Consider the following 62,890-nt stretch of genomic DNA (forward strand, 5'->3'; position numbering starts at 1 on the left):
TATGTATTCCAAACTAGAATCTCATACAATTTTATTACATTGAATTAAATATTAAAAAATTCAAGCACATGCAAATACAAACCGGATATTGAAAAATCTTTTTGATGATACTTGCCGCAGTCTAATTGGATTTAACGCCAACTTAACCAAACTATGGTGCTTTATATAATATTTTAGGTGCATTTTAGTATACTCTATTGATATTCAAAAAGCAGCTGGTCCGTACTAAAGTGACCAAACTTAAAAAAATAGACTTTAAAATTAATGACATTTTTCTATAAATTCTATCTTAAAAACTACATTTTGTTTCGCTTTATAAACACCCGATGCAGAGTGCATGCACGTTTCGTAGTATAAATTTGCATTGGCTAATGCGGACGTGTATCTTTTTTAAAGATATTTTTGCACTTTGTTACATCTAATGCATTAAAATACCAATCCCAAATAAACTTTCGACAAATTTGCGCAGTGTATTTTATTGGGGTTTATTAACACATCTGCTATGCCCTATATTTTGAGTATGTTTGCTTCAATAAAGTTTAGTAAATATTTCTATGATAATCATTCAGTTTTATAAATGATAATCCATAAATATTAGCGGTTCAATCAATATAACTTTTTTATTATTTTTAACTTACAAAGTCTTTTTTTTTCTGTCGCATAAATATTTTTATTCAAGCAGCAATATAATTTAAATTATCACCTCTGTCACTTTTACATCTTATCACTTAACAGAGGAAGCGTCATTCTTTAAGCCTCCTTTAATTAAGACGTTAAGATAAGTATTCTGATTACCTTTTTGAGATTTAAAATTGGCCCGGGAGGATACATGAAATTACGGTCTTCCGTCCCTGCAGCCATATTTTCACGGCCCCGCCTTCTAAAATTTGAGCTTTTCATTGGACAACACCACCAACCCAGAAAGCGAGTCTGAGCCTTTATAAGATATCTTTTTCCAGAGGGCCAACACAACACTCACTGACAGCTAAAAGTTAATGTGTAAAATAAACTCGAAACTTCTTATTCTAATATTTTAGGTAAGCAATTTTGCATTTTACCATTTACTTTTATTCTGGATTGCAATGTAAATTGAATATAACTTTGTTGTCTTGTTCTCTAGGTGCTTGTTTCAAAGATTTCATGTATAAACTTTATTATTCTTTAAAGTTCAATTCTCAGTTATTTATTTTAGCTCAGATATCTTTCTATGTAATTCTCTTCAACTGTTTGTGTAATTGTGATAAAATGCATCTTAAATGAAATATAATTGTCCGGAGCAAATGTATATTTGATACTTTTGAGTTTAACCTAAGAATCTGAGTGTTGCATTACTTACTATAAGTACGGTATGTTTAACGAGTGCACATGCACTTAATTTACAAATTGTATAAATTACAATACCGTTGATGACAAAATTGTAGAATCTGTCTGAATTGGTCATTTCCGTCTAAACATCTCTGTTTTAAATGTTATCAGAGACATATATTTATATTACAAATGTACAACTAATATTATGATAGTAATTACTAATATGTAAATATATTTTATAAACACAACACTCGCTGACAGCTCAAGTTAAAGTGTAACATAAACTGGAACAAAGTTTCCTTTTAAAAAGGAATGGCTCGGGTAGTTGAGGTGTAGTTGCAAGCTGATATCTTTCATTAAAAATACCCCTTTTATTTAAACATTAATAGATTCGGACACAACGTAAGCGCAGAAATTGGCGGCAAATATCCATCCCCCCCCCCCCCCGCTTACCTCCACCCTTTATTTATTTAGTGATTTCTTGCCAAATGTCAATATTTTCTTTGTGTGACCATCCATCAGAACTGTTCAACCAAGCTGTGTAACTCAGGTGGACGATCTATGGCCACCATGGCCCTCCTGTTTTAAAACATTTTACAGTTTAAAGAATAATGCTGATATATGATGTAAGCTAACTGTTTCTGTGAGAAATTGTGTCCTCGTCTGTCATACAATATATTCAAAGCAAACTGAATTCGAAAGGAAATTTTACTATAATAGAAATATTTTTCTTGTCACTTTGCTCACAACTCATCTCTTCATGCCCTATGTGTGAAAGCTGAGCCCAAAATAAATTAGAGCTCAGGCGTTCTTCGCGTACACCGTGTAGATGTAGATATATACTTACTAATAAACTTTGATAATGTGGCAGTAGACCTAAATCCAGTCGACACTGTTTATTTTCCAATACAGGTAAATCTGTATTTGCTTTACACTAGATCTATGACTGATTATCTTTGAACATCCCTTGACTTATTGGACTCAACTGCCACATTATCAAAGTTTATTAGTACCGACGTAATAAATATTTGTGATCAGTTTGTCTGTATACCAAACAAGGACAAATTATCAATGTCAATCTGAGGTCAATTTCAATCCTAAAATACCAAATTTATTCCGCATGTAATTAGTAGTCAAATTACCGTAAATTCAATTTGGGGTGAGGACTAATTTATAGCAAAACCGTGTTTTAACACTATTTATACGTGATGTGGCGTAATAACTTAACAAGGGTGTAGTCCGAGTGAAATTATTTCTTACGACGTATAACCGCCCGAGTGTATAAATAGTGTTCAAACACGGTTTGCTATTATAAAATACGTCTAGTTCCATTTGGGAATTATTTAAGACAGTTATGCTATGTGCTATTTCGTTTTAAACATGTTTAAACAAGTAAAATATTTGATCATTTGAAAGAACTATTTCTCGGTGCGTACATGGCGCTAAATATCACGTCGAAATGATTTCGTGGTAGACTATAACTTCGTGATAAGCAATGGTTTCTTGGTAAAGCATTGATGTTGTGGTAAAGCATTAATTTCGTGATAAAGCACCGATTTCGTGAAAAGCAATGATTTCGTGGTAAAGCATTTATTTTGTGGTAAAGTATTGCAAGAAATACAAGGCAGATGATCGGACGTGCTTTTGGATAATGGAGTCAATTCAACGTACATATATAACAGAGTTCCGCTTAAGACTCAATTGGTGTGTCAGTGGTTTTGCACATTTCATTACCTGTTAGAACAGACTCTGAGTCTGCTATTATTTTGCATGGTTGCGTTCTTTTATTCTAAAGCTAAATCCAAAGGATATTTCATACATTTGTTTAACAAATAATCAAAATCTTCGAGTGGCCAGTCGTGTAATTTATCACGGTTCAGAGTTCAGATGCGCAAGAATTGAACCACGAGGGCGTTAGGACGAGTGGTTTAATATCTAAGCATCTGAACGATGGACCGTGATAAATTAAACGACAAACCACTCAAAGGCTTTCATTGTTTTCATTCTTACATGTTCAATGAAATATTTTAGTAAAAATTACGCTAGCGGCTTCATTTATCCGAGATGTTGGGCGTCATGCGGCAATTTGACGTCAAAATTGACGTCATACTACTCTCTTAGCGGTCCGCGCATCACACGTTGTTTGTCGTAGAATATACAGAGCTTGACTTTCTTCTTTGTTTAACTGGCAATCAAATCGAGCCGTGTTAGAATTAACTATCACAAATACAGCAGAATAGCAGCCATAAAAAGTCTCCCCGTACCAGGATAAGTGTTGTTCTTGTTTCTTGTCCTTATGGGGTCATGGAGTCAGTCCATAATAGAGTTCCGATTAGGCCGGTGTCAGGGGAGGGGCGTTAGTGGTGTAACAGAACTCATGATAACTCGTGTACAAACTAAATCAAAATCAGTCAGTTATTTATTCATTTTTCTCACTTATCGGACAGAAAAATCTCTATTTTTAGCAATGCTGGAAAATTTTATCTCATGGGTTATCCCACACTCCTGTGACGGACTACTTCTTGCACTGAATATTCATATTACTTATGTAAAATAGTTAAAAATCAGGTACCTTTATCTTTTCTCTCCGTTCCTTATAGTGTATTTCTCGATTCAAAATTCATTACTTTATGATAAGAACGTACCGTTACGCTACAAACGATAAAACTAAAGCGGAACTTTGTTATTGTGCGTCACTGAAATGTCATGACGTCACTTCTGCTTACGGACGTCAGTTTCCCGCGTTTTAAGTAGTTTCATATTTTTATGCTTGTTTTTATTGTTTCTGTTGTGGTAAGTGAGAAATAGAATCCATCATTGGTGTTCGGTGAAGATCGGAAATCCCAACCCTCGGGCGCACCGCTCAAGTCTTAAACTCGGCTCAGCCTCGTTTAAGACTTGAGCGGTGCGCCCTCGGGTTGGGATTTTCTGATCTTAACCGAAAACCAATGATGGATTCTCTATATCTTTTTATTTTTTGCTTGATTGCACTTTTTTTTCTTACAGATTGATGTATGTTATGTTCAATATTTTCAATTTTCCTGATTTTTTTGTAACAGTCGGGCACGATTTCAATAAACAGCCAACATTGCCGTTTCAATAACATGTTAACCACTTATTAAGTCATGCAACAACAGTATCATTCAATCATAGAACATCATGGCGCCCGCTTAGCTCAGTAGGTAGAGCGTCGGTCTACGGATCGCGGGGTCGTGAGTTCGATCCTCAGGCTGGGCGTATGTTCTCCGTGACTATTTGATAAACGACATTGTGTCTGAAATCATTAGTCCTCCACCTCTGATTCCTGTGGGGAAGTTGGCAGTTACTTGCGGAGAACAGGTTTGTACTGGTACAGAATCCAGGAACACTGGTTAGGTTAACTGCCCGACGTTACATGACTGAAATACTGTTGAAAAACGGCGTTAAACCCAAAACAAACAAACGAACAAATGCATTAGTTATAAAGTATACATAGGGATAATATCTCAAGAACTTGCCTAAATTAAATCCAAATAGTGTAACAGACAAAAAAGAATTCAAAAAGCTATTTCGAAGCACAATTCTCTTGAAACACAGAAACCTTCGTGCTGTAAATAAACTTTTAAGTTCATATTCAGTAATATTTGTTGACAATTAAGCTGATTATTTGTTAAGCAGTGTAAGAGTACGAAGTATACAGATAATCTTCTAACAAGGTCTTTGTTCCATTGTGATGGTTGTATAAGAATAATTTGCATGTACTGGCTGTCTCATGATATTAATCTGTGATTTTACTGGTTGGAAATCGTAAATTGAAAAGACAAGAAATAACGCCGCATAATGGTTTGAAAAAAAAAGACAGTTAGTTAGTGGACATGCGCAGAACAAGTGCGATATACATTAATATTTAATGTCTAAATTAGTTTAGTTAAACGACGTTGGAAGTGACAGTAAAGTTGATATATAATTATAATAACTGGATAACTGTTCAAAAGCTGAATATTTAATATTTTGTTATACATGTATGCATATCTTTTGCTGAAATCAACGTATTGTGGCTAAAATAAAAAAAGAAGTAAAATTGGACAGAAACGTTGGTTCTACATACACTCGACATCCCAGAATGTACGGCTACACACTTTGCAGGAATTTGATTAGCAGACACTTTTCATAATTAGAATCATAAATCTACATTGCTGTTGCCAGGTAATTGCCTTACTTACTGCTTATAAGAGGAAACGGAAACTATATATTCAATAGTTCTAGCGTCGTGCATTTGATTTTAGTTGCACGGGTTGCTTGATTGTATTTAGTGGACATTGGTATTGGTGTGAAGATACTTTGTAAATGGTGAGTCAGATTCCTAAGTGTGGTTTCTATGCAGAACCTATCATATACACGCTTTATGATATATTTTCTTGACTATTTTTCATTGTTGAGTTTATTTTGCATGCTGTGTTTTTGCTTGTATCATTGATTCTTAATATACTTGTAGCATGCAAACAAGAAACGGCTTGTAGAAAGGATAAATTTAATCATTATATGACATTGAAAACAGCTAAACATCGCTCTCTGTTAAGCACTGAGTTGAATAGATCGATTCATGTGATCCAAGGCCGGTTTCCTTATACTCGCCCGAAATCTTGGATAATGAGCGAACGGTGTTTCATGATTTTTGTTTTCATTTTAAAAACCCTTGAGTAGATGCATTTTCTGTAAGTGACGGAGTATACCTACGTATTCAGTTTACGTTCCGTTCACGACAATAGTATCTTTTCAATATGCTGTGAACACAGCGTTCAACTAAAGTATTGTCTCTATCCGTCTGTACGAGTTAAGATAATTAGTTTGAAAATGTTGTACGAAGTCACAGTCTGACAAACTTTAAATTGTTTTTTATATTCAAACAGATCAGTAGATGCTCACGGAAAATTTCCTGTTCCCTTTTTCGTTTTATATCGTTTCAGCTCCTTTGCTATAATTTATGATCTGCACATACCTCTCCGTGTATTATTATTGTCAGTTAGCGCGCGCACCCCCGCCCGGCTGTGTCCGCCATTGGTCGCATATGAAATTGATCAAGCAAACATACATCGCTGTAACGGATATATTTTATTAAACCACAGGATTGTACTCACAATATGACTAAAAACATGGCTGCCGATTTGTAAAGTGAAAAATTGTATTAAATGTTAAATACATTGGATTATTATATGTAAACAGGTATTTTAATTATGTTTGTTTCTCTCAAGTAACTTAGATTTCTATCTCATGTATATGACTTTTTATGCTTTAAATAGCAGTTTGTTAACCTTAAATGAACTTTTAAGGTCATACCTGCAAATCGATATTCTGTCAGCAATAAAGACACATACTTTATAATGTGAACGCACCAAATATACCTTTTATCTTTAAACATAATTACCGAAACTCATTATTATAATTGAAGCATTAATTAGCTAAAAGTATCACGGAATGCTTAATTAATTAATAACTTAAATGCTTCTTTACATTATGGCCAAGTTAGCATATATAATGCGTGGGTTTTAACTGATGATTCACCTCAATCTGATGGTTTTTCGTGTTGTATTTTTTTGAACTGTATGCTTCAAAATTATCTTACATTAATTAATTATACATTAGTTTTCCCGAAGTTACTGACAGTATTTGTATCGGACTTTCAATTTGCATTACATGTGTAAGCGATGCTCATCATTTGTAACCACTGCGACTATTGATTCTTCGATCAATAGAATATAACATCAATATGCATTATTCCGCTGAATTATACAAGTATTATTCAGGAAAGTATCTTTAGAACGTTGTTACATTCAGATCCAAACCGAAAACAACTTATTATTCCATTGAAAAAAAAATGTGTATGCTAAATACATATTAAAGATAATTTCTTTCGAGACAGAAATCTATTTAATATAGTTGAGCCGCGCCATGAGAAAACCAACATAGTGCGATTGCGACCAGCATGGATCCAGACCAGGTCAGGGTCCATGCTGTTCGCTTTCAAAGCCTATTGCAATCAGAGAAACCGTGAGCGAACAGCAAGGATCCTGACCAGACTGTGCGGATGCTCAGGCTGGTCTGGATTATTATTATACCAGATTTATATAGTGCCCTTTTCATGATAAACACGTTCAAACATGCTGGTCGCAAATGCACTTTGATGGTTTTCTCATGGCGCGGCTCAATTATATACAATTTACTAGCAGCGTTTAGCAAAACATTTAAATCGTACATAGATCATAAAGCATCGCTGTTGCCAAGCATCAATGTTATTACACACGTTATGAGAGTTTAAGTATAGGTTCCACGCATTGCCTGGAATGATTTTGTTTGTGTTGTCTTAGTAACAAAATCAGAACACAGTTTCACTGATAGTTTTAAGCGTGAAATATTCTTTGACAGTGGAAAATTTGTGAACGTTTTGCGTTTCCATTGTGTTTCATTGCAGATAACTGCTTCATATTCGTATATTGGGTCCCAGTGTGACGGACGCACACAATTTATCACCCCAATTAAGATTTTTCGTATAGGTGCTTTCATGCTTTCAGACGTTATGTTGTTACTCTAAATACAGTCACAGTGCGCTAATCCATAACAGGGATGCAGAATGCATTTTATTTAATGTCGGTATATGTGCTATTCTAATATACATGGAGGGATATTTGATAACTCAGATCCGCGGTAAATCAGACGCGTAAAACAATGCGTAAGCTTTGATTATTAATTGAGAAATAATTATTTACGTAAAAATTTAGAGCAAATGTATTGATACAAATGTACTGCCCATTTTTCATCTATATCTAGACACGGACAAATATACGCCACACCACGACAATATTATTTAAGATATAAAGAATATAGCATTGAATCTTTCCACATTGAATTTTGTTACAAAAAGATAAAGAACTTTAAACTTTGTTATCTTTATTTAACTCAATTCAGTGTAAAAAGACACTAACATTATACCCCCTATATGTATCTGCTTTAAGGTCATACATAAAAATGTCCTTGTTTCAGGTCTGACTGATAAGCGACTTCAATCTCTTTATGAAAATACGTAGGAACATTGGGTTATATGCTATGCATGTGTTACCCATCTCCATCATACAGTGACATTGACACTTGTATGATCGTCCTTAAGTGTTTTCTTACATGTATCCGCCACTGTTTGAGATTGTAAAATTTATCATGCGTACATCGCTGTAGCTTTACCAGGATTTACTTTCTTTATTGTACAATAAGTATGCTCAACATTGCGAATGAACAATATACTGTGTATAGTTGTCGTGTTTAAAATACAGGATATCATAATTTAGAGGTATTTTGTTTTCAGTCTGGTATTTTAAGTGTTTTCATTTTGAATACATAATCAATTTCTTCTTTACTAAAGGCAAATTTTGATAATCTGAATGGAACTGGCGTAAAGTTTAAGGTAGACTTTCAGAATACGTTAATAACATAATAAATTATAATGTTGAATTAAGCGTGTGCACCTACATCAGTCGTAACCAAGCTACGTCCTTGCACGGTGTTATGATGTATAGCTTATGAAGTGATCCGGATAAATAACTTAACACATTATTACATTATTATTGTAATTAAATCATTAATTTACCGAATGTCTTCTTCAATTAATTAAAAATTTGCATGTTTTTTATCTCATGGAAAATCTATTATTCTACACTCTTTTGCCATATAATGATAAAATGTTATTAAATGATAGTTGTTTAAGCTAGTATTTATTTCTACTGCAGTGATTTGAAGTCCCACTATGCCTTTAATTAGCTAAACCATTGACAGCTAAGTAGGAAATATGCGCCATTCCTTAGTTAGAGCAACGCTAGTATACTTTTAACGATTTAATATGTAAACCTAAATAGATAACATTTTCTACAAATACTCGAAACAAATTATACATGGCTTTAAACTATAAACTCAACATGTCCCACATGATATGCACGATTTATATTATAGTGTGTCCAGTATTGCATAATTGATTAATATGGACATGCAAATCTGTCAATTATTGACTGATCAGTACTTAAGGTTTAGGAACACAGAAATATTTGATAAACGAACAACATCACCTTTACCAGTATTTTACATGACCATTACTACATGTTCTGCCTTACTGTCCCGTACGACGGATACATAAAATATTCTGAAAAAAGTAGCCCCCTTTGAAAATGAATGTCATTTGTAAGAAATGAAAATAAAAAATTGCTGAAAACTGCGTTCCACCTAGTTATGTGAAATTTCAACACTCGTACGTTATTGCAAATGCAAAATGAACATATGTAACAGTTCTTTGAAAATGGTGAGGTTTTAAAGGCGTTTAACTGTCCAGAAGTGTGGCCACTTTATGCAGTTCTTTACCGGAATTCAATGTTTATATCAGTATACTGACACTTGTTTCGTAGAGTAATATACATGTTTTATATGCTGTTCAATTTTCATGTGAAACAACTCTTTCTTTCTGTGATTTGTTGTTTGAATTTTTTTCCCTCAAAACGTAAGGCTAAGTGTTAAATAGAAATATAGCATTTTGAATTTTCTATTGTTTCAGATCAATGGAGAAACCAACACGAATTCTTATATGTGGAGGCGGTAATGGCGCCCATTGCCTGGCTGTCACTGCCGCTACTCTGGATAACGTAGAGGTCAATATACTGACGCTGTTTGCAGACGAGGCAAAGCGATGGTCCAAAATTTTAGGAGAAGATAAAATTGTTGCCGAAGTTACATACAGTGATGGGAAGAAGGGTGAAATCTGTGGAAAACCACGGCTGATTACCGATGACCCGACAGAAGCAATGAAAGAGGTAGACGCTGTTTTCTTCGTCGTACCAGCGTTTGCTCACCAACAGTATTTTGATGCCATTTTGAAACACATCAGACCAAACACCATTATAGTAGGAATGCCAGGTCAAGCAGGGTTCGAGTTTCAGGCTTTCAAATGCCTGAAAGCTGTTGTTTCAAATTATGCGATTATAAGTATGGAGTCGTTACCATGGGCTTGCAGAACATTAGAATTTGGAAGGAAAGTACAAATACTTGGATATAAAGATGTTCTCGGAGTTTCTTTGGTTGCTGGAAAAGGAGACTACAAACTGCCGCCGCTACAATATGCCCAAAAGATACTGGGACCCAAGCCCCACCTGAAGCCAACTCAGAATTACTTAGCTGTAAACCTAATGGCCAAATCAATTGTCCATCCTCCCGTCCTTTATGGCAAATGGAGAAATTGGGATGGCAACCCTCTTCCAGAAGCTCCGCTCTTCTATCAGGGCGTCGATGACGACCAAGAGTACTTTCTCACCAAAGTCAGCGACGAGGTCCTTGCCACTGCAGCAGAAATTCATAAACAAAAGAATTACCTTGATATGTCAGAGGTCATTCATATTTATGAGTGGTACAAAGAATATTATAAGGACCAAATTTCGGATAACAGTTCTCTGAAAGCCTGTATGAAATCAAATGGCGCTTACGATGGTCTGGTCCACCCCATGAAAAAGGTTGAAGGAGGCTTTGTGCCTGATTTCAAATACAGATACTTAGCTGAAGATATTCCCTTTGGTCTGGTAGTTATCAAAGGCATTGCGGAATGTGTAGGCGTTAAAACACCAACAATTGATACCGTCATTGCATGGGGTCAAGAAAAGCTTGGCAAGGAATATATAGACGGATCAGCGTTGACAGGAAAAGACGTGGCTACAACAAGAGCACCACAAGCTTACGAATTCAAAACATTAGAAGACCTTTGTGGACTTATAGAGGACGCTTCAAAGTAGTGTATTGTATAAACGCTATTAAATTAAATATTTAATCATTAGTTGACAGAATACTCCCATTGTGAGTATGATAAGTATGTAGCATGTGAGAAGTCAATATTCTCTCATCAGATATTTGGCCATGCAATATTCATAGACAATTTTTCCTACGGAACCCTATTCAGGCCACGGTATGTTGTCCTAAGCGACATGAAAAGGTGCTGATATATGTCCGGGGGTAATAGGGACTCGAACAAAGTCAAAAACCTACCAGACGTAGCCTATATTGTAACTTAGACTTTATCTGCCTTTGCGAATATCATAGTAGCTAACTCTTATTGAAGAATCTCCTCATTAGAGAATCTCAGTAAATTGAAGCATCTGTTTATAACATGATATAAAAGAATACATTCACAGAGTATTGTTAATAAGTTGTAGTGTAACCACTAGCTGTAGTGTTTGTAGGCACGATTTACAGATTGTGTTTTTATTGTGAGTTACATATTTATTCTCCATGACCGTTTCTCAGTGTATATCTTAAAAAATAAATGCGTTAGAAAAATTATTTTGATTGCGCACTATTTTTTTTATAGTGATGCAAAATAAGATTTGCACCCACGCGAAAGCACATAGCACAAACTAGCGTAGTGTATTTTTTGCACCAATTATTACAGCTGTTCCAATTCAAGTATTGCTGCGGGTGTGGTTTTTCCCGTCAAATCAACCAAAAATAAATATACTGGAGCAAAATGTTGAAATATTATTTTTCGGGATGGGTGTTTAATGCCTTCTAAAGATATATTAAAAAAAGAACGCTTTATAAAGTAAGAGTGAATATTAAAATTTTGCATCCAGACATGTTTTAATTTTCAATAAATCGAGTACAAATGTAATTGTAAAACGAACGATGTCCACCGTATTTCGAGGTGTCAAGCCGCCAGGAGAGGGTCGTATTCAGATTATTTTCATGGCAGCACACCCTGTGTTACGTGTACAAGGTCTGTTACCTATAAACATATTATTATTTTGGGCGTCCACCTCACTGAAAACCTCTCATGGAACATTCACATAGATAAGATCACTAACAAGAGCTGTCCGTAAGACAGCGCGCTCGACTTTTCTCAGTGCTTGACTCTGAATTAGAACTTTGCCAGTAAAACAATTCTAAGTTAAAAAGGGACATAACTCTGTCAAAATTCAAATCAGAGTTATGGGAATTGTGTCTCCTTGTGTAGACTTTGATAGTAAATAACTATTTTGAGTTTCAAGTCAAAAGCTTTAACAGTAACAGAGATATTTGACTTTTAACAAAAAATTCTAAGTTAAAAAGGGGCATAATTCTGTCAAAATTCAAACCAGAGTTTCTCCTGGTGTAGACTTTGATGGTAAATAAGTATTTTAAGTTTCAAGTCAAAAGCTTTGATAGTAACAGAGATATTTGACTTTATCAAAAACTTTAACCAAACATTCTAAGTTAAGACATAACTCTGTCAAAATTCAAACCAGAGTTATGGGAATTGTGTCTCTTGGTGCAGACTTTGATTGTATATAAATATTTTGAGTTTCAAGTCAAAAGCTGTAATAGTAACAGAGATATTTGACTTTATCAAAAACAGTTTTTAAAAATTCTAAGTTAAAAGGGGCATAATTCTGTCAAAATTCATATCAGAGTTATGGGGATTGTTTCTTCTGGTGTAGACTTGATGGTAAATAAGTATTTTAAGTTTCAAGTCAATAGCTTTGATAGTAACAGAGATATTTGACTTTATCAAAAACTTTAACCAAAAATTCTAAGTTAAAAAGGGGCATAATTTTGTCAAAATTCAAACAGAGTTATGGGGATTGTTTCTCCTGGTGTAGACTTTGATAGTAAATAACCATTTTAAGTTTCAAGTCAATAGCTTTGATAGTAACAGAGATATTTGACGCCGACGCCGACGCCGGAGCGAGTGCAATAGCTCTACTTTTTCTTCGAAAAGTCGAGCTAAAAAGGCCAACAGTACATTAGGATTGCTCCGCCGTAACCTCAGAATCTCCAACCAATCTGTCAAGAGCAACGCTTATAACTCATTAGTCCGACCACACCTAGAATACTGCTCAACTATATGAAAACCCACACACTAAGAATCTAACACATAAACTCGAGATGGTACAGAGAAGAGCTGCGAGGTACGCCACCAACCGCTACCACAACACCAGCAGCGTCACATCCATGCTTGGCCAACTGGATTGGGAATCGCTGGAGGCCAGAAGAACCAAGGCACAACTGACCATTTCTTCAAGATTGTCAACAATCTCGTAGACATCCCCGCAGAGCAGTTCTTGACCCCAGCCAGAACAACCACCCGATCTTCTCACTCTCTGAAGTACAGGCAAATTTCAACATCTACTGCCTACTACCAGAACTCCTTTCCAAGGTTTATAACACCATGGAACAACCTGCCTGCATCCATCACAGAGGCCTCCGACTTAGTATCCTTTAAGCAGGGGCTGTCCGATCTCTCTATTTAAGTGTAGGATCCCAGTTGTAAGTAAACCATTGATGATCCCCGGGGCTGTGCCGGCGTGGCTACCATAACCGGAGAGGCCTGGGGGAGAAAGGCGAAAACGCAGCTGGGAAGATCTTTTACTAGTATTCTTTCTTTGATCTGTCATGCTTCTTCTGCCTATCCTATTATTTTTCTCTTTTTTCTGACCATGTAACCACCCTCGTGACTGAGACGATGTACCGCATAAATAGATAGATATTGTAAACGATTTTATCACGGTGGGGAAACCACGTGACTAACTTGGGTAACGTGCACGCAAAAGTGCTAAAAATAGGCCCGCTTCAGGTATGTTTTTTCACTATAACTTTTTTGATCCGCCATTGTTTTAAACGAGATTATGTGCATAAACCCAGCAATAAAAAGCTCTTTCATCGGATATATGTAACTTGATGAAACTCTCTCCCGTTTTTACGTAATCCTTGCCCAACCGATTCGAAAGATGCAAAATATTTTGGTAACGAACACGTCTGTTCACAAGTTACGCACCTAGTACAGATTCTGCAGAGAATTTCCGCTGGAATTTAAGTTTAAAATAAAGCTTGTCATTGTCCAAAGTCCTGTACCAAATAATTAACATGACTATTCAGGAATATTAAAGATATCGTAAGACAAAGGGTGCGGTAACGTACACGTTGCGGTTTTTCAGGAGATGACGTACACGTCATTTTTCCCCAGAGGGTAACGTACACGTCAAAGACTATTTATCATGCATGTAGACCATCTTTGTCTTTAAATGACTGAATTGTTAACATTTTGACATTGTTAAAAAAGATGCAAATGCTGGGAATAGGCTGTTTTTCTTTCGGTATGTTAGTATATACAGAAATGCTACAGTGAAAATGTGTAGCGTCGGTCCTCATCCTAGCTTTGAAATAATTACACGTTTACAGCTCTTGTATATCTATACATAAATAGGTAAGATGATAAAATTTTGAAATTATTTTGCTCTAAATCCATCATATGCGCAACTGACCATGTATCTTTGAGTGAAAAAGTTGACAGTTGCTTACGGGTGATGGAAGCCTAGTACTTGTTCTTTCCAGTAACGATAGTTAGTTTAGTTGTCCGCACCATAATTATGATTCTGACTTTTGAAAGAGACAAACAAAAAGAAGTATTAAATACGCATATAGGTATAATTGTTGCACCGAGAGTAACAGCAGTAAAACTATTATCTATTTATAGCACGGAGAATGAATATATTTGCCAGGAGAGCGAAATGTCTTTTCGGAGAAAAAGTAATTTAAAGGCGCACGAGAAGAGACATAGTGGAGCGTGAACCTACCACTGTTGTGGGAAAAACTTTTTTTGGACGACCCATTTTCTAAAAATAACAACAGAAAAAAACGTGTTACTTTTCTTTTTGACATGTTTATATTTTGTATATCATTGATTTTACTTGGATTCCATACAAGTTTCTTATACATACAGAGAGGTAATTAAAAATGGAGTCAGTAAGAGATATGACTCCTTATCACTGCACTTTCTTTCACTGACCTGTATTAATGTACAAAGTATCAAATCAACCCTTCATAGTTTTTGGCTTGGGCTTCAGTCAAGCTTCTTGCTTTTCCTTTTCATGCATAAAGGGAGGTGATTCAAAAATGGGGTCAGCTAAAGTAATGGTTCTTTGACACTGCACTTTGCTTCACTGACCTCTATCAATGTATCAAGTATCAAGACAATCCTTTATATGGTTTTGACATTGGCCCCAGACAAGTTTTTTCCATAGATAAAGGGAGGTTATTCAAAAATAAGATCAGTTAGAGTTATGGTTCTTTGACACTGTACTTCCTTTCATTGTACCTCTATTTATGTGCAAAGTTTCAAGTCAATCCTTTATATAATTTCGACTTGGGCTTCAGACAAGCTTTCTATATAACGATAAGGGGAGGTAATTTAAAAATGTGACCATTACACTGCGCTTCCTCTGTCAATGTGTAAAGTATCTTCAAATTCTTCAAATAGTTTTTGACTTGGGCTCTGGACAAGTCTTTTTTATAAGGATAAGGGGAGATAATTGAAAAATGGGACCACCTAGAGTTATGGTTCTTTGATACTGCACATCCTCTCACTGTGTTCAACCATTGTATGAAGTAACAAATTAGCACCTTTATTATTTCTTGAGTTATGCTCCGGACAAGAAGCGTGACGGACGCCAGCCGGTCGCCAACGGACAGAAAGACGGACGACGGAAAAGTGATCCCTATATGTCGCAGCTACTTTGTAGTAGGCGACACAAAATCTGTCTAAGTCAACTGTACTTGGTTAAAAAAAAAACAACTTTTTTGCGACATTTTCTAACTTTTTTTGCGATCCAATATAGCTTAGTTTAGTAAAATAGTTAATTGTAATCTCGTTAATGCTTATATAAGGTATTTGATTTTGTGAATGAACAGCCTAAACATAACCGAGGCTGTTACTTTAAAGCTTTGGATGTAATTGATGCATTTATAGATCTATATTGTCAGAATATGTCAGCATTTATAATTTAATCAACCATGGAATGACTATGTCCTTAGATATGCAAAATTTAGGTCAATACTGATATGTTGTTTCAGTAAGGAGGTCTAAATGAATAACTAGCTGACCAACAAACTGTCACTAACCCACAGAAAGAATAACATTACTCCCGCACGATAATTTAAACGACAACGTGTTTATATTATTGGCTGATTGTTATGGTCCCATGCATGATAGAACTCAAACAGTTTGTCAATGATTCAAATAAGGTGCATGCTGTCATATTAAACAAAAAGATTTTCTGTATTGTAACGTTTTAATAAAGAAAAATCATGGTTATCAAGCATGCTATCGTTCCAGTTATCAATCAGAATTTATACTAATTTCAGCATCTTTTCAACAATATAAAACTGTTTACAGTTCCACGGGTCATCAAGAAGATTTGAACATATGGATTTGATTAAACCCTGCTGACAGACGGACATGGTTTATTCCCAAAAACCTAATTAACTTTTGATAGTTGGAGAAAAAAAAAGTTGACATTTAAAATGGCAACTGCTAACAATGTCTACTTGTCAAAATAACATACACGATTAGACCATAAAATTCCAAATGCTATTCACTTTCACTGTAGCATTTCTGTATATACTAACCTACCGAAAGAAAAACAGCCTGTTCCCAGCATCTGCATCTTTTTTTTAACAATATCAAAATGTTTACAGTTCAGTCATTTAAAGACAAAGATGTTCTACATGCATGATAAATAGTTTTTGACGTGTACGTTACCCTCTGGGGAAAAATGACGTGTACGTCATCTCCTGAAAAACCGCAACGTGTACGTTACCGCACCCTTTGTCTTACGATATCTTTAATATTCCTGAATAGTCATGTTAAATATTTGGTACAGGACTTTGGACAATGACAAGCTTTATTTTAAACCTACATTCCAGCGAAAATTTTCTGCAGAATCTGTGCTAGGTGCGTAACTTGTGAACAGACGTGTTCGTTACCAAAATATTTTGCATCTTTCGAATCGGTTGGGCAAGGATTACGTAAAAACGGGAGGGAGTTTTATCAAGTTACATATATCCGATGAAAGAGCTTTTTATTGCTGGGTTTATGCACGTTATCTCGTTTAAAACAATGGCGGATCAAAAAAGGTATAGTGAAAAAACATACCTGAAGCGGGCCTATTTTTAGCACTTTTGCGTGCACGTTATCCGATTTAGTCACGTGGTTTCCCCACCGTGTTATTACACTAGTCAGTAGTGTATTATCATTTTTTGTGTAATGGCTTTATTACACTCCCACGACGTCAAACATGTCGCTAAATATCATTTATGTAAAACATATAGTTAAAATACCAATTGTAAACAAAGCAATATCAGATTAAATGTAAGTAAAAGTATTTCCTGTTCAATTTTATAATAGATTCCTGTCTGTTTTAAAAAGGATAAAATATTGTCAACCGACAGTGTTTGTAAACAACTCAACATCAAAGCATATGTACGCAATCAATTAAAATATGCTTTATCAACAAAGCTCTTTACTGCGATAACCACACAGTAAAACGTATGACACAAGATGTAAGAAATTATCGGTATTCTGCAGTTTATTTATGCGGTGCCGTCACATATACATTTTGTGATATCATTAATTAATTTATGGATATTACTAATTCATTTTATGATATCATTGATTGTTTTTTGATATCATTTAATACTTTTTAAGATATCAGAAAATGGTTTATAGATTTTTTAAAATTCAATCTCTGTGATATCCTAAAGTCAGTTTTATGTTGTAAAATCTTTAATTCAATTTAATGATATCTTTAATTATACTTTTGTTATCCATAAAGCATTTTGGACATCACAAAAATGAATTTAAGATATCAGTAAATAAAATTAAGGATATCAAAATAAAATCGAGTTTTTTTTATTATATCCGTAAAATAATTAATATCGAAAAATTAAGAATATTTTGGATACTTTAAATCGATTTTATAATATCATTTAATTGGGAGAAATAGTACGATAACACTTCATTGTACGACTTATTGATATCCGTAAATCGAATTTACTGATTTAGGATATCATGAAATCAACCGTATTCTTATATGATTTGTTGATATCAAACTGTATTTTCAAGTACAAATTTCGTGCACCTAGACTCAAATAAATTGTTGCAACTCGACAAGTTGAGTATGTAACTCTTCCATGTATGAGTTGCTATTAAAATAACTTTGCTAAAATATTCAACATCACAAGACGATATGCCAAGCCCAAGACAAAGATCTCTGTCTCAAATGCCAATCCCATACGTCACAGGCAATCAAGTTCACTTTCAGTTTTATTGGAACATAATATATATTCTTCCCAGACTTTCATTTGTTAGCGGGGTCTCCGTGGCCGAGTGGTTAAGATCGTTGGCTTCAAATCACTTGCCCCACATCGATGTAGGTAAAGTCCAGACAACGAAACCAGGGGTCGTGAGTTCGAGCTCGAACTAAAAATTACTAACATGGGAATAAGAGTTCCTTGTATGGGTGCTTTACAGCTGGCACGCTAAAGAACCAGGGAAGCTTCTGGAATTGGAGTGTCTTCTGTATCTTGCACTATCCTCCCACTAACATTACTAACAGTCTTCTAGAGGAGTCGCCTATATGGGTCAACGGTGGCGACTATTGAATTCTTCATGTGAGGAAGCCATCCTGCTGGCTTACGGAAGGTCGGTGGTTCTACCCAGGTGCCCGCTCGTGATGAAATAATGCACGGAGGGCCATCTGGGGTCTTCCTTCACCATTAAAAGCTGGAAAATCGCCATATGACCTATAATAGCGACGTTAAACCCAACAAAATAAATAAATAAATTTATTTTTTAGTCATAACAGTGCCTTGATCTACAATGTTGTTGTCGGCTCGAATCCAATAAAGCGCTTCCACCGAGTGTGATCCGGCCTGGCAAAGTCTGCAAAGGCCGAATGTAGCATTGCAGATCAAGGTAGGCTATTGCTTTAATAAGCCAATAACCCTTTCATTATATACATATGTAATATCAGCCGAAATTGACTATAGTTTTAGACTGAAATATTATTTGAAACTTTCTGACGAATGGAATGTCGAGACGCCATCATTGCGTCATTTCTGACGTTATATTTGACGTCACCACTAATGCAAGTAGTCCCCCGCTGAATATTTTCTGTATCTAGGGGAAATTAGGGTAACTGAGCCACTTAAGACCTACGAAGCGTGTTTCTTGCAAACAAATGGCAGCATCTCTCAAATATTATTATTGGATACATGTTAATATCACATTTCGGGCAAAAGTACCCGAAACGCTATTTTGATGTTTTCGGAAAATTTGATGTGATGAATTGTCCAAAATGGCTCAGTTACCCAACATACTTATGGTAACTGAGCCACCTTTATTATATGTACTAAGACGAAGAATAATAAACTATTACATTCATTTGGACTTAAATATAATTTGTCGCAAATTTTATAAACGGGCACGGCCCATGTGTGTGTTTTCGTGCATGCGCATATGTGCATTTTCTTATTTTGCGTCATCATAGTTAAACCCGAACACACACACACATATTTTGCGTCATCTTCCTTAGGCATAATAATTATGGAATCATATCACAAAAGTGTTCCGTTTAGGCTACAATGCTATAATCATTCAAAGTGCATACATTTTGTTCAAAATAGTGATGATATCCCAATGTGTGTCTATGTCGTATTATATAAGCTGTTCACATTTTTAGACTGCACTCAAATACAGTTCAATCCGTTTAAACGTTGTGTGCAAATTTGGTCAAAAGCAAACAAGGCAGTCTGAAAGTCAGCTATTTTCCTCGCCGCTGTTATGGATAGTAAAAGGGTTGATGGTAATAGGTAGAAGCATTAAACATTTGAGGTGTGACCTTGACTTTGAGCTGGTATGGGTGAATTTTAGGTTCTGCACTTGTCTTGATAAGGGGAATACTACGTCCAAGTCATACAAAAATCCTTCAGGGGATTTAGGAGATACAGAGCGGATATAAAACGGAAGGCTTAAAACTATGACCTTGAATTATGACCTTGACCTTGAGTCAATATAGCTGACTCATAAGTCCTGCACATCGTCCTGATGAAATGATCATTTAACCCAAGTTTCATGAAAATCTTTCAAGGGGTTTAGGAGATACAGGACGGACACAAAATGGAAGGCTCAAACTTTTGACCTTGAGTTGTGACCTTGGCCCGACATGACAGACTCATAAGTTCTGCACATCGTCTTAATGTTTTGATCATTTGACCCAAGTTTCAAAAGGCTTTAGGGGATACAGAGCGGACACAAAATGTTACAAATAGTCGGAAGGCCGGAAGACGGAAGAATGGACGGATACCATTCCTCTAACCCCTACCACTCGTGACGGGGCATCAATGAAAATTTACACGCTGTCGCATTTTTATTAACAACAGGTAATTTAATGTTTACTAATTTCATTACAGATATCAGCACTTGTTATATCCGTCTTGAAATACAACTACTGTATGTCCATCATCTCAGATAGCGCCAACGGACGTCACATGATGTAACCGAACGTTGTATGGCTCAGTTACCCGACAGTGTTCGGGTAACTGAGCCATTTATTAAAATATGTTATGTATATTGGCTAATCCGTAATACACTAGAAAATACTATCGTATATGTCAACACTAACGTGCGTTTGCTTATTCTATAACAAATACACCCATTGCTCCATTTTATATAGCAAAAACATCCATCAACCAAATTTGATATATTTGGCGTAATTTTCATAATTCACACAAACGTGCGTAACGTTTAAAAGTGTAACAATAGCGGGAAAGAGAAATTAGACCAAAACTAACAATTTGACCTTGGTACTTTCATCAATATAAACGTTGTACTTTTCCATGTGCACAACGTAATTGTTTTAATTGCCTCTGTAAACCTGTCTTAGTGCACCACTAATATATGCAAGAATGTTCACAATGTTTCATATTTGGGAGAAGATCCGCTTTTTCAGTACTGGATAAGAGTCCGGGTATATAAAATGACCACTTAAAGCTTTTTTGCAATATGGAATTTTTACCCGCATCATTTGAAACAGATTGTTAACATTTTTTGCAAAACATAAACATTTGATTCTATCTGAACTTGAACACTCTAAATCGCAGATATGTACAGCAGGTATATTCTACAATTATAACATAAGAAAATTACGTGGTACTGACCAGACTACGTTCATTTATTTATTCCCGCTTTCAGAGATGATAATTCAAAATTTTAATTTACCCGCCTACAAAGCTTTGTTTTCTTCTCAGAAAGTAAATGGCAACTAATGATATAGGGGGCACTACCGTTATCGGAAAAATTCGGGTATAAATCGGTAACTGGCTCAGTTGCCCGGGTGGCTCAGATACCCGAATTTAATGGGAGCTGTATACAGATGTATGTAATCGTTAGTGTTATACAGGCTGTATTTCGGACAGAGAATTCGTAGGGTAAGTGATACACGTTTTTCTATGTCAGATGGAGAGAACATTGCTCATTTTTGAATTTGGCTGTACTGGGTGGCCAACCCACGTGACTTCGATATCGAACACCCGGTGAAAATCGCTCGCTTCAGGTAACATGTTTGCTTATAATTTCATCATTTCTTGACATATTTTAATCAAACAAAAAGCATCGAAGACTGGGAAATTCTTGCCACAAATAGTTTTAGTTTTCTCAAGCACTTCGTGCAAATATTTTTTCAAGGACCGACTGTTTAGATAACGTGCAAATTTGAGCGAAGTGTGTGAAGACAGTATTGATTATCTCTGACAGACGGTTTTGTGCAGTGGAAAGCTTTTTCTTCGACACTTTTTATTAAAATCTATCAAGTAACAAGGAAATTTCAAACAAAATGTTACATGACTCGAGCGATTTTCCCCGTGTCTACGATATCGAAAAGTCAGGAAACGGTGGTAATATAGAAATATCTGTATACTGTCTCATTAAAATGGTGCACAGGTTTTATGAAATTCATTTAGATTCTATGTGAACTGTCACTTGAAAAACTTCATTCTGCAAACTTTTAAAGCCTTTGAATAGCGTAACATTTGTCTATACATCATTAGTAATTATATACATCTCATAATTTTAGACAATTTCATAACTGCAGAGATAGATTTTTGTTTCAAAGCAAATTATTCAGATTTACATGACGACTCATACTTTACGACTTCTGCATACCACTTGGTCAAATTGGGGTGTACCCGAATAAAAGGAGATTCAAGGGAGCATTTTCGAGGAAGAAAAGTAGCAATTGCATAAACATAATAACTTTAAAACTAAACAACAACCAGAAGATATTTGACGTGTTTGAAGAGACATGTTTTGTTTAATTTTTACAAAGGTCAGGCACCTTTGTTTTTTTCGGTTGGAAAGGGAGACAAAAATGTCACAGTACAATACATGTATATGTGTCACATAATAACTAATGCTTTATGTAAAGGTTAAACACTGATTTATTCAATGATGAAAGAAATAATTTGAGAAACAACATCTGAAAATTTGCTGGAAAAATAAATTTTGAACTAATATATCAACTAAAAGAATTAAAGTAATTTTTTCTGTTCCAATTTTTACATTCCCTACGGTTTCTAGAGATTTACGCTTCCTGCAAGGTCCAGCGCCGTGTTCTTTCCAGAATTGTACGAAGTATGTACGTACCCGTAATTTGTCTGGCTAATATAGTCTCCAGCGAAATGGAGATGCCCCTCTGGCATCCCAAGGTAGTCCATATCTTCATAGGTAAACCCGGTTGTCCAATAACTGTGTGATCCCAATGTGGTGGTATCAAACTGCCAATTCGGTTTTTTAAACATTATCGGTCCTGAAATATTAGCTGCCGGATACATTGACCTAAGAACTGTCATACTTGATTCAATAACCTCGGCGTCTGTCATACGTTCAGCGGTCTCTGCTTCGAAACCAGACAATGCTAACTGAAGAATATTGCTTCCTGGAAATACTGAGTTCATGTTATACCAGACACTGCTCTCACCGTGTCTGTCCCCAGCATAGACTATTGTAGACGTGTTATCCCAAAAGGCAGATGAAAATTGGAAATACATTTGAGTGTATTTTCCGAAACCAAACTTGTCAATAGCCATCATTTTCTTTCCTGATAGAGGTGGTTCGAAGTTAACTTGTCTAGATTGCAGTACACCAAGGCTGAATGTAATAATGACGTCATCAGCCTCATACCTGGAGCCATCCTCAGTGTACACTTCCACCAGTGTATTTTCGTCATCCCAGTTTTCAATACTGGTAACCTTCTTGTTAAACAATATGCGTTGACCATCTCGAAAACTTCTTACCAGTTCATCTATAATATAAGAATAACCTCTAGGGTCACTGGAGATCATCCAATCATCGCTGCCGTGCTCTTCAAACACACGTAGATTATTCAAATATTTTCCGGAAACCGAAGGCGTTTCTCGTCCATTTTCAACATCAAGTTGGTAAACTTCTACTGCTTCAGCCACATTATCAACTGGATTCCAACCAAACTTGCGCAGTAACGCTTCGGCAGTAATGTCCGGTTCGCCATCTCTGTGCAGTTTACGTGAAAATCTTCTAACTTTTTCCAATACATCTACAATATGGTACCAGTCATTGTCCGCCTTTGCTGTAACATTATTCCCAAACTTGTCCCGAACAACCCAGGTATCGAATTCCTCAACAATTTCAAATCCATATTGGTCGGCCAGCGCAGCGATAGGATTTGAGCCAAGACCATATATCCATTGTGCACCTAGTTCCATCATGTACCCACTAATGTTGACAGATTGTATGCGCCCACCAGTCCTGTTAGTCGCTTCCAAAATTTGGACATTTGAGCAACCACTTTCTCCTAATGTCTTGGCCGCCATAATACCTGCCATGCCCGCGCCTAGGACAAGCACCTTTTTATCTGAAACTACAAGTATAAATAAAACAAACGTGAGAAACAAATTGGTAGTGACAATTTATACTAAACAAGAAGGCTGTGGTGGCATAAGGCCGCTCATCTATCTTGAACATTTGACCTTGAATATATGTCACCACGTGCTGTATCATAAACAGTAACCAATGTGTTTAGTATGACACTACATGGACAAGTAGGTTTTTTTTTGTGCCCCAGACAATGATCTCTAGTGAGTTAATAAATGTTCCTTTATGATGTGACCTACTGATCTAGATGATCCAGTTCTGACCATGACATTAACCTTTAGCCTGCTAAATTTCTAAAATGGACTGGTCCATCATTCAATTTGGGTGGTGAATGCAAAGAAGAAGAAGATTCAATTTGGGCAGTACCATTTATAATTCGAAAGGGTGTTCAATGAAAATTTACAGACTGAATAGCGGACAGTGTAGACCATGATCTGATCTTGGTCTGCACTGGTCGCTAAGGCAAAATCACTTGCCGCCAGAAGGCTAAATGTTAATTATTGAGCCGCGCCATGAGAAAACCAACATAGTGCATTTGCGACCAGCGCCTGCGCATCCGCGCAGTCTGGTCAAGATCCATGCTGTTTGCTTTCAAAGCCTATTGCAATTAGAGAAACCGTTAGCAAACAGCATGGATCCTGACGCTTGGTGGTCGCAAAAGCACTATGTTGGTTTTCTCAAGATGCGGCACATTTCATGAAGCAAAATATTTTGAACAGGTTTCATGCAGGTGTAGTAATTTGGTTTTTAGAGTGTTTATAAGATTTGTACGGTTTGACTTAGTGACCTAATTTTATTTTTATCTTAGATGACCAAGCCCTGTATTCATCAACGTTTATAAACTTTGACTTAGACTTTAAACTGTTAAAACTAATCCCCCACAGTTTGGGTGAAATTTTTCAACATGTTCATTTCCACCAAGTTTGGCATAGAATGTATATATGACACTGAAAAATGATAAAGTTGGTGAAAATAGAAGTTAGATACTGGTAAAAATGCAAGAAGAATGTAAAATTTCTGCATTATTTCAAAAGCGTTGCAATGGTTTACTACCTTTCTGCACAAATTTTTGGTTGTTTATAACAATATCTTGCAAAAAAAATCTTATGTCAATAGGTTTGTACCACTAGTCACTTTCAGAGTACTCACGTTTTATGGAATTTTGAGAGAAATTGTTTTTCGCCTAAAATGTGTGGGTTAGTCTCTTTAAAACTACTTTTTTGGCATATATTTGTAAATCTTAAACAGATTTTGATAAAACTTTGCGAGAATATGACATGTACTACAACAAAAAGATATGGAATGTTTTAGCATTAAAGATATATTACAAAGCAAGTTGCAGCAATTTGAATTTTTAGACATTAACAAGTCTAAGCCTGAATTTCACACTAAAACGTTGTTTAAAACGAGTCAATCTGGTTTCAAAGCTAGTCATAGAAGAAAGACAAATCCTCTAATCACGATTAATAAATGTAACTCGAGTAAAAATGTGTCCTCTAAAGTTGTATCAAGGGTTTTTATTATCTGACATAGTGGTCTAGTTTTTAACCCCAAATGCCCCAGTTCCAGCTTTATACAAACAGTAGGCTGAAAATACTTGTCGTTAAACTTCTTACGACAGCCTCTGTTTGAATTTTATGTACACCAAGTAAAAATATGGCTTCCAGAGTTCGTTATAATTTGACCTAGTTACCCAGAGTTTGACCTCAAATAACCCAGTTTTAAGCTTGATCTGTATTTTAGAATTAAAAATATTCTGACCACACGGGTACTAAACAGTGCCTGCGGTACTGACTGTGCCGACGAGGATTGAAGGCACTTCGCTTCCTGTACCGCAGGTACTTCGTCAATGTTTACAAAACGAGCGAGATCGGTGAGTGATTTTTGTCATTTTGTTACTGCATGGAGTATTTTTTCAAAAATCGGGGAATGTAGCGGGGTGTAGATGTATCTTATCTACATATCCATGCTAAAATTTGTGGCAAACGATCAATTTCCTAGAAACGTAAGGACAAATAAGTTGAGAATGAAACGTGATTTTTTCACATCAGTGACTGTTTAGACTCGATTTCTTTTCGCTGACCCAAACGATGTCGTCTCTACCGTCGTAAATTATATTTATAAATGACATGTGATCTGCTAAAACATAAAATGTGTCCAGAAAATTCCGAATTTGAACGTTATGCCACTTTTGGAAAAGTGCCGCAGGCATTTTGACGATGCCGCAGTCCCTTCGAGGTGCCGCAAGCACTTTCAGAAAGTATCGGGACATAAATTTGGCCGAAACTAGACAGATGGAAGAACAGAGAAACAACATTTCCTTCAAGAAAACGAAAAGAAAAAGGGGTATTGAATAGTATGCAGTGGAATGCAAGTCAACTGAAGTCAGGTACCTTCATATTGCCGCATTTCAGAAAGCGGTCCGCAGAATAAAAACCCTATTCTGCTCGATATGTTGTTGTTTTTTTTTTTTTTTTGTTTTTTTTTTCAAAGTTTTGTTTGCAGGGAATAAAATAGGTTTTTACATACATGTAAAAACTATTAAAATTCTCCCGTTTGATCGTTTATGAGCTATACTTATTAAGTTCTCATTTTTTCTGAAAACATTTTTAAAATATTTTTTTTTTGTAGATATACTTAATATTTCCAGGAAACGTTAGGCTATTAAAATAACTACAGAAAATTTCAAACATCGATACAGTTTCTGATTTTATACCGTAATAACTGTCTAGCTAGTAAATGTCAGCTGTCCACAATGGGCTCTTACACAAATGGTATCGAGATTATAATGTGAATCATCGCAATAATATTTACAGGAAACTTCTGACTATTGAGACTCTTATTAGAAAACTTCGCTTTATCATGATAATTTCTTGACGTATCCTGACAGCTACCTACCTATCTCGTGGCAGAGGTTATAATGCAGTAATCTGGTCAAAAATGTGCTTCCGTGGTGTAGGTGTAGTCGAAAGAAGTCCCTAATAAATAGATCTTAAGTTTTCTATTTTTCGCGCATTTTCGCATAAATCGGGAGCCAAATGGGCATCATTCCACTCGTGGAATTAATTTTACATAAAAAATGACACTTTTCATGCTAATATTCGCTTTTTTTCGAGTTGTTTTTCGTGAAAACGGAAGTAGGGTTTTTATTCTGCGGACCGCTTTCTGAAATGCGACAATATGAGACTACCTGACTCCAGTTGACTTGCATTCCACTGCATACTATTCCACACCCGTTTTTCTTTTCGTTTTCTTGAAGGAAATGTTGTTTCTCTGTTCTTCCATTTGTCTGTTTGTCTAGTTTCGGCCAAATTTATGTCCTGATACTTTTTGAAAGTGCCTGCGGCACCTCGAAGGGGCTGCGGCATCGTCAAAATGCCTGCGGCACTTTTCCAAAAGTGGCATAACGTTCAAATTCGGAATTTTCTGGACACATTTTATGTTTTAGCAGATCACATGTCATTTATAAATATAATTTACGACGGCACAGACGACATCGTTTGAGTCAGCGAAAAGAAATCGAGTCTAAACAGTCACTGATGTGAAAAAAATCACGTTTCATTCTCAACTTATTTGTCCTTACGTTTCTAGGAAATTGATCATTTGCCACAAATTTTAGCATGGCTATGTAGATAAGATACATCTACACCCCGCTACATTCCCCGATTTTTGAAAAAATACTCCATGCAGTAACAAAATGACAAAAATCACTCGCCGATCTCGCTCGTTTTGTAAACATTGACGAAGTACCTGCGGTACAGGAAGCGAAGTGCCTTCAATCCTCGTCGGCACAGTCAGTACCGCAGGCACTGTTTAGTACCCGTGGACCAGGTTTTATGAAAATGAAGTACTTTTTTAAACGACCAAACCTCGGCCAGGTTTACCCCCGACGACCTCTTTTAACATTTATAAGCCTGCTGGCAGCAAACTTGTGTTTCTGCCTTTGCGACCAGTGCAGACCAAGATCAGCCTGTACATCCGTGCAGTCTGACCATAGTCTTCACTGTTCACTATTCAGTCAGTATCTTTTTGGTAAGCACCTCTTTTAACAGTTAATGGTACTGTCTGTCCAAAATGAAAAAGGACAGGTTCATTACAGAAATATAGCAGGGTAAGGGTTAAGTATATATATCTGCATATTAAGTACAATATTACGCTTACTTAAGACAGGGACCCAAATGATCCAAAAACAACTTTCAACAGAATACGTTGCCAGCCAGCAATGGCCTAAGGTCATTCTTGCATAAAAACTACTTTTTTCACTGGATGCGCCCATGTATTAACGGGAGAAAAATCGTGTGCAAACAAGGCAATTCACATGCTGTTAACTTAGTACCCGATTTTTATTTTTGAAATGCTTTTCCAGGGGCGTAAATGTATTTCTGCGCAGATTGTCATCTGGTATCTGCGTCTTGTTTCTTTAATAAAAACCTCTTCTTAAAGCATAAAAGATGCAATCTAAACCATAGAATGTTCTGCTGTATTGGTATTTAACGCCAAATGCGCTGCCCCCAACAATGTTCGTACTCGTTTCTTCCCTTGTTTACACCCCTTTTAGAACTCGGCGTCAATTCAGATTTTGTAGACAACCGTGAATGTTAAAGAATCGCGTGTAACCTGTGCGATTCTTTGTTTTTAGGAATCATATTTATGATTTTGGTAAGTATCAGCCGGTATGTTTTTATCTAATTTCTCGAAGAATTTATATAAACAGCTTGGAAGCTTGACACTACGTTCGTACTCATCCGTACTCCAACTGTGTCCGTACTCAATATAACTCGAATGTAAAGTTATTATTCTTGAAATGGTGCTCGAGTGCACCAAATTGTGAAGTGATATGAACAATTATTGGTAATTTTACGCTTGTAATAACGAAAGATAAAAAAATCGTTTAAAAACCTTCATGATGTGCTTTTGATAGTGTTGTTTATTTCTGGGCCCTGGATACGGATATTTAAAACATGTTTACCATTTCCAAGAACAACAGAGAATGGTAAATAGAAAATGTACCGGAGTCGTCAAGTCATCACATATGAAAACAATACATAAAGTCGTCGAGTAATGTTTTTTATGCAAGAATAGCGACAATACACGTTTGTTTTGTGTATTAACGTCTGCAGAAGCCCGCGGGATTGTTTGTGACCGAGGCCGAAGGAAAACGTGTATTATCCCTACAGTCACCTTTCTGACTACTAAATTTTGAAGGGAGTTATCCCAAGGTCAGTCAGACTGAACTCACAACTATGAACATCTGGTTAACCAGGCTTATTTCATTACTTTACTTCAAACAGACAACAAGAAAGTACTTTGTTGACAAATTCTATTACCAATTTACATTTTAACAAACACAAAAAAGATACTAGATGAAAAATGGCTGATGAAGATATATTATAATCTTGACTGTTGAGCCAGTGATTAAAATGTAATATTCACCAGACGAAGCCAATGTTGACCTAGACGATAGTCGAGGTAAATAATACTTTTATTCGGGTGACTATTATATCTATATGCGTTGGTTCAAAAGTCAAGAATTGATTTATTCTTTCAAAGTAACTTTTTTTCAAAACATACAATAAGAATCAATGACTATGTACTTATTATTACGTCAATAGAAATAAGTTACGTTATAGATAATAACTAAGTAGCATTATGGAAATCTTCAGTATTTCTATAGTGCATATTATTTGAAAGGGAGCCAACTCCGTCGTCCTTGCCTACCAATTAACGATTATCCAACCTTTCCCCGTCACTTTGGACATTTCTTGAAAACAGGTACATTTTCGTCCTTAAATTTTGTACAGCTTTCATCAAAATTCATAGGAAAGGAAAAGTTTATACGTCAATAGAAATAAGTTACGTTATAGATAATAACTAATAAAATATTGTAATATCTTTTTTTATTAGAGTACCTTCGCACTTTTCATCAACAGACTCGTAGCAGTAGGTGCAACCGCACATGTTTTTCTCGCATTTCATGTTTTCCCCACAATCATCATTCGAGGTGCAAACTGATCCAGCTTTCAAACCTGCAGAAGATATTTTTCCATTTAAATCTATCCCAAGTAATAGTTCAAACCGGAGGCGGACATTTTTTTTCTTAATTTCAAGACATTCTGAGATTTGCTTTTTAAAAGTGGGCTGTATATCTCTAAACAAGAGCTGTCACTATTAGTGACAAATGCCCCCGAAGCATGCCCAAGACTTCTAGAGTTGCATGTACATGATGAATTAACTATGGGGAACATTTGTGCCAAGTAATTTTAAAATCCCTTGATAAATGGCAGAGTTATGGACGTGAAAGAAACAGAGTATGTTAACCTTTGACTTTTAAGTGTGACCTTGACCTTGGAGCTAGGGACTGGATCTCTCGCACAACAAGTCATCTCATTATAGGGAACATTTATGCCAATTAATTTCAAAATCCCTTGACGAATGGCAGAATAATGGACCGGGCAAGAAACAGACCATGTTAACTTTTAACCTCTAAGTGTGACCTTGACCTTAGATCTTTTAATCTTGACTTTCAACTAAGATAAAGAGAAAAATGAAAACAGAGGCATAAACTAGAGTACTTATAATTTTGTTGATCCACCGACGATAACTCACGATATTCAAGGCTTTCTTCTGTTGACCTTTGCATCTTTTTGAAAAGGATGCAAGTCCTAACAATGTCCAGGACTGGCCTATGTAGGAGACAATTGGTGAGCCGGGCATCAACTAGGATGAAAACAAGTAAAACAAAGCAGTTAATATCATCCTCATAGTATTTCCATATAGACGATTTTACAACGCCATTGGTTGCCTTGTTATTTAACCGGATGTTTTTATTTTAATGCGCATACGGAACCTACATTAAATCATTTTGAATATACATAGCAATTTTCCAACGTTAATTGGAGTGTCATATTGTGTCATTTATCCCATTATCAACAGAAGCCCCGAAACAGTATTCTTCGGATATACAATTAGATATGTCACTAGTTAGTTTCCCCAAAAACGACATTCTAAAGATATATAATTTAATATAATTGCTGGTAGCCAAAACCGCGATATTCTATGGATATATACAAATGTAATTAAATATAATCACCAGAAGCCCGAAAATGGTATTATGTGGATAATAAATTAAATATTATTACTAGCAGCCCAAAAACAATATTCTACGAATATATGCAAGTAGTGTTGATGTAAATTTCTAAGGCGATTCCTCTAATAAAGGACTGATATCCCCTGTTTTAACCGGATTATTTCTACAATAAATTATTTCAAACGGATCTCTCAATTTAGTTTTCAATGTTAGCAAAAAGCATACTCACGGAGCACGCACTTTCCTCTTCATCTTTGGACATTTCAGCAAAGCAGAGGTGTTCACCACGTGTAAAGCCACCTTTACATTTATTGTCCGGCAGAACGTTTATTTTGAGGAAGAGGTCGTCCCCTTAAAATGTTGAATAAATAAATGAAATTTTAATAAAACATTACAAGTAAAGTTTTCTTTCATATTTATGGGACATTATCTCTTTTAGCACAAACGTAGCTAACAACTAACGAACTATATATACTAAGCAGAACTTGTCATTTGATAGGCTCAGGTATGTAAACCAGTGCTAACATCTATACCTGTGCTATCAATATCGCCAAATAACTATCTAACATCTATACATGTGCTATCAATATCGCCACATAGCTACCTGTGTCACCAATATCGCCAAATACCCATCTAACATGTTTACCTGTGCTGTCAATTCCGCTGATGTAATTCTCCCGCTTGTTTTGTCTTGCTTTTACTATCTGTGCCTTATTAGCAACCTTAGGAATACTAGCAATATCAGGCTGAGCGATCATCACTTTTTCAGACAGTCTTACTGTTACGACGTCACCATCATCAGGACTCTAAAATGTAGCAACTTTGCAATACAAATGTATCAATAAAAATAATGAGCAACAGTAAATTTCTCGGTTTTCTGTAGATGTGCTACTCTAGCATAAAACTAAATTCATGATATTACAGGTACATTTAAATGACTAAATATCACATTTTCATAATCACATCCTTTACGGTATCACTTCATAGATTTAAAGATCTCGTAAAACGAACTAAGGGTGTAAGATATCACAGAACGGAGAGTTTAGTAGTAACATGTTTTCTTTTATAATTACACATAAAACATCAGAAAATAGAGCCCAAAAAAGAGAAACAAACCTCGAGAATGTAGGAAATATCGCGAACTTCCTCTTCTCCCACTACTACTGTGTAGTCTTCTATTTTCCTGTTTGAAGAGAAAGATTTATAAAAGATTGTGAAGCATATTATCCGACCCCCACCCTCGGGCGCATATTGCTGATTGGTATACGAAGAATGTCGTCTGCTACATCTCTCCGCTGCAGTGTTAATACGTAAGTAGCTTGGACTGCATTGTTTGACGAAGTAAATATAAAGACTGAATGGCAGCATATTATATCATGGTTAAAATATAATGTTGTAAATGAAACGTTGAACAAAGATATGAATCTTTCGGACCTAAGGATCATTTGACAGCGAATTAAAGACAATGCGTGCAATATCACGCACTGCATATCTAGCACCGTGTCAATGGTCTACTTCATTTTAAATATATAAAAAAAGAAAGCGATATAGTTAGAATTCTGCTAGATGCTCAAATACTTAAGTTAAGAGAGAGCGCGAGAGGTTACTTACTTTTCGTTAATGCAGTCTCTAAGTGTAAGGAAAAACTTGTTGTTGATAATGGTACCCGCACAAATAATTTCCTTTTTCCATATTATCTTGACTGTCCAACCTGTAAACCTGTCCTCTGGAACCCCGAGGGACAGATGCACAGCAAACACTGGAATATATATAATTATTTTTAATTATATAATGTCTCATATTACCAAATACAAAAACAAAATACTGTAAAATCACTAATATTCGCGAGAGTGTATTTTTAAAATTCAAGACTGCGTGAAAACATTTACATCCTAACGAACAATAAAATTCATATAATTTAAAAGTCTATGTCTAAAAGTTTAAATTAACATTTTCACGAACTCTTGGAAAACAGTTTGTCGGCGAATTTCAATGATTTTACAGTAATATGTGCGGTTGTCATTGTCTTTCTACTGCCACTTACGCCCCCCCCCCCCCCCCCCCCCCCATTCATCCCTGCAGTGGAATGTAAAAACAATTTCAACGGGTATATTTCGAATCAGAGACATACAACATTCTTGTCGATTTTGTCAAATTTCAAATTTGTTCGTCAAGATTAGGGAAAGCGCCACGACAGTTACTTTTACGAGTAAATCACTGACAGCTATGAACAACATTTCGCAGGCTGACCTACACTTTTGAACGTATATATGTGCGTGAAAAGAGTGCTATATAAATGTGGAATAATAATTAAAATACATAAGTAAATAAATAAGAACTATTACAAAGAAACACACCTAGAATTAAGCACGTAGCTAATTAAAGACCATCTAAAATATCAACAACAAGGAAAAAAAACAAAAACAATTTATGGATCATTAATTTTAAAGCAATTACTTTCCTGCAGTTTAATTAAAATTTAATGTCAGTTAAAGGTAAATGCCACAGTTGCCTATATGTATATAGGGAAAAATTTTCCTCAGGCAGAATTTCTTTAAACTTTGTGTACTAACCGAGAATCAAGTTTAAAATGGAAATATGTATTAAAAATCATAGTTACCCAGGCTTGATCTTGAACTATCTGCCCTTGAAAATCAGAAAATACTAAAAAAATCCAATTTTCAAGGACAGATCATTCAAGATCAAGGCAAGAGAACTGTGTATTTTAATTTTTATTTCTGTTTCAGACTTCATTTGCAGTCAGTATACAAAGTTTAGAGAAATCCGGTCACGGGAAAGACCAAGACTGCGGTATCATTTTGTCATGTTCAAAGTTAAGAACATTTGCAACAGTCTGTATATTGACATGGGGAAATAATTTCTTCTTTGAACTTTTTTTACTGATAGAGAATCAAATCAAAAACAGAAATATGAATTAAAACAAACCATAGGAACCCAGGCTTGGTCATGAATTATCTGCCATTGAAAGTCGGAAAATACTGAAAAAAATCTACTTTAAAGGTCAGATATTCAAGATCAAGCCTGGGTACCTATGATTTTTGATATATATTTCCGTTTTAAACTTGATTCTCAGTCAGTACATAAAGTTTAAAGAAATTCTGCCCATAGGAAAATTTTTGTCCTATATACATATAGGCAACTGTGGCATTTACTCTTAAGAAATTTTATTATTCAACTTTTTAAAAAAAAGTCAAAGCAATTACTTTCCTAGTTTTATTAAGATTGAACATCAGTCAAGATATTGTATTATTCAAGTTTTTAATTTTAAAAAAAGGGCCTACGGCAATTCCAGTGAAACAAACAACTATCAACTAACCATTGCATTAACTTTTCTAGTATTTTTTAAAAGGTCTTGGCTGTTTTTAAAATTAATTCCCATTAATTACTACAGGGTGGCCAACCCACGTGACATCACGCAGAAATCGCTCGGTTCAGATAAAATGTTTGCTTATAATTTCCTTATTACTTGATTGATTTTCTAAATTTAAAATGCGTCAAAGAAAGGAAAGCGAGTGCTTTCTTCATTACAAAACGTCCGCCAGACATGTTCCTTTCTCAAAGACGGACCAAGTGTATAGCCCGGTAACGTGCACACTAGCGTGCACACTAGGATTTGGGCGAAGTATTTGAAAAAAAAGTAGTAAAAATGTGCGACAGACGCTTTGTATAATGGAAAGCACTCGATTTTCTGTCTTAGACGCTTTATATCTTATTAAATGATCCGTCATGTATTAAAAAAGATGTAAGCAAAGACTTTACCTGAATCGAGTTATTTTCCCGCGAGTACGATACCGACAAGTTACGTGGGTTGGCCACAGAATGTTCTGACTGGGACAGGAAGTTCGTTCCCTGTATCGTGAACTTTGGGAGTTCAAAGTCTCCTTCAAGGTGTGTTCGGGTATAGCTTCCTTCATATGACAACATGTTTTCAGTCATATAAACGGTGGTGTCTACTACTTGTACCAGTTAGCGCAATGCCCAACTTTATGGTGCTGCCTCATTGGAATATCACGTCACAGACCCTACAGTCACATCATACTGTCACCAAACGAGGAAGTTGCTAGTACTTCTCGCGTCTTTGGTATGACGCGGCCAGGGAGCGAACCGACGACCTCCCGCACTCGAAGCGAGAGCACTACAAACAGGCTACCAAGTGGTCAACTTTTTAAACAAAACCTTACTGGTCTAACAACAGAAATTCTGGATCAACTGGATCACTTTTTAAACAATTCTCTACTGGACTTGCAGCAGAACTTCGTGTTTGTGCAACGGCAGAAAGTCAACACTTTTAAACACTACTCTATTAGATATACTACAGAATTTAGGGGTCATGCAAGGGCAGTTAGTCTTCGCTTTTAAACACTACACTACTGTGTCGTGCAAGCGCAGATAGTAGACACTTTTAAACACGTTTAAATAACATAACTACAACTGAACTAAAGGATCGTGCAAGATTTATTTATTTATTTGGGTTTTACGGCGCACCGACACAGTATAGGTTATATGGCACCAAACAGGACTACAAATTTTGGTTTCACGTCTCATTTACATCGAAATAAAAACATGAGTTATGGAAAGGATCGTGCAAGAGCAAGTAGACAACACATTCAGACACTTCTCAATTAAATCTACAAGAAAACTTCGAGATAGTGCAAAGGCAGGTAGTAGACATAATTAAATACATCTGGATTATAACATTACGTTCGGATCGTTCAAATGAATGTAGCAGACATATTCACTACTGGATTTACTATAGAACTCTGAGCTCCAGCAAATGCGTGTAAAAGACATATTCAAACAAAACTGGATTTCCTGCAGAACTTTGGGTTCAGTCGTACAAATGCGTGTAGAAGACAGATTCAAACAACTGGATTCCCTGCAGAACTTCAGGTTCAGTCGTGCAAATGAGTGTAGAAAACATATTCAAACACAACTGGATTTCCTGCAGAACTTTGAGCTCGTGCAAATGCGTGTAGAAGACATATTCAAACAAAACTGGATTTCCTGCAGAACTTCGGGCTCAGTCGTGCAAATGCGTGTAGACGATATACCGGTATTCAAACACAACTGGATTTCCTGCTGAACTCTAAGTTCGTGCAAATGCGTGTAGAAGACATATTCAAACACAACTGGATTTCCTGCTGAACTTCGGACTCAGTTGTGCAAATGCGTGTAGACGATATACCGGTATTCAAACACAACTGGATTTCCTGCTGAACTCTAAGCTCGTGCAAATGCGTGTAGAAGACATATTCAAACACAACTGGATTTCCTGCAGAACTTCGGGCTCCAGCAAATGGGTGTAGAAGACATATTAAAACACAACTGGATTTCCTGCAGAACTTCGGGTTCAGTCGTGCAAATGCGTATAGAAGACATATTCAAACACAACTGGATTTCCTGCAGAACTTCGGGTTCGTGCAAATGCGTGTAGAAAACATATTCAAACACAACTGGATTTCCTTCACAACTTCGGGCTCAGTCGTGCAAATGCATGCTGTAGACATTTTTAAACAAAAACGGATTTACTACATACTTTCGGGCTCATGCAAATGCAGTTATTCTAAATTCAACATTTCTTCGGGATATCCTTGAATAATGCAGCGTCATACAAGAATCGATAGTAGACATGTTTTAAACCAAATAAGGAATTTGCGGTTAAATCAAAATGAAGATGTGTTGTTTTTTTTGTTTGTTTTTTTTGTATTTGCGCGGAAACTCCGAACTTAACAATTCATACTTTTAACATGTATTGTTCAATGCTCATATTTTTCACTTCCACTCATGCCTCAGAAAGTTACTTACTGTTAACGTTTTGAACTGTCGAACAATTTTACGTTTATTCTATTTCATTTTTGAAAAAAATCCCTGTACGTTTGATCTTTTATTTTTCAGGCGATTTATGCGGTTTTTCGGATTATAAATACAGAGGTACACCATTGCAAAAAAAATATATCAGAAAAGACCACCCTTAAATATGTTAATTTCTACTGAAATTTTAAGGATTCCTTGTCCTTTAAATTTAAACTATGAATTAGCAGAAAATGGTAGTCTTACAGTCCAGACAGGATTTTCCATTGTTTTGCCGGTGCTAGAAAACTTCTTACACTCCAGGGCATGACACACATGCTGTTATTTATGAATGAATGCGTAAATTCATACGCTACTATAATAAAATAGTCCTTAAAGTCAATTCATTTCTTCCATTATTTGAATGTTACGGTATGCATGAAAAAAAGGCTATCATTGGTTAAAGATGCGTATGAAAATTTCTGGCTCTCGGGTAACTTTTTGCGGTAACTCGGCAGAGCTTTGTTAATAACGCTTAAACAGTTACCCTCGGGCCTGATATTTAAATCTGCACCTTCAACCAGTGAAAGTGTGCTGCCAGAAAAAAACTCACTTTAGAAAAAACACAGTAATAAGGGTTAAAAAGTCATTAAAACCGCGTCTCTCTTCGTTTCTAAACAAGACACTGAATTTACAACAGGATAGGATACGTACATACTTCGTTTGCATATCTCAAACATGGAGACCATTTTAATATATGATAATATGAATCTTCAAAAAAGTTTATTTTAACCAATAAAATAACAAAGTTAAACTTGCCCAAGATTAAACACACTGTTGTTTGAAGCATGTCTGCTCTTTCCAACGAAGTGGCGCGTTATGCGACGAAAAATATTCATTAAACATTCAAACAAAAAAATTATCCAATCCTTATTATTAATTGTAATCCGAAAGCTTGAAGGCATGACCAGAACATGCACTAGGTTAGATGTTAATCTAAATGGTTATGACATACATGTACTTGTTAAAGTTTGAACTTTCTGTTTTTGTTCTAAAACATTTTTACAGCTATCTACAATTGAACCAAGTGGTGATCTCTGTACGGCGTGGCCGGGTGGTTTGGGCGTCGGACTTGCGATCAGAGGGTTGTAGGTTTAAGTCCCACTCGGAATAAGTCCGTGATGAAACTGGTTGGAAGCAAAGGAAATAACTACAGAATTATTCTATACATGTATATCAAACATTTATTACTGTAACATGGACAAAAATGCCTGTTGTTGGTGCAAGAATATACGGGTATTAAGAGTAGTCAAAACTACAAAATAGTATAAAGTTGCATTTATTCATGTTTTTGGTGCCAGAATCCATAATCACTGAATATGGGTCTCATTGCTTACTCAAGAACATCATGTGTAAGACTGGTCAAAGGCAAAGCAATAGTAATTTTGCATCTTCCCCTCATGACAGTGATAATGATGATGATGATGTCATATGTTGCAAAACTAAAAACCAAGGACAGAATCTGTGATAAAAATGAGATTTTCCTGTTAATCCCCACTTTAGGACAAATACTTGTTACATTTGAAAATGTGAAGATTAGGAGCTTATTGTTCACAAGTGTTGAAAATGTGATCTGGGAAAAGTATGGCCTACACTGCGTTGGAACAGTTGCAGAGATATTTATGTGTTCCTGCAAGTTCGTACCGAGTGGCCAAGTGCTTTTAAGACCTGAAACTTGCCACCGACTGTTGTTGGCTTGAACTGTGCTCTCCATTGAATTCCTTTTCCCATGGAACCTGTCCAGCTGACCTGCAAAGCTAGGATGGCCCTCCTGAGGTGCCTACAACTGCACTCTACTTCCCCTACCATTTAAGTTAGAAAGCTAAATAATAAATAATACTATAATGTATGTTAATTTATGTGTAGGAGTTTAACCTTTAGCCTGCCGGGGGCAAGTGGTTTTGCCTTTGCGACCAGTGCAGACCAAGACCAGCCTGCACGTCCGTGCAGGCTGATCATGGTCTGCACTGTTGGCTATTCAGTCAGCAAGTTTTCAGTGAACACCCCTTCAAATAATGAACAGTACTGCCCAAATTGTATGATCGACCAATCCATTTTAGAAAATTAGCTGGGTAGGAGTTTAAGTGCAGACAAACTGTATGGACTGGTCAGAGAGCAGATAAAAGGGATAATTTCAACATGACTCTCCCCAAACGCTATACCCTCAAGATAAAGAATGAGGTCATAAAGTTAAACGTAACCAAATCAGCATTTCTAACATTTTATTGCTCGACAATGAATCATAGTAATTTCAATCTTTATATTTCTCCAGAAAAGCTTTTTCAAATTCTGAGCCTGCAACAGTCAGGATGAAAGCTGGTGTGCCTCCATACACAACAAATCTGAAAATAAAGTACAAGCTTGAAAAATAAACGCTCTACATAATTTCTTTTTTGTGAAACATGAGTTGTTTCCCCTTACGATAACAAGTCAGATATAACTGGGTGTGGTAATTTTCAGACTCAATTATGTTGTGATATTGGCAAGAAGAATCTCAATGTTTCCATGACTTAACGTAATTTGACAGTGGGTCACCCGAGGGACATTTAGTGAAATTATTTTAAAATCAATCAAGCAGATTCATAGGAGAAGATTTTCAGTTCTCCATACAGAGAAAACTGGCCCCACCCCTAGGCAGCTATGTTTTTAGAGTTTTAGAAATAAATTTAACTAGAGTAATATGGTTACGGGTCACCAAAAGAACATTGCTGTGAGATAAGCTTGAAATCAGGCCTCCCAGAAATCTGCACTGATGTCCTAGAATAAAAAAAATCTGAAAGACAACCACCAGATAAACACTGCAGTTGAATTTGGCTATGTGTATTAATCGGAATTTTGATGACAGTCGACAAAAACAGACTCTAAAAGCTCACTACAAATATTTTGTACTTTCTAGCTTTGATGGTGGTCCAGCAGGTGGAGGAAGACCCAAGGTGCCCCTCCGTGCATTATTTCATCATGAGCAGGCACCTGGGTAGAACCACCGACCTTCCGTAAGCCAGCTGAACAACTTCCTCACATGAAGAAATCAACACTCCAGGTGAGGCTCGAACCCTCATCGGTGAGGGGCAAGTGATTCAAAGTCAGCAATGTTAACCACTCAGCCTTGGAGGCCTCTAATAAGCGGAATGATTTTATCAGTAACAGCAATTGTTTTTCTTTTGAATTTAGACAGCAAATGAAAGTGTGAAGTTTCCTATGATGTCAGTTAATGTGATTACATTTTCATTGATATCAATCACAGAATGTTGTTACCTTTAGGTACACAAAAAGAATATGTAATCTAGGTCATACTCCTGTAGGAAGTTATGATGGGGAACTCATATGTGAAGTGCATTCAGCTGTAAAGTGTAATATAATGAGAGACTAAGCTGTCCTCAATTGTTATGCAACCTATGTCATACTCTTTATATCATAATGGGGTGCGCATGTGTAGAGTTTAATTCAGTTGTGATGTAATAATTAGCAAGGTTTCTACATTATTTCATCACCAGTGGGCACCAGGGAAGAACCACAAACCTTCCATAAGCCAACTGGATGGTTTCCTCGCATGAATAATTCAATGCCCCCGAGAGAGGCTTGAACCTAATTCAGTGAGGGGCAAGTGATTCAAAGTTTGTGACCTTAACCACCCTGCCCTGCCACTTATCACAAGACATACTGTGAAATCATTAATATTCGTGGGGGACTAATTTTCGTGGATTACGTGGTTGAGTCAATCCACGAAATTTAATCCCAACGAACAAGTAAAATACCCATTTATTTTATGTTCAAAAATTGAAATCCACAAATTCACATCCCCATGAAATTGCCGTTTTGACCAACACCACGAAATTTCATGCCCACGAAATTAAATGACTTTACAGTATATCATGTTATGACATTCTTTTTATTATGATTAAAAATTCTATACCTCTTGTGTTGAAGCACCTTTAATAACGTTGATTCTTTATTGACTTTGTGTAACACTTCCTTGTCTCTGTCTTCAAAGTACACCTAGGTTACATAAATATAAATGACAATTTAAAGTACATTGTATTTCAGGCCCCGTATTCACAAAACATTTTCCGGTCTCAGCTGAGTTTGAGTTTACTAAAACTTAAAGGTTAACTTCAAACTGACACTGGCCATCAATACGGAATAGCCACCTGAAAATAGTTATTAACTTAAAATTTAGTTTTAGTCATGCTATTTAAATATAAATGCCAAATAAAGTTTCATTTTCAAACTCAGCTGAGACTGAAAATGTTTTGTGAACATGGAACCTGGTTACGTCAATAATAATCATTAAAATAAAAGTACAACTAGGTTACATAAATATAAATGACAATTTTAAGTATTTTCTTGCACAGTGATGATAACAATGAAACAGCAAAAAAATTGGGAAAAAACCTGCACATAACAATGGAGTGTCTACCAAGATGCATCTCTATTGCAAATTTGTTTCTTTGTTTGTTTTGGGTTAAGCACAGTTTTTCAACAGTATTTCAGTTACGTAATGGCGGGCAGTTAACCTAACCAGTAATCCTGGATTCTGAACCAGTATTAAACTGTTCTCCGCAAGTATCTTCCAATTTCTCCACATGAATCAGAGATGGAGGACGAATGATTTCAGACACAATGTCTTTAATCAAATTGCCACAGAGAACATACGCCTCACCCGGGTATCAAACTCATGATCCTGTGATCCTTAGATCTGCACTCTCCCTACTGAGCTAAGTGGGCACAATCCAATAATTATTCAACTACTTATTCACAGCCACGTAAAAATGTGAATATCTCTATATTAAAACATAGCTTCATATAAAATATGTTGATCTATTTGACACTGACATGAAGCGAAACTCATGCAGAATGTTTATTTTGTTAATATTTCAAAAGCATATCTAAATCTTTACTTCTTTTCAGGCACTGATTTTGCACTTTTGAGGAATATTTTTCATTTACGTCTGTAATGCTTCACAAAAGACTATGCTTATGAAATGCAATGTTCAATTTTCATCAGATTTTGAAATATCTCTATTCTTACTTGGAGAAAACTCTGAACAAGTCACTATAAAAATTGCTAACTGAGGTGATATTTGAAGTAAACATGTACCAGACAGACAACCAAGTAAACATGTACCAAACAGACATTCAAGTAAACATGTACCTGAGAGACAACCAAGTAAACATGTACCAGACAGACAACCAAGTAAATATGTACCAGATAGACAACCAAGTTAACATGACCAGACAGACATCCAAGTAAACATGTACCAGACAGACAACCAAGTAAACATGTATCAGACAGACATTCAAGTAAACATGTACCAGACAGACAACCAAGTAAACATGTACCAGTTAGACAACCAAGTAAACATGTACCAGTTAGACAACCAAGTAAACATGTACCAGATAGACAACCACATAAACATGTACCAGACAGAGAGCCAAGTAAACATGTACCAGACAGACAGCCAAGTAAATATGCACCAGACAGACAACCAAGTAAACATGTACCAGTTAGACAACCAAGTAAACATATACTAGATAGACAACCACATAAACATGTACCAGTTAGACAACCAAGTAAACATGTACCAGATAGACAACCAAGTAAACATGTACCAGACAGACAACCAAGTAAACATGTACCAGATAGACAACCAAGTAAACATGTACCAGACAGACAGCCAAGTAAACATGTACCAGACAGACAGCCAAGTAAATATGTACCAGACAGACAACCAAGTAAACATGTACCAGACAGACAACCAAGTAAACATGTACCAGATAGACAACCAAGTAAACATGTACCAGACAGACAACCAAGTAAACATGTACCAGACAGACAACCAAGTAAACATGTAACAGACAGACATCCAAGTAAACAAGTACCAGATAGACAACCAAGTAAACATGTACCATACAGACTACCAAGTAAACATGTACCAGACAGACAACCAAGTAAACATGTACCAGACAGACATCCAAGTAAATATGTACCAGATAGACAACCAAGTAAACATGTACCAGACAGACAACCAAGTAAACATGTACCAGACAGACAGCCATATAAACATGTACCAGACAGACATTCAAGTAAACATGTACCAGACAGACAACCAAGTAAACATGTACCAGACAGACAGCCATATAAACATGTACCAGACAGACATCCAAGTAAATATGTACCAGATAGACAACCAAGTAAACATGTACCAGACAGACAACCAAGTAAACATGTACCAGACAGACAGCCATATAAACATGTACCAGACAGACATTCAAGTAAACATGTACCAGACAGACAACCAAGTAAACATGTACCAGACAGACAACCAAGTAAACATGTACCTGAGAGACAACCAAGTAAACATGTACCAGACAGACATCCAAGTAAACATGTACCAGACAGACATTCAAGTAAACATGTACCAGACAGACATTCAAGTAAACATGTACCAGACAGACAACCAAGTAAACATGTACCTGAGAGACAACCAAGTAAACATGTACCAGATAAACAACAAATCAGTCTTTCTTTAAATCTGCATTTATCATTTTGTACTTTTGTACCAAACTTTGAAAAGACAAGGTGTAAACTTTTTTTTGTAGGCTTAACACAAAATTAACATTCCACCTTCATCCATGAAGGAAAACCTCAGATTCTCCCCTGGCATGCACCTGGGTAAAACCACCTACCTTCCGCTAACCAACTACTAGTATATGGTCATGAAAATTCTGCATAATAAGCAGATTTAAGTTAGTGAGGGGCAAGCGTTTCTAAGTCAAATTCATTTTTAACAGTTCAAATTTGGATGCCCTTAAAGTTCCATCAGATCTTAACTCTTTTATTTTCAAAACAGATAAAGCAGCTGTCCAAACAGATTTTATGCATAATCAGAACCATAAAGGGAGGTAATCAAAACAAAGGATCGAGTAGTAATTTCTTCTATGTTCACCCACATTCAAACCTTAGACAATTACATGAGGAAACAACATATTTCAATGTTCACAACAAATAATGCGGCAGCCACATTATAATCGAAGGCATTATGAGCCCTCAAATGAATCAAGACCTTTTGCCACAGAAAATAAAGTACCAGTAAAACTATGACTCTTCTCTTAACATGCTTGTTGCCTAACGAATTTCAAAATAAAACTTCAACTGCCTCAGTACCCCCTGATGGACAGTTTCTTGTCCTACAACAGAGCTATAATGTAATATACTAACATTTATTGTATGTGGTTTGTAACGTCTGTCCTGGTCCCAGGGAGCCGGCTCTGCTTCTACACCAAATATATGGCTGAGGTGATCTATAATTCTGCAACAGAAAAGACAATCTTGATTACTGTACTGTAAAAGCAAATGTTTTTGCTGGGTCAAAATTTCGTGAATTTGAAATTTTGAAGTATGTTTGCAAGGTTCAATATTCGCAAAATTGTAACAAGAGGGTCATGATGACCCTGAATCGCTCACCTGAGAATACTGAATCACGTTTCAAATGGCAAACTGATGCTAAAATATTAGAAAGTAGATCAGTAGGTCACATTTACGGTCACTGAAAGACAGTTTAAAGATTGGTGTGCAAAACTGTACAATCATCATGTCATCCAAATTTCAAGGCTGGATCTTAAACTAGAGTGGTCACAAGCAAAAGTTTACGCATGGACACACGGCTGACATAGATCTACTGACCTAGTTTTTGACCGCAGTTGACCCAGTTTCAAACTTGACCTAGATATCATCAAGATGAATAATCAGACCAACTTTCATACAGATCCCATGAAAAATATTGCCTCTAGAGAGGTCACAAGGTTTTTCTATTATTTGACCTACTGACCGAATTTTTGATGGCACGTGACCCAGTTTCGAACTTGAACTAGATATCATCAAAATGAATATTCTGACCAATTTTCATGAAGATCCATTGAAAAGTATGGACTCTAAAGAGGTCACAAGGTTTTTTCTATTTTTAGACCTACTGACCTACTTCTTGACCGCACATGACCCAGTTTCGAACTTGATCTAGATATCATCAACATGAACATTCTGACCAATTTTCATGAAGATCCATTGAAAAATATGGCCTCTAGGGAGGTAACAAGGTTTTTCTATTTTTAGACCTACTGACCTAGTTTTTGACCACAGTTGACCCAGTTTCGAACTTGACCTAGATATCATCAAGGTGAAAATTCTAATTTTCATGAAGATCCATTGAAAAATATAGCCTCTGGGGAGGTCACAAGGTTTTTCTATTTTTAGACCTACTGACCTAGTTTTTGACCGCAGTTGACCCAGTTTCAACCTTGACCTAGATATCATCAAGATGAATATTCAGATCGACTTTCATACAGATCCCATGATAAATATGGCCTCTAGAGAGGTCACAAGGTTTTTCTATTATTTGACCTAATGACCTAGTTTTTGTTGGCACGTGACCCAGTTTTGAACTTGAACTAGATATCATCAAGGTGAACATTCGACCAATTTTCATGAAGATCCATTGAAAAGTATGGCCTCTAGAGAGGTCACAAGGTTTCTCTTTTTTTACACCTACTGACCTAGTTTTTGACCGCACATGACCCAGTTCCGAACTTGACTTAGATATCATCAAGATGATATTCTGACCAATTTTCATGAAGATCCATTGAAAAATATGGCCTCTAGGGAGGTCACAAGGATTTTCTATTTTTAGACCTACTGACCTAGTTTTGGAACGCACATGACCTACTTTCGAACTTCACCTAGATATTATCAAGATAAACATTCTGACCAATTTTCATGAAGATCCATTGAAAAATATGGCCTCTAGGGAGGTCACAAGGATTTTCTATTTTTAGACCCACTGACCTAGTTTTTGGATCACACATGACCCAGTTTCGAACCTGACCTAGATATCATCAAGAGGAATATTCTGACCAAGTTTATTAAGATCCCATGTAAAATGTGACCTCCAGAGTGGTCACAAGCAAAAGTTTACGCACGCACGGACGACAGACGCTGCATGATCACACAAGCTCACTTTGTCACTTTGTGACAAGTGAGCTAAAAATGGTATCATACTTGAATTCAACTGAAGCTAATGGTGAATACTTACGAGAGGATGAACTTTTGCAAGATGTAGAGCCTCGCGAATATAGCGAAAACTAAACCCTCCCGGAAATTTCTGCTTTTACAGTACATGTTCTGTCATAATGAATGTTATGATCAAAGTGGTTTTCTTTTGTACAGTTTTACATATACAGAAGTTCCAATCATATATTTTTTTGAAATAAAAGTTTGCTGGTTCAATATTCATAGTCCATTAAAACACATAAGCTTTTCATAAGCATACCCAACAGAATTCTCTAGATAACAGCTTTGAATCTATTTGCTGTATACCAATTACAGAAAAGTAACAAACTGTACAATAAATACTCAGAAGGCTAACAGTCTTTCCATGATTTGACCTACTGACCTAGTTTCTGACCTCACGTAACCCAGTTTTGAATTCAATCTAATTACATAGAAATGAACATTCTGACAAAGCCTTAAGAAGATCAAACAGAAAATATGGCCTCTAGAGGCTTAATAGTGTGATCACAACAGCTCACCTTGAGTACTTTGTGCTCAGGTGAGCTAATAGATAAACAAGAGGACCATGATGGTCCTGAATCGCTCACCTATCCCCACATGACCCAGTGTTGAACTGAGTATGACGTCATTATTTCTATTATTTGACATAGTGACCTAGTTTTTGAGCACATGTGACCTAGATATCATCAAGATAAAAAATTCTAACCAATTTTCATGAAGATCCATTGAAAAATATGGCCTCTAGAGAGGTCACAAGGTTTTTCTATTATTTGACCTAATGGCCTAGTTTTTGAAGGCACGTGACCCACTTTTAAACTTGATCTAGATATCATCAAGGTGAACATTCTCACCAATTTTCATGAAGATCTCGTGAAAAATATGGCCTCTAGAGAGGTCACAAGGTTTTTCTATTTTTCGACCTACTGACCTAGTTTTTGACTGCACATGACCCAGTTACAAATCTGACCTAGATATCATCAAGCTGAACATTCTCACCAATTTTCATGAAGATTCGTTGAGAAATATGGCCTCTAGAGAGGTCACAAGGTTTTTTCTATTTTTAGACCTACTGACCTAGTTTTAAACCCCACGTGACCCAGTTTCGAACTTGACTTAGATATCATCAAGGTGAACATTCTGACCAATAATCATGAAGATCTCATGAAAAATATGGCCTCTAGAGAGGTCACAAGGTTTTTCTATTTTTAGATCTACTGACCTAGTTTTTAACCCCACGTGACCCAGTTTCGAATCTGACCTAGATATCTTCAAGGTAAACACTCTGACCAATTTTCATGAAGATCCATTGAAAAATATCGCCTCTAGAGACGTCACAAGGTTTTCCTATTTTTAGACCTACTGACCTAGTTTTTGACCGCACGTGACCCAGTTTCGAAACTGACCTAGATATCATCAAGGTGAACATTCTGACCAATTTTCATGAAGATCCATTGATAAATATGGCCTCTAGAGAGGTCACAAGGTTTTTCTATTTTTAGACCTACTGACCTAGTTTTTGACCCCACATGACCCAGTTTCGAATTTGACCTAGATATCATCAAGGTGAACATTCTGACCAATATTCATGAAGATCCATTGAGAAATATGGCCTCTAGAGAGGTCACAGGGTTTTTCTATTTTTAGACCTAATGACCTAGTTTTTGACCCTACGTGACCCAGTTTCTAACTTGACCTAGATATCATCAAGGCGAACATTCTGACCAATATTCATGAAGATCTCATGAAAAATATGGCCTCTAGAGAGGTCACAAGGTTTTTCTATTTTTAGACCTACTGACCTAGTTTTTGAACCCACGTGACCCAGTTTCGAACCTGACCTAGATATCATCAAGGTGAACATTCTGACCAATTTTCATGAAGATCTTATGAAATATATGGCCTCTAGAGAGGTCACAAGGTTTTTCTATTTTTAGACCTACTGACCTAGTTTTTGATGGCACGTGACCCAGTTTCGAACTTAACCTAGATATCATCAAGATGAACATTCTGACCAACTTTCATAAAGATCCCATGAAAAATGTGACCTCTAGAGTGGTCACAAGCAAAAGTTTACGGACGCACGGACGGACGACGGACACCGCGCGATCACAAAAGCTCACCTTGTCACTTTGTGACAGGTGAGCTAAAAAATAACATATTTCAGGTGATAGGTATCCATTTTTAAACAGTATGTATAGAAAATAAAGGTATGTTCAAAAAAGAAAAAGGGGGGATTATGTCTGCCTTGGTCAACTTGAGCAGAGTGGATTTTGTCCATATTCCTATCAATTCGAGTGGAAATTATAAATAAAGTAAACAATGTAAGCAAATTCTCTGTCCTGTGCACATTTAATTTAATACGCTACCAGCACTAGCTTACATTATTAAAATGGGCTAGTAGCAGCAAACAATGTGATCATTTGGTTGTTACAAGTACAGATCATGGGCTGAGCGAGAAACTATTGTAACTGTATATAAATAAAGAACAAGATACAATAGTTTCGCGCTCAGCCCTCGAGATGGCTTTGAGTGTCAACTGTGCTGTTTACATCAATCCTCTTACCTCTGATTCTCACAGAACATCTGTATGTAATCTGTTTCTGTATACTCTGGGTACAGGAACATTACTGGCCAGTACAGGATATTATTGGCATCTAGGTGAACCTTGGCACCATGTGGGTTGTGTGTCTCTACACTCTCAAGCAGTGCCGGGCTCAAATCCTCTTCTCCAGTGACCATTTTATTTATCTTATTCAATGTAATGCCACGTTGCTGTAAAAAGATGAAAATGCTGTATTAATTCATAAATTTATTCGATTCAGTTAACAAGAGATGTGTAATGACAGCACACTCGAAAAGATGTAATAATAAAAAAAAAATTCGTGGCCTTAATGCGAAACTAGTCTATCTGCTTCTATTTCTGTATAAACATAGACTAGTTTTGTGTTGAGACCACGGTATGAAGAATCTGAAAACATTTGGTCACGTAATACCTGAGAATTATGCTTACATGCAAAAGTGTCACTAAATTTCTGTGTTAAAAGGGAAGCACAATTTTGACAAAATAAAATCTAGAGTTATGTAATTTGCCACATGAGGTCAACTTGTGATGCAGAGGATATATGTGAAGTTTGAAAGCATTTGGTCATGACGTTTTGAAAAACCTGCTTACATGCAAAACTTTTACCTATAATTCTAAGTTATAATGGGGCATAATTTTGAAAAAAAATAAAGCTAGAGTTACAAGTATGTAACTGATTCTGTGAGGTCATCTCATGATGCCAAATACATGTGTGAAGTTTGAAAGCATTTGCCCTAGTAGTTTCTGAGAAACCCATTTACATGCAGAACTTTTTGTGTTTTTCACACTTTCAGTGGAGTGGAAAGACCCCTGGCGCCTGTTTGGGTATTATTTCAGGCAAGTGCTGGAGCACTGGTAAAACCACACACAAACAGGATGACTTTCTTAACTCTTATCATGCTTTCCTATAATAAAATTGTCCGTCTTTCAATTTGGACAGTACCATTAACTGTTAAAAAGGGTGCTGAATGGCACATAGTGCAGATCCATGCAGTCTGATCAAGATCTACACTGGTCGCAAAGGCAGAATCAATTGTGTCCAGCATGATAAGGGTTAAATGACAACTTAAGACAGGCCTGAACCCACAGTGATGAAAGGCAAGCTACCTGTACCACTTAACCAGTGCCCCTTTTAATGATACTAAAGAACAAGTAAACCAGATGAGCTGCTTTTCAGATAGTGGAAACAACAACACAAATAACTGGACATCTAGGAGACTATAAGTAATCAGTTCTGGAGGCTCTAAAACTCGTGAAATAGTACCGTGCAACTTGTATTAAGAGACCACATAAGAGAAGGACAAAAAGTGGTCACATAACACAACTGGTCTCTTAACATAATATTATTTGTGAATAAGAGCTGTCACTATTAGTGACAAATGCCCCGAAGCCTGCCCAAGAATGCTAGTTGTCTGTGCAAAATATGCCAGAATAGGTTAGGTTTGAATTATTTTGTGACCTTGACCTTGACCTGAGAGACCTGGGTCATAAGTGCGACATGCCTCAATATGGTTAACATTTGTGTCAAATTATTTCAAATCCCTCGATAAATGGCAGAGATATGGACAGGACAAGAAAAAGACCATGTTAACCTTTGACTTCTAAGTGTGACCTTGACCTTACAGTCTGGGTCATGCACATGACATGTCATCTCATTATAGGGAACATTTATGCCAAGTAATCTTAAAATCCCTTCATGGATGGCAGAACTATGGACCGTATAAGAAACAGAACATGTTTACCTTTAACCTCTAAGTGTAACCTTGACCTTAGGGCTAGGGGTCTGGATCTTGCACATGACACATTATTAGTATCATTATGGGGAATATTTATGCAAAGTAATTTCAAAATCCCTTGATGAATGGCAAAGTTATGAACCAGACACCTGTTAACCTTTGACTTCTAAGTGAGACCTTGATTTTGGAGCTCAGGGTCTGTGTCTTGCGCATGACACATTGTCTCCTAATGGTGAACATTTATGTCAAATTATTTTCAAATTTTTTGATAAATGGCAGAGTTATGGACTGGACACAAAACAGATCCTGTTAATCTGACCTGTATTGTCTGAATGAGCTTCAAATCCTTAGAGAGATCTTTCTTCTCTGTTGCTTTCTCTTTCCGCTTGTCCCTTTCAACAGCTTTCTGAAATACAGAGACTATGCATTAGACCACCCCAAAAACCCAAAATTAAAAGCAATACTTTCTTGAATTTAGCATTCTGTGTTTTTTTGATCCCAAATTTGTCATCAATGCTGTTTTCATTCTATTGAAATTTTGGATAAATTAGCAAGAAATGTAAAAATACATTTATACAAATGTTCAGCTGATCTGCAGTCTGATTAACCTTTAGCCTGCTGGCAGCGAGTTATTCTGACTTTGCGACCAGTGCAGACCAAGATTATGGTCTGCACTGTTCGTTATTCAGTCAGTAAACTTTCAGTGAACACCCCTTCAAATAATAAATGGTATTGCCCAAATTGAGTGATGGATCAGCCCATTTTAGAAATTTAGCATTTGTAGAAGTTGTCTCTGATCATGGCTTTCTTCCAAATCCTACAAGTTTGCAGATTATAACTTGAGAAATTTAACAAGTTTTTATTTATAAATTTATAATTCATCTACTCAACAGAATGAAGTATAATTTCTGTATTAAAACCAATTATTCAAAAGAAATTTACAAAATCTCGGTCATTATGTGGATTACGGTAAGCAATAAAAATATCCAATGTTTCTATCTTTATCTTAAATGATACTGATTGACACCTTAAGTTTTGTAATTTTTTATGAGATTTCTGTACCTAATATGCTACTGAAGTACTGTACCTGAAGTTTTGTAGCTTTTTGTCTGATTTCTAGTATCTTTTCATTCTTCGGGTCTATCTTACATTATGTTAAAGGAAGAATTTATTTCTCAACCCTTTTGCCAAAGTACATATAAACTTTCTATGCTTTACAAAGAAAGGCATTGAATAGTAACTTGACCAAAGGATACAATGAGAGCTTCATCACACCAATTCAAACAATCTTCATATTTCTTCATCTGTAAGTTACACATAGCACCTGAAAATATGTTAATGGGTGGGATACACAAGCTCCTAAGTCCTTACAGCATCTATATCATGCTTTGAATATGTCATATGATCCAATATTAACCCCACTATTGTAGTAAATAAAACAGTTATAAAACAGAATATTTATTCAGTCTGTTGTTTTTGTCTATATTATCTATATTATTTCCTTTATCTAAACCTTACTGATTAAGGGGAACTAACTTAATACTATTTAAAGTATTGCCTAAAGGTTATAAAGCAGTAATTCGGTCAAAAATGTGTTTCCGTGGTGTAGTCGGAAAAAGTCCCTTATAAACAGATCCTAATTTTTCCGTTTTTAGCGCACTGCAAATGGGCAATATTTCACTAGTGGAATGTATTTAATATAAAATAAGACACTTTTCATGCTTATATTCATGTGTTTTCGTGTTTTTTACTTGAAACGAAAGTAGGGTGTTTACTTTGCGGACCACTTTCTTAAATGCTGTAATATAAGGTGACCCGACTTCAGCTGACTTGCCTTTCACCGCATACTATTCAACACCCCCTTTTCTTTTTTCTTTAAAGAAATGTAAGGCTGTCTTGTGGAAAATAGGTCTAGGACAGAGTGAAAATCTAGAAACTGCATCAAAATTGATCTGAAGTAGCTGAATTTATATGAACAATTTCTTATATTGGTATATAGCCTAAACCTTACTGATTTAAGGGGAAATAACTTAATTACTATTTCAAGTGTTACATATCACGTAGTACATTCAAACTCCTGGCCCTATCTCCTATATTTTACTCACTTACATTGTTGTTCACATTATTCCATCATACATTCACTAATATCATACTAACCTGTCACCTGTAACATTACAACTTACAATGATGTTATAGAATAAAGGGATGGATCTTATGTGATATGTTCATTTCATTAATATATGATGTTATACTTTATGATCGATATGGCACTCGCCATCACTACCACAAGTAGTATACACATATACATCTATGATATATATATAGTCTTTGCAGCCATTTCGTTGTAGAATCCAGAAGTTAGAACCTTCTACCAACATATAAGTATGTTGCCATGCATAGACAAGGCACAAATTAAAGGGACCTAGTAATATAAAGACTTTAAGTCTAAAATTTATATTCATGTGCTTAACAGCTAACTCCATTTGAACACTTACCTCTGTGAATAGCCTTAAAGTGGTCTGGTTTAAATTTACGAGCAAAAATACAATCATTCAAAGCTGTTCTGTAATTCTCTGCAATAACAAATGTTTCAAAAGTTCATTATTATAGTTTTCCAGTACATTTAACAATAATCATGAAAATATTCTCTCATTTTATAAATGATTTATATCGATTAAAGAATTTGAACATATGTCATAGTCATTTAGCCTAACAGCATTAACACCTAAATATTTTGGTCTTCACAATCTATTCTATATTTAAATTTCTGGGGTAAATCTGAACAAATTCCATACCTAAAAGTCTTAAAATGGTAAAAATCAACACAATTTCTTTCAAGGATGTTCCACCATATATGTCAAGTTTACACGTATCATCCAAGGAAAAATGCAAAAATCAGCTGACATCACAGATGTAAAGAATTAGTATTACCCATCTGAAAATAATCTGGAGCTGTCAAGTATCCATTCTATTACTGTGATAATGGTAAGAGATGTTAGGTATACCCACAGGGGCTTGTACCAAACTTGTTTTGGGGAAATTGGCCTATATATACTATATTTGTGATATACATGTACAGTTTATATATAGTATCAAACAGCATTTTTTAATACCTGTTTCTGTATCCACCTATCATTCTATTTTAGATAAACAATTAATACTATCTTGAGAAAAAATTTCCATATTATAAAGGTGCACATGTACCTAGATGAAACTGAGCAGCTGCCCTGTTGGTGTATAGGACAGCATTGAGTTGTTTATCAGGACATAAGCACTTAATTCCCTCCGTGTAATTATCTATGGCAATGCGATATTTCTTCTTCTGAAATTCATGGTTTCCATCCTCTTTGTACGCTTCAGCTTTAGCTGGTAATAACAAAAATACTATTTTCATTTAAAACTATAATGATAATTACAATATGCATGTTTTTTTAACCTTTACCCTGCTAAATTTCTAAAATGGAATTGTACATCATTCAGTTTGGGCAGTACCACTTTTTATTCAGAGGAGTGTTCATTGAAAATTCACTGACTGAATAGCAAACAGGGCAGACCATGATCAGCCTGCACGAATCTTGGTCTGCACTGGTTGCAAAGGCAAAATCACTTGCCAGCAGCAGGCTAAAACTGTTAATCCAAATAGGGCTGACATTAGGGTTAGGGTGAACCTCTAACCTGATTTAAGTCTCTTGTGAAGAAAAAAAAGCCAACCTCAAAAGACAATTTGTTTTTAGTATTTCAACCTCCTAACCCCAAAATGTTGTTTTGACCTCCAAAAAGTGACCTTTTTTTTAAATATAGGCTAAATATCCAATTTCCTTCTTTCAGTCATAATGCATTTAGTCCAGTAGCCCACTAAGTAATGGTTTAACATGCAAAATGTAAAAATTACTTCATAATTCACCCTAAGTAAGTTCATGAAGCATTGTTTTTTGTATTATAGTACCTGTATTTACTATTTAGTTTAAGCTCAAAATGAAGATATACCCCGGTAAAAGTTGCAAACGTACCAGGACAATTACATACAAAATGAGTATAATGACAAATTTAATACCAGTGGGATCTTCACTTTCGTATTTGAGTCTCATCAGTCCTTCCATCTCATCAGATAGAGGCTTACTAGGGTCCCATTCCTTCATGAAGGCAGGGTGATTGTCCAACTCCTAAATAAATAAATAAAAAAGAAGAACAAATTATGTGTCAGTAGGATGCTAGTGCTTCCATACACTGTCACTGTATGGCCATTACCCAGTATGTTACCTGCTGACAATGCAAGACTTAAAGTAACCTTTCATATAACCTGGAAGGGGGATATGGACACTATAAAACACAAGTTAAAAGAAACTGATAAAGTGAAAAAATATTTTTCACAGGTTTTATGGGAGGAGAGGGGTGTGTGAACCCCGCATAAAATGACCAGCTTTTAGGCCCTTTATGCATATTTTTGACTAAGTCAAGTGTCAAAAATTCTGGTAATTACGCTGATTGAAATCCCAAACAAAAACCTAGGTGCAAAACTTCACATGCTGAATAACAGTCCTTTATGTTTCATGACACAAGGTCAAATATGTTTGAAATATGTGTGGCACAAACTTTAAAAATCTTTACTGAATATTTTTGACTAAGATCAAAGTAAAAAATTAGTGTCTTCACTCTTAACAAGCTATGCTTGTCTCATCCTTTCTACAGTGATTTCTTTGTTTTGGAGGATATTACAAATAAACTCAACATTCAAGATCAGACAACTTGATTCACCCCACATAAAGAATCTAATTATGTGTCATAACTTGGAATTACAACAATTTAATGCTCTGTTAGCTAACAAAGTCGAGGCTACTGGCTAGCTTGCTAATAGGTTTTGTATATGATGGTTTCAAACACTGATATATCATATTAGAATTGTATAAAAATATTGAACCTCTAACTGCTGTTCAAAAGTTTTCCCTTCAAGATGCTCTGGTTTCTTCATTCTTCTCATGGCTTCAATGAGATCATCCAAACCATCGTCTGTAATATCTGCACCCGTTCTCTCTGCACCTTCTGAATTCTCCGTCTCCATCCTGAAGTCAAGCAAAGAGTGAAAATTATTAACAAATAATGTCTTTCTTGACATTGGACATCTTTGTATGAAGTGAAAAGTAAGGTACTGAATCAAGCTCAAGGTCTTGGTCAACAAGTTGTGTTCAATCTGTTTTGACTGAATTTGACACCCACCCTCACTCATTAACTCACCTGTAAACCTGTTTAAATGCTGCACTGAATCACAGGAAGAAGAATAAAGAATAAAGATGTTAACATCTATGATTATTGGTAAAGAAAACAGAAGTGACTAAAGCAGTATTGGGATACTAGACACGGTATCAAGTCAAAACGTCCCCTAGTCAAAACGTCCCCTGGTCAAAACACCCCCCATTTTGGTCAAAACGTCCCCCATTCAGTTTAGAATTTGGTCAAAATGTCCCCCTAATTTTTTTTGTATTAGATCTATTAATTCTTTTTAATTAATTCATATCTTTTAAAGGGTTTGAAACTTATTGATTATGTTTTGATAATACACAAAATTTTATGATTTATTAACACCTAAATTAATGCATCAACACCTATCAACTATACATGGTTGTGCATTAATTGTGCTGAGGGCTTAATATTAGTAGGTGTTATAAACCCATTAATCACCAGTAATAAGGTGTGAACATTTATGAAGGGAAAATCTTTTCTTCTATACAATCTAAATTTGTGTAGAATGAACAAAAATCCTGATCAGAGTTATAACTTTATTTATAAAACACTAATAAAACATCAGAACAGTCACAACTGCATAGTTATTAAGTAAAAATCACATATCGCACTATTCATTCACTTTTCTACACCAAGAAGTCAAATTCACAATATAATAATTCAAAGTGTTCCAGCTACACAATATCAAGAAGTCAAATCCACTCCTATGCTAGTTAATGTTTTTATCACAATTATTCCTCCTCGTGAACTGTTGTAGTGAGCCTGGGTTTGTAAATGGTGCTCATCTTTTTTAGCAAGGAACTTGCAGACATACCCCCTGCATGGTAGCTGTAAAAGACATAAGAAACATTTATAGGAGATAGAAATGACAAATTATGCATAAGTAACTGAAAAAAATATAGTAAGAGAATGATATTACTGAAAAGAATGGTAATACATTTTTACACAAACTATAAATAATAATACCTTTTTACACAAACTATATATAATTTTCCGAAAAAAAACTCTTATCATGCTGTTGCTGGAAGAGAAGAGTCTTATAAAATTCATAAAATTTTTTATCAAGGCAGTGAAATACTAATAGCATGAACACAATCACCTGTCCAAAGTTGCGAATACTCTGGCCAATGCATGGACCTATACTTTAAGATAATTACTTCAAATTTTAAGATTTTAAAGATAAAAGAATGTTCTTAATGAATATTTTGTTATTTTAATTTTGATTTTTTTTTGGTCACTAATACAGGTTTACTCATGGAACGACCCATTATTTCTTTTTTATTCTGGTACTTTAAAATAAATATTTTTTATTTATTTCTCATTCCATTCAATATACAGAATCTCTTGATTGAATTAACACCTACTGATAACACATTGTCTCCTCTGATTGGATTAACTTGACAATGCATTGATTACTTGTATATTTGAATTTGTTTGCTTTCATAATGTGATTTTGATCTGTATATTGTTTATTTCTTTCTGACCAGATTTTACAATATTTTATAAAATAAAATAAAAATATTATTAAATGGTAAAAAGTAGTTAATCAGATTTTGGATAGCTAATAGAATGTAAACATACAAACTGTATAACTCTATGTAATGGGCCTTTTTGTTCCTTAAATGATGTATATATCTATAATTTTATATGATGTATAGTTCAGCCAGAAAATTACATATTTGCCAAAAAAGTAATTAGACAATTCGGAATATGATAAGTATTCCGCAAAAGATATTGTTTACTGAAGTCTAGTAATTCAAGAAATCAATAATAATAATAATAATAATATGAATATAACTTACCTGTGTCACAGGTTCTGTGTTGCCAGCTGCCATATGAGTCGCAGGCAATGGCATGTTGACGCGGTCTGACTTCGTTTCTACACTTAAAAGTAATTAATGCAAGGATACTCCATAAATACGTTATCTTATAAAAGCACCGATATTTAAACAAATAACAATCCAACACACTATTCACAGAGACAGACAGTATACATACACTAGGATACTAAGAAAATTAGTGGTTGAATATAATAGTTATAACTTTTTCCACATTATTTAATTATTGTGCAATTAAACTTTAGATGCTTAAAAAATAATTGTTTACAAACATCTTGTTTTATGATCCATTATCCCTTTGTCCTCATGCAGTTGTAACAATTTCATTTATAACATAACAACATTATAATTTAATTTAATTTTATTATTAAATAACAGAAACATCACTTTTTCACTATATAAACATCAGATATAATTTCACAACAATGCTATAACATTCTAAAACTAATGGTTAACAACATTCTAATTAAAAACTATGCATGTAAAACAGTATAATGAACATTTAATATTTACCAAATTAACTTAATTAATATGTATTTACATATGAAATTTTTAAGGGGGGTGTTTTGACCTGGTAATTTTTGGAAGGGGGGTGTTTTGACCAGAAAAGGGGGACGTTTTGACCAAAATGGGGGGTGTTTTGACTTGGGGACGTTTTGACTAGGGGACGTTTTGACTAACATCCCTAGACACTGCCTTCGGATTCAGACTCATGGCAATGCTTTATGAGGAAGTTTGATACATGCTCCTATAAATTATTTGGTAAAAATGTTTTTAATCATGCTTGTTAACTAACTGTTATACTGATAAAATCATTAACGTATTCGCTTGTATTTCATACAGTAACGAGAGTAACCGAAAACTAATACATTAAAATTGTGCTCGCGGAAACTAAAGACAAGTACATTTAAATAGAATTCTGAACAATGTTGTAGCTATGTAGTAACACAGTTTTGAATATAATTAATTCATTGACCTTCCGAACAAAGAACTGCTAAATCTGATGTATTTTGTTGCGCTTAGTGAGAAAAAAAGACACTTTTTCTGAAACAAAGAACAGCAACTCTGCCTAAAATGTAGAATATTATTACGCCTCAATAGCCTTTTTAAGGTACATCAAAGAGCTATAAAAATAAATAGGTGTATTTTATAATTCTTTGGGTACATATAGCGTTAGGTAGAACCGTTCTTAATTTCGGGTGTTCTTTAATAATGTTATTTCGTCATTATGTTATTTCATCATTTTGTAGACAAATAAGGTTCAGGAACCAAAGAAATGTTTTGTAAACAAATAACATCTTGACCAACTTTTACTATCAGTCAATATAACATGTCGACTTCCACTTCGATGATAAATTATACTCTCCAAAAAAAAACAAAGAAAAATATCAAACAGGGAGTGCCACGCACCAAAAGCGCAGCCTCCTCAAAACGAACCCCCCAGCACGCACACGCGTGCACCACACACACACTCAAAGCTTACACATCAGGACAAAACGAATAACACACACACACACACACACACACACACATACCCAAAGCCAACACATAAGGACAAGACGAACAATAAGCATACACACACGCGCGCACACAAAGTCAACACACAAGGACAAAACGAACAAACAAAGGAACACAGTGGGGCACTGCCTTGGAAAGGTCAGTGGCAAAAACACCACTGGGGAGCTTAAACCGGTTTATGGGAGCTTAAACCTCACTCTTACCCCCCACCATGTTCCAAAGACATGGGGCAGTGTAAATAAAAGTAATCCCCTCTTGGTACATGGACTGGAGAGGGTAACCACCGTACATTCTGGTACGACTGGTTATTGAAAATGTTCTCAAAAAGTTGTCACCCTTCAAAAATGAATGCCAACTGTAAAGAAATGCTGAAAATTATGTTCCCACTAGGTATGTGAAATTTCAGCACTGCGACATTTACTGCAAATGCATCAAAATAAAGATTTGTAACAGTTCTTTCAAAATGGTGAGTTTTCAAGGCGTTGACTGGTCCGAAAGTTAGACTCCTTTATGCAATCCTTTGTATATATCAGTAATTGACTATTGTTAGGTAGAGTAGTTACATGTTTTATATGCAGTTCAAGTTTCTTGTTATTAAACAAGCATTTCTAAATATAAGTTTGTGTTATTTGATCTTTTTCTCACAGTTAAATGTCTGTAAACCATTATGCAGTATCCCACACTCACAAAAAGTTCGTGGACCCATTACGTCTCATTTTCCCTTTTCACTAGTTCTTATTTTAGAATTAAATTTATAGCCACACAACTATAAAATATTTGAAATCGCACAGAAACGTCATATTACAGGATACTAAAGATATTTTTTATGATTCAAGGCAATACATTTTTAACCAGTCAGCCAGTACTGCAGGTTCTTTTTTACAGTTGAGAACTATACCTTCCTTTTTGATTATGTCTGACGGGACATATAGAGAGATTCTAGGACAGGCAGTTTTAAAAAGCAAAGACAAACGTTCAACATGAAAAACACATTTAAAGAAAGTAACGCCTATATACAGCACTGGGGTGCGTGTAAATACATACACGTACTCATCGGCTGAGACATGTATAAAAACAAAAACAAAGTTGAATGCGATCCCAGATATAAATGAGTCGTGTCAATATCTACACATACACTGCTGTAGGATTTCTGTTTGAGGTAAAGGTGGATAGACTCAGTGGAAATTACAACTGACTTCGAATCATTTGCCCCTAACCGAAGTGGGCTTTAAACCTCGCTTGTGGTGCATAATTTTTCATGATAGGAAGCCTTTCAACTCTTTTACGGAAGGTCGGTGATCCTTACGGAAGGCCGGTGATTCTACTCAGGTGCTCATCCATGCCTGAAACCATAAAACTACGTTAAGTCTTCCTCACAATTGGAACTGACTCCATATGACAGCATATGCAGCTGTAACTCTAATCCCAAGAAAACACAAAAAAACTTGTCATCCATGTACTATTTGCGGAAAGCAATTGGTGTTGGAACTAGTTTTTTTTCTTAAGGTTTACTTTTTACATGAATTTTAAAGAGCATTTTTGTATAAGCCATACCTTCGGTTGCAATTGTGTGTGTGTTAGGGATTTACATGGCGGGAATAACTTTTATCTACCCTGTCGTTTGACTTTCGGACATGGTGGGAATAAGAGTGAGGCTCGCTGCGTACCAAAAACAATCTCAGTGATAGTTTTGCCACCGACCTTAGTCCAAAGCGGCGCCCAACTGTGTTTCTTTTTTTACTCGTAATATTCTCGTGTGTTTGACTTGTCTTTGTCTGCGCGTGTGTTTGTCTGTGTGTGTTGATCTTGTGTACGTGCTCGTGCTATGTGTTGTACTTTTGAGAGACTGCGTTTTTAAATGTTGCTTTGTAAATTAAAATATTTATGGGTAGGGTAAGAGGAGTAATTGAATGGTCTGGGTAGTATCATTCATGTAGAACTCAAAGTGTACATTTTATTGAATTTTTTTTAGACACTGACAGCTATAACCACAGGGTACATTGTATTCTAGTGTAATTATGGTGCACTGTGATTTGTTAAAATGTCATGACTTTCAGTAATAAAACTATTAGTCCGGACTGCCAGCACATGCCAGCATTGTCAGTGAACGTTCTTCTGTTGTTGCTGTTAATATTTCAAAGGACTCCATTAGAAGTAACGGAATTTCCTTTACATGTATATTGTCCTCAAATCTCAAAATAAATTAACAGCTGAATTGTGTATTTTTTTTTTTTTTTTTTGGATTTAACGTCGCACCGACACATGATAGGTCATATGGCGACTTTCCATCTTTAATGGTGGAGGAAGACCCCAGGTGCCCTTCCGTGCATTATTTCATCACGAGCGGGCACCTGGGTAGAACCACCAACCTTCCGTAAGCCAGCTGGATGGCTTCCTCACATGAAGAATTCAACGCCCCGAATGAGGCTCGAACCAACATCGATAAGGGGCAAGTGATTTGAAGTCAGCGACCTTAACGTGGCACTCGGCCACGGAGGCGCAAAATTTTGTAAAGAAAATAGGAAATTGCATCTATATTTCTTTATTTCATATTCATTATAGTAATTGCAGATATGTTACATAACACTATTTTTACTAAAGAAACATTTTATGGATATGTCAATCATTAGATACTAGTATAATACCTAGAAATTTAATGTAATTTTCATTTTTGTATTTCTAAACAGCATTGTGGTTCAAGGTAATGTAAATAAGTATTGTAATAATTGTGTACACAGACGAATGCAATTACAATAATAGTTATTGCCATCCTTTTAATTAATGTCTCAAGGGCAGAATGAAAATCTTTTTTATTTATCAATCTTATCTATCAATGATGAGGGATAAACGCGTTTTGGAGGAACAAGTTTAAAACATGGGATCAAAACGTAAAATTGATCTCATATATTTGATAAGATTATTCGCGGAAGCTGCAAAATTTCAAAAAAAAGGTAGTCTATTTTCTGCCGCTTAATAACAGAGTTGTTCCTTGTAAAGGTAACATTTGTCCGATGTTGTCTTCATGGGCACACAATTTAGATACGGTTCAAATCTGAGTTTTTCTACAAGTGCTCCTATATTTGTTAGCAGTAACAAATTTTCTGTATTTTGGTATAAAAATAATAAATACTCTAGGGAAAGGTAACAGCCTTCGGTATCTCTAGTAACAAATTTTAAAGGAGCACAGTCAGAAATTTACAAATTTTGACACACTTTCACTTTATTGTTATTAGAGTTTTATAGGGATACTAGTATTACCCAAATGAAATCTGAGCGTCAGTCAAAAAAAATGTATGAATGCGAGTGTTTGAGTGTTTGTGACTTTTGTTTCTAGGTATGTACATGTAGGAATGTTAGCTTTTGTTACAAATGTTACTAGAGAGTCTGTGAGAAACGTACAAACTTCGGTTTGTGATAATTTGTTGTTTTCTTTTTACTAGATATACAATGATGTTACCTTTAAAGAGTAACAAGGGTTTGCAGATAGTTTTAAAAATTCAGAAAGGTTTTGCCTTTCTAGAAATCTATATAGGAGCTTCATAATGATATATAACATGTATATCAAAGAATTCCTACTCAAACTCATTTTTTCTTAGAACAATATGCATCTGGAATGCCCTCCCAGGGTATGTACAGTCCAGTCCCATCCACGTTCTATTTCATTAGCGGCTGGCTACTGTAAATTTAGTGATATGTCCTTTATTTACTATATCAACTGAAGGTTCTTTTCCACTTTTAGCAACTGCCACCAGACATGTTGACTGATTGTTCTGCGTTAACACTAGTTTGTATCTTTTACTGGACTTTCAAAATTAATTACATATCGGAGTTTAAGACTTTGGAGGTATCAACAGCTCAAACCAAACTTATTTAAT

The 62,890-nt window shown here is 35.7% G+C and overlaps 4 protein-coding genes across 10 annotated transcripts; 1 reads left to right on the forward strand and 3 right to left on the reverse strand.

Annotated features, from left to right (window-relative positions):
- The first annotated feature begins 5,524 nt into the window (after window positions 1–5,524).
- On the forward strand, window positions 5,525–11,643 carry LOC123524662 (opine dehydrogenase-like). 4 transcript variants are annotated; one of them, XM_045303010.2, is made up of 2 exons: window positions 5,525–5,637; window positions 9,875–11,643. In XM_045303010.2, the coding sequence occupies exon 2, from the start codon at window positions 9,879–9,881 to the stop codon at window positions 11,097–11,099; it is 1,221 nt and encodes a 406-aa protein (XP_045158945.2). In that variant the 5' UTR covers window positions 5,525–5,637; window positions 9,875–9,878; the 3' UTR covers window positions 11,100–11,643. The 4 variants fall into 4 exon arrangements, with proteins under 4 accessions (XP_045158945.2, XP_045158942.2, XP_045158944.2 ...); XM_045303007.2 differs by lacking the exon at window positions 5,525–5,637 and adding an exon at window positions 6,350–6,510; XM_045303009.2 differs by lacking the exon at window positions 5,525–5,637 and adding an exon at window positions 7,905–8,014.
- A 10,230-nt stretch (window positions 11,644–21,873) lies between these two features.
- LOC123523472 (uncharacterized) lies at window positions 21,874–30,172 on the reverse strand. Its single transcript, XM_045301142.2, has 2 exons — window positions 29,992–30,172; window positions 21,874–24,068 (listed from the first exon to the last, which is right to left on the reverse strand). The coding sequence occupies exons 1-2, from the start codon at window positions 30,056–30,058 to the stop codon at window positions 22,747–22,749; spliced, it is 1,389 nt and encodes a 462-aa protein (XP_045157077.2). The 5' UTR covers window positions 30,059–30,172; the 3' UTR covers window positions 21,874–22,746.
- A 420-nt stretch (window positions 30,173–30,592) lies between these two features.
- On the reverse strand, window positions 30,593–32,933 carry LOC123523471 (uncharacterized). The gene is made up of 5 exons (XM_053539716.1): window positions 32,781–32,933; window positions 32,286–32,352; window positions 31,816–31,975; window positions 31,399–31,520; window positions 30,593–30,799 (listed from the first exon to the last, which is right to left on the reverse strand). The coding sequence occupies exons 3-5, from the start codon at window positions 31,925–31,927 to the stop codon at window positions 30,593–30,595; spliced, it is 441 nt and encodes a 146-aa protein (XP_053395691.1). The 5' UTR covers window positions 31,928–31,975; window positions 32,286–32,352; window positions 32,781–32,933.
- Window positions 32,934–39,245: 6,312 nt separating this feature from the next.
- LOC123524660 (tetratricopeptide repeat protein 4-like) lies at window positions 39,246–58,602 on the reverse strand. 4 transcript variants are annotated; one of them, XM_045303003.2, is made up of 12 exons: window positions 58,474–58,602; window positions 55,340–55,481; window positions 54,476–54,584; window positions 53,626–53,787; window positions 52,917–52,994; window positions 51,678–51,745; window positions 51,509–51,565; window positions 50,741–50,827; window positions 48,668–48,876; window positions 44,260–44,350; window positions 40,954–41,036; window positions 39,246–39,382 (listed from the first exon to the last, which is right to left on the reverse strand). In XM_045303003.2, the coding sequence occupies exons 2-12, from the start codon at window positions 55,478–55,480 to the stop codon at window positions 39,292–39,294; spliced, it is 1,176 nt and encodes a 391-aa protein (XP_045158938.2). In that variant the 5' UTR covers window position 55,481; window positions 58,474–58,602; the 3' UTR covers window positions 39,246–39,291. The 4 variants fall into 4 exon arrangements, with proteins under 4 accessions (XP_045158938.2, XP_045158939.2, XP_045158941.2 ...); XM_045303004.2 differs by having other exon boundaries at window positions 58,537–58,588; XM_045303006.2 differs by lacking the exon at window positions 58,474–58,602 and adding an exon at window positions 58,339–58,359.
- Between the last annotated feature and the right edge of the window lie 4,288 nt (window positions 58,603–62,890).

Source organism: Mercenaria mercenaria, chromosome 3, assembly GCF_021730395.1.
Source record: "Mercenaria mercenaria strain notata chromosome 3, MADL_Memer_1, whole genome shotgun sequence".
NCBI lineage: Eukaryota > Metazoa > Mollusca > Bivalvia > Venerida > Veneridae > Mercenaria > Mercenaria mercenaria.

Excerpts from the sequence above, each read along its gene's own strand:
- LOC123524662 (XM_045303010.2), top strand. The coding sequence starts at position 9,879 with ATGGAGAAACCAACACGAATTCTTATATGTGGAGGCGGTAATGGCGCC.
- LOC123523472 (XM_045301142.2), bottom strand. The coding sequence starts at position 30,058 with ATGAAATGCGAGAAAAACATGTGCGGTTGCACCTACTGCTACGAGTCT. Across the intron at positions 24,069-29,991 it reads TGTTGATGAAAAGTGCGAAG|TTTCAGATAAAAAGGTGCTT; the intron begins GTACTCTAATAA and ends TTATACTTGTAG.
- LOC123523471 (XM_053539716.1), bottom strand. The coding sequence starts at position 31,927 with ATGATCGCTCAGCCTGATATTGCTAGTATTCCTAAGGTTGCTAATAAG. Across the intron at positions 31,521-31,815 it reads CAGCGGAATTGACAGCACAG|GGGACGACCTCTTCCTCAAA; the intron begins GTAAACATGTTA and ends CAACATTTTAAG. Across the intron at positions 30,800-31,398 it reads AAGAGGAAAGTGCGTGCTCC|TTGATGCCCGGCTCACCAAT; the intron begins GTGAGTATGCTT and ends TTTTCATCCTAG.
- LOC123524660 (XM_045303003.2), bottom strand. The coding sequence starts at position 55,480 with ATGGAGACGGAGAATTCAGAAGGTGCAGAGAGAACGGGTGCAGATATT. Across the intron at positions 53,788-54,475 it reads CGAAAGTGAAGATCCCACTG|CTAAAGCTGAAGCGTACAAA; the intron begins GTATTAAATTTG and ends TGTTATTACCAG. Across the intron at positions 44,351-48,667 it reads ATGTTCTGTGAGAATCAGAG|AATTATAGATCACCTCAGCC; the intron begins GTAAGAGGATTG and ends TTTCTGTTGCAG.